Source organism: Nicotiana tabacum, chromosome 22 (assembly GCF_000715075.1).
Source record: "Nicotiana tabacum cultivar K326 chromosome 22, ASM71507v2, whole genome shotgun sequence".
Taxonomy (NCBI): domain Eukaryota; kingdom Viridiplantae; phylum Streptophyta; class Magnoliopsida; order Solanales; family Solanaceae; genus Nicotiana; species Nicotiana tabacum.
In genome coordinates, this window is record NC_134101.1 from 14,018,246 (window position 1) to 14,090,334 (window position 72,089).

At 38.8% G+C, this 72,089-nt stretch overlaps 2 protein-coding genes across 2 annotated transcripts; one reads left to right on the forward strand and one right to left on the reverse strand.

Annotated features, from left to right (window-relative positions):
* Window positions 1–25,610: 25,610 nt before the first annotated feature.
* On the forward strand, window positions 25,611–28,201 carry LOC142175715 (uncharacterized). The gene is made up of 4 exons (XM_075242695.1): window positions 25,611–25,761; window positions 26,733–27,395; window positions 27,629–27,684; window positions 27,782–28,201. The coding sequence occupies exons 1-4, from the start codon at window positions 25,611–25,613 to the stop codon at window positions 28,199–28,201; spliced, it is 1,290 nt and encodes a 429-aa protein (XP_075098796.1).
* A 1,383-nt stretch (window positions 28,202–29,584) lies between these two features.
* LOC107800353 (uncharacterized) lies at window positions 29,585–51,982 on the reverse strand. Its single transcript, XM_075242696.1, has 5 exons — window positions 51,842–51,982; window positions 33,828–33,876; window positions 32,771–32,881; window positions 32,492–32,670; window positions 29,585–30,038 (listed from the first exon to the last, which is right to left on the reverse strand). Exons 1-5 carry the CDS (start codon window positions 51,980–51,982, stop codon window positions 29,721–29,723), a joined length of 798 nt encoding a protein of 265 aa, XP_075098797.1. The 3' UTR covers window positions 29,585–29,720.
* Between the last annotated feature and the right edge of the window lie 20,107 nt (window positions 51,983–72,089).

The window sequence follows — 72,089 nt, forward strand, 5'->3', positions numbered from 1 at the left end:
TCCCGGATCACAGGGGCGGATGGGTAAACATGATAGAGACCGATGAAGAATGGGACTTAGAAGGGTTAATTGGACTCATTCGAGAAGGGGATAATCTTGAAACATCTCCAGTCACTCCCACACCTATTATGGTACAAACTCAGGCACCAATTAAAGTTGAGGTAGCTGCACCAACTCCGTTTGAGGTTGAAGTAACAACATCCTTCACCGTGATGGTAACACCTACACCCTCTTATAAGCTTAATGATATACCATGGGATTATATTGCGGAAGCAAGAAGGAAAGGAAAGGGGAAAATGGAAGAAACTGGTGCAGCACAAGGTATGACCAGAACTGGTAGGGTTTACACGCCCGAGCATTTGGGGGGAACAAGTAAAGAAGCCGCTTCCAGGCAGCCCATCATTGAAACCGTCCCGGATGATCTTTGGAGAAAGGTGCAAGCAAGGGATTATTCTGTGGTTGATCATTTGAACAAAACCCCTGCTCAGATATCCATTCTATCACTACTGCAGAATTCTGAGGCACACAAGAATGCGTTGATGAAAGTGTTGAATGAGGCCTATGTACCCAACAACATTACCAGTGGAGAGATGGCCAATATGATAGGACAAGTGTTGGAAAGCCACAAGATCACTTTTCATGAAGATGAGCTACCACCAGAAGGACTAAGTCACAACATGGCACTGCATATCACAGTGCAGTTTGAGGATAAGTTCATTGCTAGAGTCCTGGTAGATGGGGGTTCGAGTCTTAACATATGTCTACTAACTACTCTAAAAAGATTGGGTAAAGGCATGTACGAGATACGGGCAGGAAGTATGAATGTGAAAGCATTTGATGGGTCTCAAAGGGCCGCAATTGGGGAAACCAACCTCAGCCTACAGATGGCCCCAACCTGGTTTGATGTTGAGTTTCAGGTGTTGGACATATCTTCTACCTACAAACATTGTTGGGACGACCTTGGATACATGCCGCTGGGGCTGTAGCTTCTACTCTACATCAGGTCGTGAAGTTTGAGTGGAACCATCAAGAAGTGATCATCCATGGGGATGGAAGTAATCCCATTTACACCAGTCAAACTGTTCCGGTCATCGAGAATAGAAGGAAGTTGGGTGGAGAAACATACCATCGCATCGAGCGCATCAACGCAATTGAAAAGGACAAATGGTGGAGCAGTACGATAGAAGGCATATTAGCATGGACAGGGTATGAGCCTGGCAAAGGTCTCGGTAAGAATCTCTAGGGGATTACCAAACCAATATAGCTAAAGCGTCACGGCATAACTTTTGGGCTTGGGTATGAATACACCTGGCACGAGTATCAGAATTGGTCGCCACCATGGCGTGGTCCTTATTACACTCTAGAGCAACTAATGCCACATTTGAGCCAGTAATTTCATCAAGCTAACATGATGTGGGAGTCCGAAAAAGATGAAGTTCTAGCCGGCATAAGGAATCTGTTTCTCGATGATGAAGACATGGATTGCAGTGTGATAGTTGAGGAGGAGGAGGAGGAAGGCCTCATTCTTCAAACCATGGAGAAGGGAGCTGTTCTCAAGAATTAGACTGCTGCACCATCAAGGGCCCATCGAGTTCCTGGGTAGCCTGGCAATTAGCATCATTTATTTTAAAAGCAATTTTTATGAGCATTTAAGACATTTTCAGTATTTTATTTTAAGCATGTTTTGTTTTGAAATAATTGCTCGGGTCATCGAGCCATACCTGTTTGACATTTTTAAGATTTATCTAAATGCATTGTTGTTTTTAGTATTTATTATTATTCTTTACGTTTTTTCTCTACAACATTATTATTACCTATCTCGATGAACTTATGGCTGTGACATGTAATGAGGCAATGCAACATAAGGATAATGATTTAGAGGATCTGGAAGAGGATATAATACCCGAGGAAATTATCAGAGAATGGAAAACTTTGAAAACAAGCCTAAGTCCAATTTGGATGAGACTGAAACAGTTAATCTAGGAGACTCCGAAACAGTCAAAGAAACACGTGTAAGCATTCACCTGTCACCATCAGAGAAAAAAGAATACACTCGTTTCCTGAAGGAATATGAGGATATCTTTGCATGGTCCTATGATGATATGACCGGTTTGAGCACGTCCATAATGGCTCATAAACTACCTACCAACCCAATGTGTCCGCTGGTAAAGCAGATGCTCAGAAAGTTTAATCCAGATATGAGTTTGAAAATCAAAGAAAAAGTCACCAAGCAGATCTAAGCTAAGGTTCTCAGAGTGGTTGAATATCCAACTTGGTTGGCTAACATCGTGCCAGTTCCGAAGAAGGATGGGAAAGTCAGAGTATGCGTCGATTATCGGGACCTAAACAAAGCAAGTCCCAAAGATGATTTCCCGTTACCCAACATACACATACTGATCGACAATTGCGCCAAGCATGAACTCCAATCCTTTGTGGATTGCTTTGCGGGATATCATCAGATCTGGATGGATAAAGAGGATGCCGAAAAGATAGCTTTTATCACACTATGGGGGGTGTATTGCTATAAAATGATGTTGTTTTGTCTGAAGAATGCTGGGGCCACTTACATGAGGGTCATGACAACTATTTTCCATGACATGATATACATGGAGATAGAGGTATATATGGATGATGTCATCATCAAATCCAAGAAAAGTACAGATCACATAGCAGACTTGAGGAAATTCTTTGATCGGCTTCGGAGGTACAATTTGAAATTGAATCCCGCAAAATGTGCCTTCGGGGTCCCCGCAGGAAAATTATTAGGATTCATCGTTAGCCACCGAGGAATTGAGCTAGACCCATCAAAGGTCAAGGCTATCCAGAATTTACCACCTCCAAAGAACAAAAAAGGCGTGATGAGCTTCTTGGGACGTCTTAATTACATCATCCGCTTCATAGCACAATCAACCGTGATCTGTGAGCCGATTTTCAAAATGTTAAATAAGGATGCCACAACCAATTGGACTAAAGATTGCCAGAATGCTTTTGACAGAATCAAAGAATATTTGTCCACACCGCCAGTCCTTGTCCTGCTAGAACCTGGTAGACCACTGCTACTCTATCTCTCCGTATTAGATGGGGTTTTCGGTTGTGTCTTGGGACAACATGATGAGACGGGAAGGAAAGAACATGCCATATACTATCTGAGTAAGAACTTCACACCCTACGAAGCACGGTATTCTTTGCTGGAATGCACCTGTTGTGCTTTAACCTGGATAGCCTAGAAACTGAGGCACTACTTTTGTGCCTATACCACATATCTCATATCAAGGATGGATCCTCTAAAGTACATCTTCCAGAAACCCATGCCTACAGGGAAGCTGGCAAAATGGCAGATATTGTTAAGTGAATTCGACATCGTCTATGTGACTCAGAAGACGGTTAAGGGACAAGCATTAGCGGATCATCTTGTGGAAAATCCTGTAGGAGGAGAATACAAACCACTAAAAATGTATTTTCCTAATGAAAAAGTATCATTCGTAGGAGAAGATATCGCCGAAGCCTACGACGGATGGAGAATGTTTTTCGATGGAGCCACAAACTTCAAAGGAGTGGGTATTGGAGCCATTTTGGTGTCAGAAATAGGTCAACATTATCCGGTAGCCGCGAAACTCAGATTTCTGTGTACCAATAATATGGCAGAATATGAGGCTTGCATATTGGGGCTCAATTTGGCCGTTGACACGAATATCCAGGAATTACTAGTAATTGGTGATTTAGATCTTCTGGTACATCAGGTGCAGGGAGAATGGGCTACAAAGAATACCAAGATATTACCATATCTATATCATATGCAAGAGATGATGATGAGGTTCACGAAGATAGAGTTTAGACATGTCCTGAGAATCCAGAATGAGTTCGCAGTCGCATTGGCCATTTTGTCCTCCATGATACAACATCCGGACAAGAATTTCATCGACCCCATTCCTGTAAGGATTCATAATCAGCCAGCTTACTGCGCTCATGTTGAAGAAGAAGCAGACGGGAATCCATGGTTCCATGATATCAAGGAGTACTTGGCAAAAGGAGAGTACCCGAAGCATGCAAATCATACTAAAAAATGCATGCTCCGAAGATTGTCCAACCATTTCTTCCAAAGTGGAGGAATTATGTACAGAAGGACTCCAAACTTAAGGATTATTATGGTGTGTTGATGCCAAGGAAGCTTCCAAACAACTCGAAGAGATACACTCTGGAACTTGCGGACCACACATGAATGGTTTCGTTTTAGCCAAGAAGATACTGAGGGCAGGTTATTTTTGGATGACTATGGAAACCGACTGCATCAGGTATGTCCAAAAATATCATGAGTGCCTAATACACACAGATATGATACGTGTGCCACCAAATGAACTCAATGCAACTAGTGCACCTTGGCCTTTTGCCGCTTGGGGAATGGATATCATTAGACCAATCGAGCTCGTCACTTCAAACGGACACAGGTTCATTTTAGTGGCCGTACACTACTTCACAAAATGGGTCAAAGCTGCATCTTACAAAGCTGTAACCAAAAAAGTCGTCGCAGATTTTGTCAAAGATCGTATTGTTTTCCGATTTGGGGTTCCAGATTCCATCATCACCGACAATGCCACCAATCTCAACAGTGACCTCAAATGAATGGAGCCGTGGAGGCTGCAAACAAGAATATCAAGAAAATACTAAGGAAGATGGTAGACAACCACAAGCAATGGCACGGCAGGTTACCATTTGACTTATTGGGGTACCGGACCACAGTCCGCACATCAACCGGGGCAACTCCCTATTTGCTGGTCTATGGTACCGAAGCTGTCATTCCTGCCGAGGTTGAAATTCCTTCTTTAAGAATTATACAAGAAGTTGAACTCAGTGATGCAAAATGGATAATAAGGCGCTATGAACAATTAGATCTCATTGACAGGAAAAGAATGAATGCAGTGTGTCATGGTCAACTCTATCAGAATAGGATGTCCAGAGCTTTCAACAAAAGGGTCAAACCTAGACAGTTCGCACTGGGGCAGCTGGTACTGAAGCGAATCTTCCCGCATCAAGATAAAGCCAAAGGGAAATTTTCGCCCAATTCGCAAGGGACCTACATGGTTCACCGAGTACAAACAGGAGGAGCACTCATACTCGCAGAAATGGATGGAGAGGTTTGGCCAAAGCCTATCAATTCAGACGTAGTCAAAAGATATTATGTTTAGAATGTTCGCATTTCTTCATCTGATGTAACTGAACTACGCTTGAACTGATTCCTATTTAAGAGGGGATACGTAGGTAGCCCTGTGGGTTCAGTCACAATTCAAAAAAATTCTCATTTTCCCCACAATCAGAAAGTGGGGCAGAATTTTAAGGAGGACCCTCAAAATTCCGGGGCAAGCTCAGCCAACGGCACCGTGTGCGGAATATCCAAAAAATCGTCTGAATAACTGAGGCAGAATTTTGAGGAGGACCCTCAAAATTCTATGGCAAGAAGGTCGCAATGTCTCTGATAATGTCACAGTTACTGGTTCATCTATTTTATTTAATAATACTGTGTTTTAAATAACTATGCACACATATTTTTCGGAAAGCTTTATTTTTAGCCAGATGCTACCCATGGTAACTCGAGCAGGATTTCAATGCAGAGCAAAGCAAAGCAAGCAGGCGGAGGCACAAACCGACCTCCCCGTAAAACTCACAATTTTCCTTTGGATACAGGAGCAAGGAATAGCCGCGAGTACATGCGCACCTTAGAATCACTATCTTCATAACAACAAAGCTACCGAACGCAAACATATCTCCAGCTAAGAAATACTCTGCTATCACTTATTATCTATTCATTGCATGAGACTAAGCATTGTCTCCATTTTGCATGAGGCTAAGCTCTGCCTCCTTAATTGCACAAGGCTAAGCTCTGTCTTTCCTATCGCATGAGACTAAGCTTTGTCTCCCATCTTGCATGAGGCTAAGCCCTGCCTCCTCAATTGCACAAGGCTAAGCTCTGCCTTTCCTATTTCATGAGACTAAGCATTGTCTCCATTTTTCATGAGGCTAAGCTCTGCCTCCTTAATTGCACAAGGCTAAGCTCTACCTTTCCTATTGCATGAGACTAAGCATTGTCTCCCATCTTGCATGAGGCTAAGCCCTGCCTTCTTAATTGCACAAGGCTAAGCTCTGCCTTTCCTATTACATGAGACTAAGAATTGTCTCCCATCTTGCATGAGGCTAAGCCTTGCCTCCTTAATTGCATAAGGCTAAGCTCTGCCTTACCTATTGCACGAGACTAAGCATTGTCTCTATTTTGCATGAGGCTAAGCCCTGCCTTCTCAATTGAATAAAGCTAAGCTCTACCTTCCCAATGCACGAGACTAAGCATTGTCTCCAATCTTGCACGAGATTAAGCATTGTCTCCCATCTTGCATGAGGCTAAGCCCTGCCTCCTTAATTACATAAGGCTAAGCTCTGCCTTCCCAATGCACGAGACTAAGCATTGTCTCCAATCCTGCATGAGACTAAGCATTGTCTCCAACATTGCACAAGACTAAGCATTGTCTCCAATCTTGTACAAGACTAAGCATTGTCTCTCCTTGCATAACCACAAATGCTGTGCTATTCAAAACCTTGCATTATTCTCTTCTCTCGGGGCTAAGCTCTGTCCCCGGTTCTATACAAGACTAAGCTCTGTCTTGTTTCATCTCAAGCATCATGTCTTTTCATCTCATAAGCTGAAGCATAGCCAAATTTTCCGAAGGCGCCATAGTCCGAAGGCATCATCCTCATAGCCGGAAGACACCATGCCATGGCCTGAGGATCTCTCAATATTGCACATCATTATTCAAAGGCATCATAGTTCGGAGGCACCATATTCATAGCCCGAGAACATCATTTCATGGCCTGCAAATCCCCTATCTCACAATTCATGGCCCGGGACATCACGGTATAAGGACATCATCCTCACCATCCAAAGACGATATCCATAGTCCAGAGGGAATTGACATCATGCTTAAATTTATGCAATAATCTATATGTATTTGTATGCATCGTATTTTGAGTTTGCTGGTGATCCAAGAAGTAATTGTTCTCTTAACTGGAGCAATCTTCGCTCCGGTTTCCATTCAACGTTCATGTCCAGCAATTATTTCAAACGTAACCAACCACCGTCTGTTACCCATTTCCATCTGATAACCATTCAAATATCTATAACCATTCCCAGATACATCCGTTTACAATCCCGATATCGTCCTATCCAGAATATCTTGTCCGTTCTTACAATAACTCCATCGGTTTATTCCACCGTTGGATCCAAAACTACACATGGCCTGATTCCTGTAAAACCATGGATATGTAGGCAGCTCAGAAACCAGGGTCCGGCCTATATTTTTCAAAAGCACCCCGTTCGGTCAAAATCAATCATCATTTCTTTACCCGATAACTCTTTCATCTTTCCCGGGTAAAGAGGGGCAGTTGTTGATACCCAAATTTTCCCTCATATTTTTCAAATATATATATATATATATATATATATACCTTCAAAATAGAGCATATGCATCATCATTTGATTCACAAGCATACACAAGTATTTTTCATAGTTTTCCATAATTTTTAAAAAATTTTAAATCAATTTATTTCTGCCCTACAAATTATTTTAATGATGATTTAATCATCTAAACTTATCATTTATACCAATATGAGGTTTTAAATATTTTCAATGCATTTTATCATAATTACATTTGCATATTTTAGGGCCAAATTGTATATTTTGCAATAATAGCCCATATGCATATATAATTACATTATTCATACAGAAAATGACTTTTTATATTTTTATAATGTTAAGTAATTATTTTTAATCATTTTCATGCATAGATGATATTTTTGTTATTTATTAATTACTTTTATAAATTATTTATTTATTAAACATTGGGTATTTAAAATCTGGCCCCAAATTCACCTTAATTTCGGACCTAAATTACCCAGCCCCAGCCAATTAATACTTGAGCCCAAACCAAATAACCCCCAGCCCAATCAATTAAACTAACCCGGCCCAGAACCCCCAACTAATCGTGGTCGTTGATCTCTGAGATCAACGGCCCATATTACTCCCTTCCCTCTAAACCAACCTAAACCCCTAACCCTAATCATTCTATACCACCTCGCCACCCTGGAATTCCCTCGTCTCTCATCTCTCATGAACCCTAGCCGCCGTTCCTATCAAACCCCCCCAAATTCGGCCCCAAAACGGAATCCACCATGGATTCCCTTAACTTATTTACCTCTCCTCACCACTGGCCACTCGTCTATGATCTTACTTAAAATCTTGCCAAAATCGAACCAAATCGGTTCACACCTCTAATTTCTGTGGCTATTCCGTCTATGTTCATCATTGATTCTTTGTGATTAACGAATATTCTTCATATCTGTTGATGATTCTTACCTACCCCAAATTAGGGTTTTCAAACCCTTTCAATCGGACCAAAATAGGTCCGATTTTCTGATTTTTAATGTTATTCCGCTTCTATTCATCTTATTTTGTGCGATTTTTACTTTATTTTCCACTGATTTCACAGTTTTCCTAAAACTAGGGTTTGAAATTTCTCCTTTTTCTTACCGATTGTGGTGAATCTTTTTTTTATGTGTTCGATTACTTTCTTTCCTTATGTTTTCCCTGATTTTTACTTTAATATTTGTTTAAATATTCTGAATAATTTTTGTTTTGGTATTATTTGTGTTTTCTTTAATATTTGCTTAAATATTATAAATAATTTTTTTTGATATTATTTGTGTGTCCTTTAAAATCTGCCTTAATAAGTCTGAACGATTTGTGTTTTGGTATGTCTGTATATTTACCTTAAATATTTTGAATAATCTCGGGTGTTTTCCTGATTTGCTGAATCCCTTGATTTGGACTGATTTGTTTCCATGTTTATGTGCTGATTTTTATCACTATATATACTCTTCCCCCCATTCCCTTTTAAAAGGACCTTCAACTACTTTCTGAACTCACTATAGACTTACTAGACCTAAGGTTATTTTGATTTTGCATTCTATACTCTAACTTTGGCCGGCTGGAAGCCAAGGCCAGTCAGCTCTGAAATCTTGCTATATACTGTGGACTTCCATACTTTGTGCATTCTTTTCGCTTAACTGGTGAGTCACCTAACTTCTGCACTTTCATTCTTACATGTCTCAGATTTGTGTATGTGATTACTAGTGAATTTGTTATTCAATATGCTTTGGAAGGGTGTTTAAGTATAGCTCTATCAAATCTGTATGTCTTAGTACCTTTTAACACGTAATTGCTCCTAATGTTACCTGTGCTGAAGTTATTTAAGGTCTATCCAGTTAGTGTATCAATCCTTGAATGCCTATGAACATGTTTATCCCCTTACCATGAATCCCTGTAGTGAATGCCTCACATCTGTGACTCTTATTACTAGTTATAATCTGTCTCTTTGCAATTGTGTTAACATGATCACTCAATCTCACACCCCCTCTAGTGTTTGTTTGTAATTTGGAATAGCTATCTCATTATGTTCGAATTGCTGCTTTATCCTTTGATACAAACTGGATCATCTTTGGTTAGATCATTATAACAATGTTACCTGCTACTTAACATGATTTTACTGAGTGTCTTGACTTATGACTGTAAATATGATGCCCTCCTCCCTTCTATGATGTTGTTCTGGTTTTCTTGATAATAACACTAGGTTATGTACTTAACATGATTTAACATGCTTTCACTCATTCTACACCTATGACTTTGCCAAACTTGCAAACATGTTCTTTGCCAACTTTTAGCATGTGACTGCTACTGTGCTGAGTTTGAAACCTGTTTATCAGTTTCATTAAACCAGTTCTGTTTTTTAGTTCTATTTAAGTGTCTGGTTGTTGACTCAATTTGGTCATGTATGTTTAAATCCTCAATTCCTGCCTTCTCAATTTTGGTGTTTCTTTTTTTGTCACCTAAGCTCTTTTAAATCCTATTCTTAGCCAATACTGCCCAAGTTCTGTCCTTTGGCCTCCCTAGTGTGAGCACTGCTCAGGGTTCATTAGAGACCCTTGTGAACTCTGACACACTAGGATTTGGTCCCTGATCCCTCGTGAGGCCCATCTACCTCGAGGGCCCCCAAATCTTGGGCCTCTCGAAACGCCCCTTCGAAAAAGGCGGGGAGAGTAGGCGAGTCTCCGATTACTATTGCCCCAAGCAAGTTGCTTGGGACGTTCTCCTCGGTTCGGAGAACTTCAGGATCGACCCTTTCGGATATACCCACCGGTTGTCGACTTCGGTGTGAGGCATCCTCGACCTTCATTAACTCGGGGAATTTGCCCGAATCCTTCTCCGATACCGCCTCAGTTCGAGGCGGAGACACACAAACCACCATCGATCCAACTACCGTTGAGGCATTAATGGTTTTCTTCACTCGGGCCACCAATACGGATCCGTCATCTTCTTCTTCCTCATCTTTATCTCTTAGATGTCGAACTGATTCTTCGGTTAAAAGGATGGTATTCTCCTCGGCTTACGATCCGTCCTCGTCTTCGGTTTTGGATCTTCGGAAGTAGAGGCCCTTTTTCTCTTATTATCCTTCACCGGTTTTGGAACAAAGGCCGAAGCCTCTTCCTCGCCGGACGGGGGCCTCAAAACCGCATCTTTGCCCAGGTCTACATGTTGATACCCAATGTTTCCCTAATAGTTTCCAAATATATATATATATATATATATATATATATATACCTTCAAAATAGCGCATATGCATCATCATTTGATTTACAAGCATACACAAGTATTTTTCATAATTTTTAAAGACTTTAAATCAATTTATTTCTGCATTTTAATTATATAAATGATGATTTAATCATCTAAACTTATCATTTAAACCAATATGAGGTTTTAAATATTTTCAGTGCATTTTATCATAATTACATTTGCATATTTTAGGGCCAAATTGCACATTTTCCAATAATAGCCCATATGCATATATAATTACATTATTCATATAGAAAATAACTTTTTATATTTTTGTAATGTTAAGTAATTATTTTTAATCATTTTCATGCACAAATTATATATTTGTTATTTATTAATTATTTTATAAATTATTTATTTGTTAAATAGTGGGTATTTAAAATCTAGCCCTAAAATCCCCAATTTTCGGATTTAACCCAACACACTTACACCAGCCCAATACCCTTGGCCCAAGACCCATTAGCCCAATCCCCATACCCATTTAAACACCCAACCCAGGACCCCTTTAAATCATGACCGTTGATCTCTAAGATCAACGGTCCACGTTACACCCTCCCCTTTAAACCAACCTAAACCCCTAACCCTAAGCATTCTATACCACCTCGCCGACCTGGAATTCCCTTGTCTCTCATCTCTCATGAACCCCAGTCACCATTCCTATCAAACCCCCCAAATCCGGCCCCAAAACGAAATCCATCATGGATTCCCTTACCTTATTTACCTCTCCTCACCACTGGCCACTCGTCTATGATCTTACTTAGTTTCTTGCCTAACATTGCAAGAAAATCTTGCCAAAATCGAACCAAATCGGTTCACACCTTTAATTTCTGTGGCTATTCCGTCTATGTTCATCGTTGATTCTTTGTGAGTTACGAATATTCTTCATATCTGTTGATGATTCTTACCTACCCCAAATTGGGGTTTTCAAACCCTTTCAATTGGACCAAAATAGGTCCGATTTTTTGATTTTTAATGTTATTCCGCTTCTATTCATCTTATTTTGTGCGATTTTTACTTTATTTTCCACTGATTTCACACTTTTCCTAAAACTAGGGTTTGAAACTTTCTCCTTTTCTTACTGATTCTTGTGAATCTTTCCTTTATGTGTTCGATTACTTTCTTTCCTTATGTTTTCCCTGATTTTTACTTTAATATTTATTAAAATAATCTGAATAATTTTTGTTTTGGTATTATTTGTGTTTCCTTTAATATTCTGAATAATTTTTGTTTCGATATTATTTGTGTGTCCTTTAAAGTCTGCCTTAATAAGTCTGAACGATTTGTGTTTTGGTATGTCTGTGTATTTACCTTAAATATTCTAAATAATCTCGGGTGTTTTCCTGATTTGCTGAATCCCTTAATTTGGACTGATTTGTTTCCATGTTTATGTGCTGATTTTTATCACTATATATGCTCTTCCCCCATTCCCTTTTAAAAGGATCATCGACTACTTTCTGAACTCACTATAGACTTACTAGACCTAAGGTTATTTTGATTTTGCATTCTATACTCTAACTTTGGCCGGCTGGAAGCCAAGGCCTAGTCAGCTCTGAAATCTTGCTATATACTGTGGACTTCCATACTTTGTGCATTCTTTTCGCTTAACTGGTGAGTCACCTAACTTCTACACTTTTATTCTTACATGTCCCAGATTTGTGTATGTGATTACTAGTGAATTTGTTATTCAATATGCTTTGGAAGGGTGTTTAAGTATAGCTCTATCAAACATGTGCTGAAGTTATTTAAGGTCTATCCAGTTAGTGTATCAATCCTTGAATGCCTATGAACATGTTTATCCCCTTACCATGAATCCCTGCAGTGAATGCCTCACATCTGTGACTCTTATTACTAGTTATAATCTGCCTCTTTGCAATTATGTTAACATGATCACTCAATCCCACGCCCTCTCTAGTGTTTGTTTGTAATTTGGAATAGTTGTCTCATCATGTTCGAATTGCTGCTTTATCCTTTGATACAAACTGGATCATCTTTGGTTAGATCATTATAACAAAGTTACCTGCTACTTAACGTGATTTTACTGAGTGTGTGTGTCTTGACTTATGACTGTAAACATGATGCCCTCCCCCCTTCTATGATGTTGTTCTAGTTTTCTTGATAATAACACTAGGTTATGTACTTAACATGATTCAGCATGCTTTCACTCATTCTACACCTATGACTTTGCCAAACTTGCAAACATGTTCTTTGCCAACTTTTAGCATGTGACTGCTACCGTGCTGAGTTTGAAACCTGTCTATCAGTTTCATTAAACCAGTTCTTTTTTTTAGTTCTATTTAAGTGTCTGCTTGTTGACTCAATTTGGTCATGTCTGTTTAAATCCTCAATTCCTGCCTTCTTAATTTTGGTCTTTCTTTCTCTGTCACCTAAGCTCTTTTAAATCCTATTCTTAGCCAATACTGCCCAAGTTCTGTCCTTTGGCCTCCCTAGTGTGAGCACTGCTCAGGGTTCATTAGATACCCTTGTGAACTCTGACATACTAGGATTTTGTCCATAATCCCTCATTTGAACTATTCTTATTAACCATCCTAGTGTGAGCACTTCCCTGGGTTTTTGAAGCCCTTGGGAACTCTGACACACTAGGGCCTTGGTTCTATATGCTCAACTCTATCTTGTACTCACTGGGTGAATCATTTAATTCCTGGCTGCTGTATGTCTATGAGTGTGTAACTTGGAGACTGTTGTGATTTGTGAGAATAAAGGCCAGGCCTGTCCAGGTGTATTTTGGGCATGCTGTAGGTTCCCTATAGTTATTCTCCTATGTAATTCATGCTATTCATTATGGGTCTGTAATAATTATTGTAATAACATTTGGGGTATTAGTGAAATTGGGAAAGAGATTTTTATCTTATATTTGCTATAAATGGGGTAGAAATCTTGCCTATAAGTTCAATAATGTGTGTTTAGTTATCGTGTCTTAGAAATCATGCCTATAGGTATCCTATTATGTTCAGTCATTATATGTTAGCAATCCTGCCTATGGTTTCAATACTTGGTTCAATTATGTTCTATTTCTGCTTATTACCATGCCTATATGGAATTGTATGATTCAATATGCGTTTACATGCTGCCCTATTCAGAAATTGTAGAGATTATGTCGATAGGATCTAAAATCTGATTAAATTGTAGAAAGTATGCCTATAGGTCTGAATCAGTTTAATTATCATCTTGCTCGGTTATTCAGGAGTTCTTGACACCGTGTCATTATTATCACTAGAAAATATGCCTATAGGACTAAATAAGTAATTCTGAATATCCTTACGTGATTATCATTATTTATTATTGAGTAGAACACCTAGACATCATGCCTATAGGTTTAATCCCCTTATGCTTAAAATCAGTAGGCAAATTATGTAGGTTTCTGGAAATCGTATTTAGGAAATGGCTTTTGCATGTAGCTATCTGCTCATTAATTTGGTATCACATAGTGATCCTGCCTATAGGATTCTGCAACCTTAACTCATTAAAATCTGTCAATGTAAATCAGTTTTGCGTGCATTTATTATCTAAATGTGGAGGCTAACTTGAGCCCTTATTTGCTTATATGTGAAAGTCCTAAATGTTTTGCTTGTCGCCTAGTATTTTCCCTTTTGAGCAACCTAAGTTAAAGTCTAGAACCACCCTGAAATAGAGGTCCAAATGCCTCAAGGACCATAGGCATGGGACGGGTAGTGCACGCATAGAGTACGACTTAGAATTGACTAGTGCGCTTTAGATAAATAACTTAAAGATAGTAATTGGGTAGCAGGAGATGATAGTCTGTGCCCGCTGAATAATATGAGTAACACCCCATCTTTAGGGAGTTATGAAGTATTATTTATGTTGCACGGGGTGATCCTTTAGGCTAAAAAACTTCGGCCCCCTACCTTTGTTTAAAGTCAATCATTTTATTTGCCCAAATTGCTTCCCTTCTCTTAGACTAATTCATATAATTCGAGTTCGGCCGGGACCCACCGTTGTGGACCTCGAGGAGTGCCCAACACCTTCTCTTCAAGGTAATTTGAGTCCTTACCCGATCTTTAGTGACGCGAACTGGTTAATCCAGAGTTATTTGCAAAATAGGTGCCCTAACGTACCTTAATCCGTTAGGTGGCGACACTCTCTTTTAGTACCCTTCCTTTAAAAGAGTTGTCACGACGTCGAAGCCCGATTTCACGAGAAAGAAGGGGCGTGACACTACACATAAGAGAATTGATTAAGTGTATAGAAAACACTTCGTTCGAACTATCAAAGATATGAGAAAGAGGCTTACCATGATTTTTGGCCTCCCATCGGCCCTTTGACAAATCACGCCATGAGCGTTTGGCATATATAGAGGTCGAATCCAGGTCCTGTACCCAGTTCTTGAGGTCAGGACCTGCACCGAGCATCCAAGGAACCGTTGCATCACAAAAGGGGATATCAGTGAGAAAGAAACAAAGGGGCAAAATAATAGGAGATAACAACAGAGTTATACTTACGCTTCATGTTCCACTCCTCGAGAAATGGCATCTTCTCGGCCGGTATTAGGTCCGAAGTCTTCACTCGAATGAAACTACCCATCCATCCTCAATCCTTGTCCTCGTCTATGCTCGAGAACAGAACCTTGGTAGCCCGGCGCTGAAGTTACCAAGGTTCTGTTCTCGAGCATAGACGAGGACAAGGATCGAGGCTGGATGGGTAGGTTCATTCGAGTGAAGACTTCGGACCTAATACCGGCCGAGAAGATGCCATTTCCCGAGGAGTGGAACATAAAGCGTAAGTGTAACTCCGCTGTTATCTCCTATTGTTTTGCCCCTTCGTTTCTTTCTCACTGATATCCCCTTTTTGAGATGCAGCGGTTCCTTGGATGCCCGGTGCAGTTCCTGACCTCAAGAATTAGGTACAGGACCTGGCTTCAACCTCTACATACGTTGAGCGCTCATGGCGTGATTTGTCAAAGGGCCGATGGGAGGCCAAAAATCATGGTAAGCATCTTTCTCGTATCTTTGATAGTTCGAACGAAGTGTTTTCCATACACTTAATCAATTCTCTTGTGTGTAGGCCTGGGCAAAGATGCGGTTTTGAGGTCCCCATCCGGCGAGGAAGAGGCTTCGGCCTTTGTTCCAAAACTGGTGAAGGATAATAAGAGAAAAAGGGCTTCTACTTCCGAAGATCCAAAACTGAAGACGAGGATGGCTCGTAAACCGAGGACGAATACCATCCTTTAACCGAAGAATCAGTTCGACGTCTAAGGGATGAAGACGAGGAAGAAGAAGATGACGGGTCCGTACTGGTGGCCCGAGTGAAAATAAACCATTGATGCCTCAATGGTAGTTGGATCGATGGTGATTTGTGTGTCTCCGCCTCGAACTGAGGCGGTATCGGAGAAGGATTCGGGCAAAGTCCCCGAGTTAATGGAGGTCGAGGACGCCTCCCATCGAAGTCGACAATCGGTGGGTATATCCGAAAGGGCCGATCCTGAAGTTATCTGAACCGAGGAGAACATCCCAAGCGACTTGCTTGGGGAAATAGTAATCGGAGACTCTCCTACTCTCCCCGCCTTTTCTGAAAGGGCGATTCGAGAGGCCCAAGCTTTGGGGGTCCTCGAGGTAGACGGGCCTCATGAAAGACTCCTCTTAGGGCAAATGGAAGAAGAAATCAAGGACCTCCGAGCTGAGTTGGCCAAGGCTTATCAAGACCAGACCGACTTGACCGAGCAGGTAATGATAATCTTAAAAACCCATGGGCTCGCTTCTGGAACGGTGGATAATATTTCGATCTCACAGATGCAGCAGAAGCTTGAGGTGGTTGGGAAGCTTCATGAGGAGGTCGATATGATAAGGGCAGAGACCTTGGGATGGAAATATGGTATGGACCATCTTGCCGTAGATAAAGAAACTGCTCGAGCCCAATTATCATCGGCGGAAACCCAACTTCAAGACATGAAGGAGAAGAGCTCGGTCCAAGCAAGTAAAATAGAGGAGCTCGAGGCTCGGTTGGCCTCCGAACTTGCTAAGGCCAAATCTGATGCTAAAAAAGCAAAGGCCAATGCGGATGCATTCGTGGCTGTCTATCGGGCCAATGCTGAAGCCGCTCAGGAACAAGCAAGAGAGGCAGCCGAGACCGCTAAGGCTCGAGCACATTGGGTTGCTGAGCTTGCCAAATGCCGATCTCGAAGGGAGACCCTCGAGGAGATCCATTCTAGAGGCTTCGATCTCACCGAAGAGATAAAAAGGGCCAAAGAGCTCAAAGCCGATGCTGAAGCATTGGCTTCCAATGATGACGATGATGATGATAGGAGCAAGAGTGGGTCTGAGAGTGGGGAGGAGCTCGATAGAGAAGAGACCGCTCCCGGAGATAACCAAGAGTCTTAGAGTTTTTTCTGTTTTTTGTGTAGGGTCTTGTTCGGACGTTGTAAACAATTTTGTATATATATAAAGATCTTTTCCTTTCCCGATTTGTCTCTGTCTTATTTTTTTCCTTGTGAAGGTCTTGTTTCATTCATGCATTATGAAAGTTTTCATAAGTTTGAGGCTTTAGGCAATTTGATCAAATTTGAACTTTGTAGTCTTTATAACCGAGTGAGAGCTTGCTCAAACTCGAAATAAGAGTAGCCCGTAGGCTTAATGGTCGAGTGAATTAATTGCTCGAACTCGAAGTAATATAGACTGTAGGCTTAATAGTCGAGTGAGTTGATTTCTAGAACTCGGCGTAATGTAATCCGTAGGCTTAATAGTTGAGTAAGTTGATTGCTCGAACTCGAAGTAATGTATCCCGTAGGCTTAATGGTCGAGTGAGTTGATTGCTCGAACTCGAAGTAATGTAGTGCGTAGGCTTTAATGGTCAAGTGAGTTGATTGCTCGAACTCGAAGTAATGTAGCCTGTAGGCTTAATGGTCGAGTGAGTTGATTGCTCGAACTCGAAGTAATGTAGCCCGTGGGCTTAATGGTCGAGTGAGTTGATTGCTCGAACTCGAAGTAATGTTGCCCGTAGGCTTAATGGTAACTCGAAGTAACGTAGCCCGTAGGCTTAATGGTCGAGTAAGTTGATTGCTCGAACTCGAAGTAATGTATCCCGTAGGCTTAATAGTTGAGTGAGTTAATTGCTCGAACTCGAAGTAATGTAGCCCATAGGCTTAATGGTCGATTGAGTTGATTGCTCAAACTCGAAGTAATGTAGCCCATAGGCTTAATGATCGAGTGAGTTGATTGGTCGAACTCGAAGTAATATAGCCCGTAGGCTTAATGGTCGAGTGAGTTGATTGCTCGAACTCGAAGTAATGTAGCCCGTAGGCTTAATAGTCGAGTGAGTTGATTGCTCGAACTCGGAGTAAGAGTGGCCCTTAGGCTTAGTGGTCGAGTGAATTTATTGCTCGAACTCGAAGTAATATAGCCCGTAGGCTTAATAGTCGAGTGCATTGATTGCTCGAACTCGAAGTAAGAGTGGCCCTTAGGCTTAGTAGTCAAGCCTGACCTCGTTGATTTTTCCGTTGGCAGTCCCTGATTACTGGGGTAATGGTCGATTTTGAGCCTGTTTGCATAATAGATCATGGAATAGAGGATGGGTTTTGAGACATGAGAAATCGGCAAAGAAGAAGTTTCTCTTTATGTCATTATACACGTGTTCATGGTTTGTACCAGGGATCGATCAAACTACACGAGCATGGTTCGTATTGACCATTTGGCTCTTACAATTTTTCCTATCGAACCCCTATTATTATGAAGTAACTTTCTGGCATCAAAACTTGATAATCGAACTTACTTGATATATTTGAGGGTAATGCCCCCCCAGTATTCGAGATTGATTGTAAAGAGGCCTCGGATACTGTTGAATTATTCTATGTTAGCACAATCAATGGTTGCCTCATTAAAAACCTTGCCGAAAAACCCATTTGGGATAAAACCGGTCTAAGGGAAAAAGAGTACAACGTGTGCTTTCAGGCCTAAGGCTTTGTGTTGAATAACCCATTCCTGTTCTTGGTCGAACTCTTGCAAGGGTTAATTTAGAAATATAAACGAACATGGGAGGGTCAAACCTTAGCAGTAGTATCGTTTTAGGTGCGACACGTTCCAATTGCTTGGTAGTTGTTTGCCGTTTATAACACCGAGCTTGTAGGATCCTTTACCAACGATTTCGAGCCCCGATACGGCCCTTCCCAGTTTGGACCCAGTTTTCCTTCATTTGGATTTCGGGTATTGAGGGTGACTTTCCTTAGCACTAAGTCCCCGGTTTTAAAATAGCGAAGATTGGTTCTTCGATTATAGTATCTTTTGATCCGCTGTTTTTGTGCGGCCAATCGGATGAGAGCGGCTTCTCGCTTTTCATCCAATAATTCGAGGCTAGTATTCATAGCCTCGTGATTTGACTCTTCCGTTGTATGTCAAAACCTCATACTGGGTTCCCCAACTTTGACTGGAATCAAGGCCTCAGAACCATATACTAAGGAGAACGGGGTTGGCCCCGTACTGGACTTTGACGTTGTTCGATATGCCCAAAGGTCTTTGGGCAAAATTTCTCTCTATTTCCCCTTAGCGTCGTTTAACCTATTCTTTATGTTTTGAATGATAGTCTTGTTCGTCGATTCTGCCTGTCCGTTCCCACTAGGGTGGTACAACGTTGTTAATATCCTTTTTATTTTATGGTCTTCCAGGAATTTCGTCACCTTGCTGCCGATAAATTATTTTCCATTGTCACACACTATTTCTGCGGGTATCCCAAATCGACATACGATGTGATCCCAGATGAAGTCTATAATCTCTTTCTCTCTCACTTTCTCGAACGCCTGTGCTTCAACCCACTTAGAGAAATAGTCAGTTATAAATAAAATGAACTTAGCTTTACCTGGGGCCGATGGCAGAGAGCCGACGATGTCCATCCCCCGTTTCATAAATGGCCAATGGGGATAGGACTGAATAAAGTTGTTATCCGGGCGGATGGATCATCGGTGCAAACCTTTGGCATTTATCACATTTTCGAACAAACTCTTTAGTGTCTTTTTCCATGCTATCCTAGTAGTATCCTGCTCTAATGATTTTGTGAACTAGTGATTCGGCGCCGGAGTGGTTCCCACAAGTGCCTTCATAGACCTCTCGTAAAACGTAATTGGTATCTCCTGGTCCTAAGCATACTACCAACGATCCATCGAATGTTCATCTGTATAACGTTCCATCTTCAACCAATGTGAATCGAGCAGCTTTGGTTTGTAGGGTCCTCGACTCTTTAGGGTCTGATGGGAGCTTTCCGTCCTTCAAGTATTCAATATATTTATTCCTCCAATCCCAGGTTAAGCTTGTAGAGTTTATCTCGATATGACCTTCCTCGATCATGGATTTCAAGAGTTGAACGATAGTCCCCGAGCTGATCTCATCTTTTTCGACCGACGACCCCAAATTTGCAAGTGCATTAGCCTCATTGTTTTGTTCTCGAGGTACTTGCTGTAAAGTCCATTCTTTGAAACGGTGCAAATTTACCTGCAGTTTGTCCAAATACCTTTGCATTCTATCCTCACGAACTTCGAAGGTTTTGTTTACTTGGTTTACCACCAGTAAAGAGTCACACTTGGCTTCAATGACTTATACTCCTAAGCTTTTGGCTAGCTCAAGACCTGTAATCATGGCCTCGTACTCGGCCTCATTGTTAGTAAACCTAGATGTTTTGATAGATTGCCTAATAGTGCTACCCGTGGGCGGCTTCAAAACGATGCCTAGCCCGGACCCCTTCACATTCGAAGCACCGTCTGTGAAGAGGGTCCATACCCCCGATGATGTACCCGATTTTAACAAGAGTTCCTTTTCAACTTCGGGCACGAGGTTTGGCGTGAAATCAACTACGAAGTCCGCTAAAATTTGAGACTTGATGGCCGTCTGGGGTTGATATTTGATATCGTACCCACTGAGTTCGACAGTCCATTTGGTCAATCGGCCCGATAGTTCAGACTTTTGCAAAATATTCCGAAGTGGATAAGTGGTTAATACGCATATGGGGTGACATTGAAAGTATGGTCTTATCTTTCTAGAGGCACTTATCAGTGCAAGTGCTAATTTCTCTAAGTGCGGATACCTAGTTTCTACTTCCCCTAAGGTTCGACTTATATAATAAATGGGAAATTGCGTACCTTGCTCTTCTCAAACTAGGACACCACTTACCGCTATTTCTGATACTGCCAAGTACAAGTAAAGTTTCTCATCTGCCTTCATAGTGTGAAGTAGTTATGGGCTCGATAGGTATCGCTTCAATTCTTCTAATGCATGTTGGCATTTTGGGGTTCAGGCAAAATCGTTCTTCTTTTTGAGTAGAGAGAAAAATCGGTGACTTCGATCCGACGACCTCGAAATGAATCGGCCTAAGGCAACTATCTATCCGGTTAGCTTCTGTACGGCTTTCACACTGTCCACGACGGTGATGTCTTCGATGGCTTTGATTTTATCGGGGTTGATCTCGATCCCCCCGATTCAATACCATGAAACCAAGGAACTTGCCCGACCCGACCCCGAAAGCACATTTTTCGGGGTTGAGCTTCATGTTATATTTCCTTAAATCTCGAACATTTCTTGCAAATGAATCAAATGGTCCTCTGCGCGCAGGGACTTAACTAGCATGTCGTCAATATAAACTTCTATTGATTTACCTACTGATTTTTCAAACATTTTATTTACTAGGCGTTGGTAAGTAGCTCCTGCATATTTTAGCCCGAAAGGCATTACCTTATAACAATAGGTTCCATACTTGCTGATAAATGAAGTCTTTTCTCGGTCCTCCGGGTTCATTTGGATTTGATTGTACCCGGAATATGCATTGAGAAAAGTAAGGATCTAGTGTCCGGCCATGGCATCGATCATGCGATCGATGTTAGGCAATGGGAAAGAATCTTTGGGGCACGCCTTGTTTAAATCCTTATAATCTACACACATTCTAAGTTTGTCCCCTTTTTTAGGCACTACAACTATATTGGCTAACCATTCGGGATATTTCACCTCCCGAATGAACCCTATTTTGAGAAGTTTAGTTACCTCATCCTTTATGAATGCGGGCTTTATTTCGGACTGGGGTCTCCTCTTTTGCTTTACCATTTTGAACCCGGGGTCCAGGCTTAGCCGATGCGTCGTTATCTTCGGTGGGATCCATGTCATGTCTAAATGGGACCAAGAAAAATAATCTATGTTATCAATAGGAAATTGGATAGGCCTTTTCCTGAGTTCGGGGGTTAATCCCATTCCTAGGTATAACTTTTGCTCGGCCAGGTACTCAATCAATATAAACTGTTCCAGCTCTTTGACCGTTGATTTGGTGGCGTCGGAACCTTCGGGAACAATAAAAGTTCGAGGGGTCAGAAAATCCTCCTCTTCTTCTTCTATCTCCTGCTTCCCTGATTCGGTCGAGGCTGATGGCTGTGATTGCTATTTGACTTCCTCTTTACCTTTGATGCTCGACCTCTCCGAGGTTGACAATGTCGATATCAGTGTTACCTCATCTACTGCAAATATTTCCTTTGCGGCATGCTGCTCTCCATATACTATTTTTACACCGTCCGACATCGGGAATTTCATCACTTGGTGGAGGGTCGAAGGGACTGCCCTCATATTGAGGATCCAAGGCCTTCCGAGCAGGGCATTGTACCTCATGTCACCCTCGATTACGTGGAACTTGGTATCTTGAATTGTTCCAGCCACGTTCACCGGTAGAATAATCTCCCCTTTAGTTGTTTCACTAGCCATGTTGAAGCCGTTTAAAACCGGAGCTGCAGGCACGATTTGATTTTATAGGTCGAGCTGTTCCACGACCCTCGATCGGATGATATTCGCCGAACTACCTAGATCCACTAAAACATGCTTAACTTGAACTTTATTTAATAAGATAAAAGTTACCACAACGTCGTTGTGAGGCTGAGAAATGCCTTCTGCTTCTTCGTTGTTGAATGACAAAGTGCCTTCGGACACATAATCTCGGGTTCATTTTTTCCTAGTGGTTGATACCTTAGTGTGTTTGAACATGGGTCCTTGTGGAATGTCGACCCCACCGACGATCATATGAATGACATGTTGGGGTTCCTCCTGTTCATTTTTTCTGTTGACGTCCCTTTCTCTGAAATGGTTCTTGGCTCGATTGCTGAGGAACTCTCGAAGGTGGCCCTAGTTGAATAGACGGGCTACCTCCTCTCTTAATTGTCTACAATCCTCGGTCTTGTGACCATGCGTGCCATGGTATTTGCACATCAAATTTGGGTTTTTTTGGGAAGGATCAATCTGTATGGGTTTGGGCCACCTAATATATTTGATCCTATCGATTGTCGATACAATGCGTCGATACTAAAATTATATTCCGATAACTGAGGTGCCTCTGTGGGATCGGCATACTTGTCAAAACCACTTCTGCTCATAAGTCCCCGAGAACTCCGTCCTCGATCACTTCTTCGATTGTTCCGGGCGGAATTGCGTCCTGAACCATTGTTCCTTTGATGTGCGATATATGGTTAATATCGGTCTTTGTTTGACCTTGGCTCCATGTCAATGTCCCTCTGGTTCTTAACTACCGACCTGTTTGGATGTAATGAACCGGAAGGGGCTCTTAGTTGGTCATCCTCGACCCTGATCTTCGATTGATATCGATTGTGCACATCTGCCCAGGTCACAGCCGGATACTCTATCAAACTTTGTTTCAACTGACGTGATGCTATCGAAATCCGCTCGTTCAACCCTTGGGTGAAATATTGAATGGCCCAATAATCTGTGACCGGTGGTAATTCCATGTGTTCTATTTGAAATCGGGACACGCACTCCCTCAGCATTTCATTATCCCTTTGTCTTATCTTGAAAATGTTTGATTTCCTCGTTGCGACCTTTATAGCCCCTGCGTGTGCCTTTACGAAAGAATCTGCTAACATGGCGAACGAGTCGATGGAATTTGGTGACAAGTTGTGTTACCAAATCATTGCTCCCTTCGAAAAGGTCTCTCCGAATTTTTTCAGCAGCACAAATTCAATTTCGTCATCTTCTAAATTGTTACCCTTTATGGCACACATATAAGAGGTGGCGTGTTCGTTAGGGTCGGTCGTCCCATTATATTTAGGAATCTCGGGCATGCGGAATTTTTTGGGAATCGGCTTTGGAGCTGCACTCGGGGGGAAAGGCTTTTGCACAAATTTTTTGGAATCCAACCCTTTCAACACCGGTGGTGCCCCCGAGATCTGATCGACCCTTGAGTTATATGTTTCCATTTTTTTATCGTTTACTTCGATCCGTTTTATGAGTTCCTCGAGTATCTTAGCAATTTCGGGATTAGTCCCCGATTCTTGCTCATTTAACCTTACTATAGTTGGCTCCGTTCTGTGGGTGATTTCTCGGGGTGGACTAGGCTCCGATCTGCTCGGTACCTAGGTTTGACTCCGCAACTGAGCTATCGCTACCTGTTGAGCTTGCAACATTTCGAAAATCATATGCAAGCTGATTCCATTTTCCTCAACGTTATGGGTGTCTTGAGCTGCAGATCAAGTACTACCATGAATGCTATTTTCAAGTTCAGAACGCTGGTTTGCCTCAATAGCCACATGCGAATTAACATCTAATGGTACTTTGACTCGGGCCCCAATGACATCGATAAGCGGCCTTTCGGCCCTAGGCGTCAAGTTGTTGTTCTCACCTTGAAGGCCAGTTTCATTGTCGACAGGTAAGGCCATTAATTGAGAGTTCGTTGTTGCTAATCCGAAATCAAAGACACTTTCAACGACAAACGTAAAATGGTGTGTTTTGAAGATTTGTGTCAAATAACCACTGTTATCCTTAGCCCTACGGTGGGCGCCAAATTGTTTACTAGAAAAATGGATAGAGTTGAATTTATACGTAGTTCTAAGGGTACGCGGTATAACTTGACGCAAATCGTATAAGTGGAAATATCGAATATTGACTATCAAGAATAAAAATACAAACAAGGTTGAAGGGAGGATGATTTATGAGTAAGCAAGATGAAAATAGTGTATAAAGCTCAAAATGATAATCTCTCAATATGGAGCATATGCACAATATCTGAGTTATGGTGTCTTAATATCTCAATGCCCCCTTACAGAGATAATAGCCATCCCTCTTATAGTGGGAGATCCTACTTTAGATATAATTAAAAATACATAGTGGGGAACCATGATAAATCAACTTTCCCATTTTCCCTGCCGAGATTCTCTCCTTTAGTGCGGTTGTAATGACTCTTGTCTATAGGCTCGACATTGACTTAAGCTCGATACTGAATCGAGCTCGATATTGATTCGAGCTCGATTTTGACTCGGGGCCCGGTATTGATTCGAGCTCAGTATTGGTCGGTCTTTGGCTCTCGAGCTCGATAACGTTGCTTCGCATCATGGTTCGATTTGACTTCGAGCTCGGTATTGATCGGTCCCTAAAACTTGAAGCTAGGTAACCCGGCTTCTGATCTTATCCCAAAATTATGAAGACGCTCTTCGGTCCATTATGTTCCCATCTTGACCAGTCGTACGAAGGCCGAAATCGGTTCCGACCATATACAAGTTATTTGGTATTGACGGCAAAAATCAATGATAACAGGGTCGAGAGGACCTAACGTGAAAGGGTAAGTATACACACTTAAAAACCCTTTCACATGAGTAGTAATATCTTCTTCGGGAGACGGGATTACCACTCTCTTTGTTCTCCTAGTTGCAATCTTTCCTTATCCGTTCGAGATGCCCCTCGATTATCGAACACAGATACCTCGATACTGGCTCGCATCGGCCGAGAACCGACGAGTCTTTGTCGACCTTAAAATCGGAGGTAAGAACACACGCCCCGGGAACACACTCCTCAGGTTGTGGCTCCATCGGTGTTTTGTCGGCGGCATGCTATGAAGAAGAAGCTTTTTCTTTTTGAGGAACGGTTTTTGATGTTTTCACCATTTTGGTTTTGAAGATCGAGAATAGAAATAGATGACAAAGATGTGGTGTTTTGAAGAAAGGTTTTGCAGTGAAAATCAGAAGGAAGATTTTGCAATAAAAATCACAGGCTTGCAGATAAACTCAGAAGATGCGAGAAAGAGCTTAGAAAATTGGGAAACTGGAGATGTAAAAGTGATGAATGGTAAAAAGAGAGGCTATTTATAGATTAGGGAATGACGGTTCAATATCACCAGTGGCTGACCACCGTCTGACACGCATTTAATGCCCTGGTAAACGGAACCGACGGGACAACTATCACGTAGTCATGGCCGGGTTCGATGCAAACGTCAGTGTATATCTAATCGAGCCATTGGGAAATCATATCGTTTCTCGCCACATCCTTTCCGAGAAACGAGGGGACTATCTGTATACGGTCGAAACCGATTTCGGCCTTCGTACGACTGGTCGAGATGGGAACATAATGGACCGAAGAGCGTCTTCATAATTTCGTGATAAGATTAGAAGCCGTGTTACCTAGCTTCAAGTTTTAGGGACCGATCAATACCGAGCTCGAAGTCATTATCGAGCTCGAGTCCAAATCGAACCATGATGCGAAGCAACGTTATCGAGCTCGAGATCCAAAGACCGACCAATGCTGAGCCCGAATCAATACCGGGCCCCGAGTCAAAATCGAGCTCGAATCAATATCGAGCTCGAATCAGTATCGAGCTTAAGTCAATATCGAGCCTATAGACAAGAGCCGTTACGGCCGCACTAAAGGAGAGAATCTCGGCAGGAAAAAAGGAAAAGTTGATTTATCATGGTTCCCTACTATGTATTTTTAATTATATCTAAAGTAAGATCCTCCACTATAAAGGGGATGATTATTATCTCTGTAAGGGGGCATTGAGACATTAAGACAACATAACTCAGATACTGTGCATATGCTCCATATTGAGAGATTATCATTTTGAGCTTTATACACTATTTTCATCTTGCTTACTCATAGATCATCCTCCCTTCAACCTTGTTTGTATTTTCATTCTTGATAGTCAATATTCGATATTTTCGCTTATACGATTTGCGTCAAGTTATACTGCGTACCCTTAGAACTATGTATAAATTCAACTCTATCCGTTTTTCGGGTAAACAATACATAATCATCTTTCATAGCATGTAATGGGGTGGGTACTGATTGTAATGAGAGTGATAGTGACTTTGAAGATGTGTCTAAGTGTCCCGTGTATGACTCTGAAGAGTTTGAGTCCATTGCTACTCAAAAGAAAATGAATGTTACAGATGGTTTTCATGAGTACAAAGAGTTATTTAAGAGTATGTCACTCAAAAGCATACCTGAAGCAAGGAAGATTATAAAACTGTATGCTTTAGCTAACAAGGTTGAGTTAACTGTAGAAAAAAGTGACAAGGAGAGACTGAGGTACAAATGTGGTGTAGGTTGTCCATTTGTCTGTCATATTTCTGTGGATGGTCATTCTCCCGGGGTGAGAATCAAAACACTAAGGTCTGAACATAAATGTGATACCTCATATGACAATTCTAGGGTTGATTACTCTACCATAGCTCATTATTTTAAGAGAAAGTTGCAAGATAATCCAAAGTATAAAGTGAAGGAAATGAGAGCTGATTTGCAAACTGCTTTTGAGTTAAATGCTAGTCAAGGGAAGTGCATGAGAGCTAAAAGGATGATTTCAGAGACTTTAGAGGATAGCTTTACTGATGGTTATAACAAACTAGAGGCTTATGCCAATGAACTTAGACAGTTAAATACAGGAAGTGATGTTGTGATAAATGTGTCTAAGGAGGCACTTGCTCAAGGTAGAAGAAAGTTCCTTAGAATGTACATCCTCTTTAATGCAATGAAGATGGGATTTAAACAAGGCTTGAGACCCTTTATTGGATTAGATGGAACATTTCTTAAAGGAAAAACCAAGGGATAATTACTGGTGGCTGTTGGTCAAGATTGTAAGAACCACTTCTACCCTTTGGCTTGGGCAGTAGTAGATAAAGAGAACAAAAGGACCTGGAATTGGTTTTTGGTGCTGCTGCAGCATTCACTGAAGCTCCAAATAGGAGAAGGCATAACCTTCATTCAGACATGCAGAAAGTAATCTTGGTTCTTTCTTACTTTAATTCTGTCTTTATCTCTTACTTTATGATTTTTCTTGTATGTAAGTGTTTAATAGGTTGCCTTTCACATGCAGGGATTCATTGATGCAGTCAAAACTGTACTACCTGAAGCACACCATAGATTCTGTGTGACACATGTAGAGACAATCTGGTGCAAAAGATGGAGTAAAAGAGAGCTGAAGAAACTATTGTGGTGGAATGCATGGTCTACTTATGAGGAGGAGTTCATAGACCATGTGAAGGAGATAGGACAACTTGTTGAACCTGCTGCAAAGGACTTGATGAGGTATCCTCCACAGAGTTGGTGTAGAGCCTTCTTTGAGAGAGTGTGTAAGAATCAAGCAATGGACAACAATCTTACAGAGTCATTCAATGCATGGATACTTGAAGATAGGTACAAGCCTATTATTGGGATGCTGGAGGGTATAAGGACCAAAATTGATGAACAGATTGAGAGAACAAGATTCTGTGATGCAATGGAGTGGCCAGTTTAGTCCTAAATCCCTCAAATTGTACACTGAATATTTGAAGATAGCTCATGCTAATGGATATGAGATATCAGAAAAGGGAGACAAACACATTGTCAATATGGTCATGAAGAATTGTACTTGCAGGGTGTGGGACTTCACTGAATTCCATGCCCACATGCAATTAAAGCCTTGATGACAGCAAAGTTTGATCCACTATCTGAAATGCATTGGTTTCATATCAAGGAAGCATTCCTGCTCACCTACAAACATAAGTTGCACCATGTAAAGGGTGAAAAATTCTGGAAAGTTGACCCTTCTCAAGCAATGGAAGTCTGTCAATTTGGAAGGCCTAAGGTTAAGAGAGATAGACAGAAAGATGAGGCACTTAAGAGGCAGGGAGAATGGAGTGTTTCTAGGAAAGGTAGAGTGATGCATTGTGGCAATTGTGGAGAGCCAAATCACAATGCTAGGGGTTGTGTCAAGGTAACGTTAAACACATAAATTTCATATACATTTTTAAAGCTTTTAGTAACTTATTATTATTCTATGTTACAGGAAAAAAAGGGAAAGGTGGTATCTAAAGAAACACAAAAGCAGCCTGTGAGGGGTTTAGTTGATGAAGATGATGATGGTCTAATTTTGATCAAGTTTTGTGTTGGAAGTCAAGGTCCAGACTTTGAACACCCCTACTTTGGTGATAAATCATACCCTTCTTTAAGGCCTAAGGTCATCTCAGAAGAATTGACCAGACTCCAAGCTAGGCAGTAGACAATTATACCAAGTGGGAAAAGACAAAGGTGACCATGCAGGAATGTCTAATGCCAGCAAATCTTCCATACCCCCCAGACAACTTAACTTGGAAGGGCAAAGCTGTTATGACCACAAATCAGCTGGAAGTTGAATGTCAGAAGAGGATTGGGAAGAAACCAAGAAAGGGACAGTATCAGTAGCTGGACTGCAATTACTGCTTATGACAGTTTTGTTTAGTTAACTTTGGTGATTTATTAACTGCTTATGACAATACTCTTATGGCAGTACTTCTGTCTTTGTTTTGTATTGACTTGAGGTGCAAAAATCTGCAGTTTATCACTTGTATCATTGACTGATATTGTGTTGAATTGAAGTGCAAAAATCTGCAGTTTATCACTTGTATCAGATTCTGATATTTTGTGTCTGATTGAAGTATAAAAATCTGCGGACTTGTATCAGATTCTGGCGGGTTTTTTATGCAGATTCTGGACTGTTTTTTTATGTACAAAAATTCTGGACTGTTTTTTATGCAAACATAATTTTGTGCGCAAAATTCCGCAAATTTTGCTGCAGTTTTATAAGAATAGTTACACATGGATTTCTGTTGGTTTTAGTCAGCCTAAATCAGTGTGGTAAGAAGTCAAAAAAGAGATGAAATCAGTAGACTAACTTACAATTTCATTACAAATAACATAATACAACCTAATATGCAAGACAAACTACATTAACAAGAGAAAGAAAATTCAATCAAGCAACAGTACTAAGACTTCAGACTTGATACAAACTAACTACGTTACTTCATCAACAATGCGGCCACAAATCCAACAAACAATGCACAAGAAGCCAGAAAACACATCTTCATCTTCCTCAATTTCTCTTCTAAGTCTCTTGACTTGATCACTTGATAATTGTTTATAGCCTCCATAATATTCACCTTTTCCTTTAAGTTGACTCTTTCAATCTTAACAGCATCCAATGCCGAACTCAAATTACTGACTTTAACTGTAGCCACGTCCAACTGAGCCTTAATATTGCTTATTACCACCAACGCTCTATCCGGGAGTACTTCGTCGTGCCACTCCCAATACCCACAAGAATCAACCTGTCCGAACTAATCAAAAAAAGAACTTCAAATTTACAGCCATTATAAAAAGAAGTTAACTGATTTGTTTTAAGAATATCTAACAATTATGCACATTCAATAATAAAACTTACATCACGTTTAGGACACTTATAGAATCTTCTTCCTGGATTAAGGATTGTTGTTGAAGTGAAAGTGGGCAATTTCACTGCAATGACAGCTCCACTTGGACAAGTTACTACTTTCAGACATTCTAAATTCCTTTTCGGATTAAAATTAAGACTTACCTACAACTAAAATAAATAAGATAAGAGAGACTTAAGATTCACATAATCTATTGAAGAACCCAAAAATTGAAATAAGAACCCAAAGTAGCCTTTTTTGCTGAACAAGAATTACGGCGGATTGGGGGTATTTTTTATGTTTGAGATTTGTTTTAAGTTATTGGGTAGGTTTGGATCGGGCAGTGGGTTAGTTGTAAATAAATCGGGTAAAGAAAGGGGACATGTTATTTGTTCTTGTGTTGACACGTAGAGGACCGTCCAAACGAGGGATATTTATAAATAATAGTATGACGGTAGGGATTGAGGTGGCCAAATAATATAACGGGGGGCTTTTTTAAACCATTTTTGATAGTACAGGGATATATAAGACTCTTTTCCGTTTTTGGAATGATAAAATTGTTCCATTGGCATTGTCTAGGAATGTTTTTGACCCTTTGTGCAAAATTAAAAAATTAAAATAATTATGAAAAAAACAATATTCATCCCTAAATGAAGAATTTTTTCCTTTTTTGATTAAAAAAACCTTTTACCAAAAAATGACTATATATTAAACTCCGTTTGATAAGTGTTAGGGATTGGTGCATACTAGTGTCACTCAAACCGAGTCTGATTCTATTCACAGTCATATCCCGAGAAAGTTCTTGGTATCTTCTAATTTTCAACTGCTTCACCTATCATTAATATACATCTATTCTATTCATTGCCATTGACTTTGCTTTCAATATAGAAATCAGGCAGCAGAGCAAGTCAGCCAATTTAGAGACAATACAATAATGGAGGACACCACCAATGACTCTCCCCTTGTAAAAGGGGTAGTAATAATCACACTACCACCTCTTGATAATCCTTCTTTAGGCAAAACCATAACTGCATTTACACTCTCTGATTATTCACCACCCCAACACCAACAACAACAAGAACCACCACAACAAAGTCAATCTTCAGTTCCACAGCAAGATTCAACCACTGGCTTTTTTCATGTTTCTTTACAAAGATCGTTCCTTTTTCGCCCAAGAATCGTTCTTGGACTTTTGGGTATCTCTATAATTGCTTTATCATTCTGGTCTTCACTTTCACAAGAGACCTTTCTTGAATTAAGAGATGTGGACCGTGATGATCATAAGAGTTCCAACAGTTCTTTTATTCTTCCTTTGTATCCTAAGCGTGGTAGTGGGTGGAATTCAAGGACAGATGTTGAGATCAAACTTGGGAGGTTTGTGGATTTTAAACCTGATATCGTTACGGAGCTGGTCAGTGATCACGAAAAGATTGCAAAATCTGTGTCTGCTGCTACTAAATTAGACTCTTCTACTAATTTTCCAGCCAAGGGTAATATTCATTTGGATGGGTACGTACGTCTGATTGAAGTATATTTGATACTGATTTTAACTTGTTCCTGTATTTTATTTCATGATAATTTCTGAAATCATTGACTATTCCTCAATCTCAAACTAATTGGGGGTGCATTATGTGAATTTTTGATATCCATTGCATTGGTCCTTTACATATTTAGAGGAATATCATACAATTTTGACTATATGGTAATATAAGTTGTTCACTCCACTTCATAGTAAGAGGTTCTCACTTTTTCCTAAATAATCCTATGTTCTTCGAGGGTAAAATTGGCTGCAACCAATAACAAATACTAGCTTTGAAACTTTATGATTCCATGTAGAGAATTATCAGTTTGAAAAAGCAACTGCTGATTTCATTTTGCATTCTCATATATCTTCATTCACCTTATTGGAGTGCAGCCTCCTAACCCTCTTAAATTGCTTTCTTACCCTAACCATCTTATTGTGGAGGACAGTTATTATGTCGTTTTCATCCTCCTAAACTGAATAATTCACTACCTCGTTTCCCGTACAATTAACAACTGATGTATAAATAATTTCAAGCTTTTCTACTGTTAATCAAATACTTCAGCGTTCCCAGTCCATGTACGCTACAATTTGATGCCATAGCCCAAGTTCATGTAGTGTTGAAAGTTGCAGACTTTCTTTGCATAAGGTGAATATGAACATGTATCATAATAACTCCTTGCTAACTGCACTAATAGTAGTTAATTTCATTAGAATGGTAAATGCATTATGAACCATAATTTGAAATCTTGAGAAGACAGCATTATGGACCAGTAATGCAGTTACTCCACAACTCTGAGAGAAATGTAATCATATGGAAGGCCAAACTTGAACTTACAGCAATTGAAGCAATGACCGGATAAGGATCTGGGGCCTCATATAATTTCTGGTAAATGTTAAGAAAAGCATTTTCCCCGTACTTGGCTCTCTTGGTGAGATTGTCAACCTCTTCTTGGTATCCCTTGAGCAAAGAGTTGAACAAGCTCAACTTGTCTTCATTTGAAGCTTTTCTAAAATCTGCCAAGAGGTGGTAGAAAGAGCTTAAATAAAAGTCGAAGTAAGGGTAAATGACGACTAATGGTAGTTAAATAAGCGAATGGAAAGGTGCATCTAGCACCTCGAGTGCTCTCTGCAAGTTTTCGTCGGTTCTTCTGACTGTTCTCCTGATTTTCAGCTATCCTAAGACCTTGTTCATCCAGTGTACTCCTTTCTTTCTCCAAATCAAAGTCTGTAAAAAAAAAAACAAGCAAATGCGTCTTAAATTGTGCATAAAAAGTTAGCTTTTCTTAGACAAGATAAAAGATATCATGGGATATAGGGATGAATAAATTTATCCACAAACCAAGTCTTTTAAACAAGTAAAGTTCTAGGCTAGCAACACAACTGTAAAGGATTAAGTCAATAAGAATTCATGAAAAATGTACCACAAATAAAATTAAAAGGTCACAAAGAGCCACGTAAGCAGATTGAGCTGTATTCTCCATTACCCCACAGTTTTACCTCATCTCATCCAAACGGAAAAATCTAAATTAGTTAGAATACTGTCAGAGGCAGGTGTTCTTCATGATCAATCACGCCATCAAGACACAACAAAACACATTAGCAAAGCCAACCAGGAAAATGAAGACATTGTAAACACAGCCATGCAGTTTCCTTGCATTCTAAAGCTCAGCTACTTCACTAATACTAAGTGTCTTAAAAGACTGGGAGAGTTTTCATTTTATTGGGTTTTTATTAAGCGGCTTTTTTTTTAATAACTTGACTATTCCACCGAGTACCTGCTGCCTCCCACTGGCACAGGTACCGGTAATTCTGCCCAGTAAGGCTTGGACATATGAAAAGAAATTAGCTAGTTTCTTTTGGCATTTGAACCTGAGACCTCATGGTTTTCCCGCCACTTTGACCACTAGACTACATCTTTGGTGCAAAGAAAAGGAAAATAAAGGTTACACCAGCCGGGATTAAGCTGGTTTATTCAAGTAGTCTAATAAAAGGTTTATAATCATATTGGCAACAAAAATATTTGAGGCTCGCATCGTACTTCGTGGTCTTCTTGTGTGTTTTGCATCTCAAATTATATGCCACTTCATATAAATTAATACGACGGAAACTGCTACTCCTGCTTGTAATCATTAATCATTAGGATTTGATAATTACAGTAAAAAAGAAAGTACCTTTCCAGAAGCTGGCGACAGCAGCAAGAGGAGTAGAAGACGTTGTTGACTACCCCTTTTCTCTCTCCGGTCCTACTCGCGGGGAATCCATTGTTGATCCACCACAAATTCAGCTTTTTTGCTCTAACAAAAACTTCAATCTTCTCTTCCAATACGGAGCGAATGTTATGAAATGCTAGTTCTACTAGTTTTTTGATAGATCACAGATCTCGAACTTTCATAATCTGTGGTTCCTTCAGAATTATTTTTGTTGTACTCATAACAGAGGGAGACAGGAGTTAACGAAGAAACGGGTCCGGGTCTCCCACATTTGCTATTCGGGTCTTTTTACCACGCCCTTTTAAATTGTTTTAAAAAAATTATGGGAATTAAAATAACATCGAATAATTTAGTTTGTGTTATAAAATAAAGACTGTAAAGTAAATAAATCGAAGACAAGTATAGAGAGAGATTGATATTTTCATTCAACTTCAAAATTGATGTACATAGTGAACTGAAAACTCCTCTATTTATAGAAGAAAGGAAGCAGTTGCGAGACTTTTCTTGAGCTGCTTATAAGGTGTCTGCATGAGCTGCTTGCAACCTGCATGTTTAATAAGAAGCTGCTGCAAATCATTTCATTGAGTTGCTTGCAACCTGCCTGCATCAACTGCTTGTAGATAAACTTCAATAGAGTACCAAACGGATAATCTTCTTTAGGAAGATTATCTATAGCGGAGTAATAAATGGACATCCATATTTATAATTATTTTCATAATACTCCTCCTTGGATGTTCATCGAAAGATATTGTGCCTCGTTAAAACCTTATTAGGAAAAATTCAGTGGAAAAAATCCTAGTGAAGGAAAAAGAATACACATATTTAGTAATACGCAATTCTAGCTACCTCATTAAAAACCTTACAAGAAAAACCCTATTGGAAAAACTTTAGTAAGGAAAAAAGAGTACAATGCGTATTTCACCCCCTGATAAAAACCTTGTTCTAAATATTTGAGTCTCCGCATATCAATCTTGTATACCATCTTCTCAAAAGTTGAAGTTGGCAAACATTTAGTGGACAAATCTGCTGGATTGTCACTTGAACGGATTTGTTACACATCGATGTCACCAATTTTCTGAAGATCATGTGTGTAGAATAATTTTGGTAAAATGTGCTTTGTTTTATCTCCTTTTATAAATCCTCCCTTTAATTGGTCTATGCATGCAACATTGTCTTCGTATAATATTGTGGTTTTTTTTATCACATTCCAACCCACATTTTTCTCGAATAAAATGAATCACGGATCTCAACCACACGCATTCCCTATTTGCTTCATGAATAACTATTATCTCATCATGATTTGAAGAAGCAACACCAATAGATTGTTTTGTGAAGCAACATGATATGACAATACATCCACATGTAAACATATACCCGATTTGAGATCGAACTTTATGGGGATCAGATAAATAACCTGTATGTGCATAACCAATATGATCTTCACCACCTTTGTTAGCATTAACAAGATATACAAGTGCACCAATTGCACTGAGATAGAGTATTTCAGGACCAAGGAGTTCCTCATCCTCTTCTGGAGGTCAGAGCGGATCCTTATTCACTTCAAGTGATCGAACACCCATTTGGTGTACTTAATGGGTGCGCTTTGTCCATGTAAAAGCATTTAAGGATATTTTCTGTATAGACAGATTGATGGATAAAGATCCTGTCTACTAAATATTCAATTTGCAGTCTTCTGGAGTTCCTATGAGATTTATGTCATTAACATAAACAGCAAGTATAACAAACTCTGATGCTGTTTTCTTTGTAAAAATACATGGACAAATGCCATCATTTATATAACCTTCATTCATCAATTCAGTGAGGCGATTATACCACATGCGCCCTGATTGTTTTAAATCATACAAAGATTTTTGTAATCTGATTGAGTACATTTCTCGAGACTTTAAATTATATGCTTCAAGCATTTTAAATCCTTCAGAGATTTTTACATAAATTTGATCAAATAAGTCATATAGGTTATGACTTGCATCTAAATGGCATGACATCTTCAGCTGTCTGGACTACAGGTCTAATCCTCACAATATTGTGCACTATATTGTATCAAATATATCGTCGACGATCAGTTTGTATCGGTTCTTAAGCGACATAACTTGTTGAGATCTCATCACTTTCTTTATTTTCAGGTACATGAACTTCTTCTGGAGTTTCATGAAATGTTATGTCTTGGGATCTTCTAGAGCTCATTTCCTCCTTATTATAATCATTTTGATCCTATCCTTTTCAAGGGTTATTACCTTTGGAACCGATCTGTTTACTACGCTTCATGCGTACAGTAAACTTTATCCTTCAGGGACTTTAATTTTAATAGGAGCATTTGCAGCTGAAATATGATATTTAATTTTGGATCAGCAAATGCTTTTGGTATTTGACTTGAATTATGTTCTAAGTGAGGATCATATTAATGATAATTCGATTCAAATAGCATATTTTTCAGCTGTTTATTCCATCCCCAAATAGTAGAAAAACTAACTCATATCCCCAATCTTCTTTGAGAAACCTATCTTTCTGTATTGTGGTAGAGAAATTAATCATATACCACACATCAAAAGTTATTAAATAGTAAAAATATTTGGTTTCTGATCCTAAACCAATTGTGAGGGGAGGACTTATCATATTTTATTAGTCTGATGCATACAAGTGCTGCTGTATGCAATTTAGAAAATCTTAGACCAACACATGAGGCTTTGTTCTCATAAGCAATAATTTAGCCATTAATAGGAGGTATTCAATGCTAAACTAGCTTGTATATAAACCAACATCATCGATATGAACTATCTTGATTTCATAATCTGAAAATTATGCTCTTAATTGAGAAAGGCAATTTCAAATGGCAAACTGCAGGTTGACAATAAACACACATGTAACCATCTCATATATGCATCTATAAGTGGTTCACATGATAGGTGAATGTGCCCATATTCACCTTTTATATATTCCAGAATTCAGGAGTTTTAGTCCCAACTTTAGCTGGTATAATCAATTTATTATGAGAACAAGCAACACAAGAGAATTCTTGAAGAATCTTCTAGTTTTTCAGTATATGCTTATCTGAATTCTCAAATAGCTCATTTAAAAATGACAAATGAAAACTTCAAGTTTATCATGACATGTGCTATCTCTAAGTAAACTTCTGATTTACTATGTCATAAACTTTTGCATCAGTAAACTTCTAATTTACTATGGCTATTTTTGTATCAGTAAATTTCTAGTTTACAGTAGCTACTTTTGCCTCAGTAAAACTTCTGGTTTATTATGACTGCTTTTGCATTAGTAAACTTCTAATTCAGTGTGATACATGATATAGTATAAATTGAAGAATAAGGCGGGTCACTTCTCACATACATATTATTTTACCCTATATGATTGTAGAAACATGAAGATTTTCAATCTTTCAGTCATTTGTAGTCTCAATATGATAGCCATTTGTATTAGTAAACTTCAAGTTTACTACAACATATATTTTGACCATAATCATATAATATGAATGACATATTATTTGTATATAAGCTATTCAAGAGCCTTTATATATTATCCACAATTTAATATTTTTTAGACACTACTAATGTCATGTGTCTTCTAGACAAACAGTTAGCTCTTCAGGAGTTGTTGATACATTTTGTACAATCAATATTGATACATTTTGTACAATCAAATATTGCTCAGATACTTCTGGTATCATGAGAGAAAATCATAATCAAATAAACTATATAAAATAATTATTTAAGCACAAGAAAATACCTCTTCATAATATTTTCCTACTTCAGGAAGAAATTTCAATTGTGTTACTTCTCCAGGAGAAAATTTAAAATACGAAATATTGAGTATATATTTTCTCAATCATATTAACTCTTTTGAAGGTTAATTGTAATATATTTACTTCAAGAGTGTCATGACCCGAACCTGGGGGGCGAGATCGGCACCCAGTGCCTCACCTATCCTTGCGTATCAACTTGCGACTAAGGGACTCTGAACATATAATGTAATACTTTGGCCATGGGACACATTGCAAGACAATTGCGAATGCTGACTAAACATCAATATAAAGTTGGGCCGACAAGGCCGTCATAAATACTACGGTTGGCAAAGCAACAAAATATACATAAAAGGCCTACAAGCCCAACATACTGCACTAACTGATAGGATATGTCTACAAGCCTCTACTGATGGATATACTGTGATCGGAACATGGCCCTGACCTACTCATAGCATATATACATATATACACAAGATGTACATAAAGCTCTAGACCTGGCAACTCCGAAGGGCATGGAGCTTACTGATGGAGCTGAACTCGGACAACACCTAATGAGGAGGTCTACCCATCTATCTGTCTGAACCTGCACGCATGAAATGCAGCGCCCCCAGAAAAGGGAAGTCAGTACGAAATAATGTACCGAGTATGTAAGGCAATATACTGAAAGCTGGAACTGAACTGATAATATAATTACTGAAAGTAACTGAGAGTCAAAGATAATCTAAAGATATACTTACCTGTTGATACTGACTCAACTCTCTCAATATAGTAAATAAAATAGCTGTCCGTCCCTATAAGGCTTGGTATATATACAACTCCTCTGCCGTAGTAGGCTCGCTCATAGGCGCTCAGCCATACTAGGCTCTGTATCTCGGCCAACTGGGCTCGCTCATAGGCGCTCGGCCACAGTAGGCTCGGTATATAACTTACCATCTGATCAGAGGTTGCCCAATAGGGGCCTGCCCATCGATTATAGCTCGATGGTAATGAAAATACTATAATACTGTATATCTAGGCTCTCTACTCTCTTGACTAAAAGAAGACAATACTCAATTAAATATGAAGTCCCGATAAGGAGAATACTGTAATTTATGATACTAGGATAATGTATATAAATTCGGGAATATGAACTTCTCTTTATGCTTCGTTATCAAACAGATGTAATTACGAGATCATGCCAAAATGAAGGAAGGACTTAGCCTTAGCATACCTGGGCCGACTCTCTTGACAATCCCTCTAACACACGTCAATTGCGACAACACATAACGGCGGATCGAAGTAGGGAAAAATCCGTACGATATTCTTGAGAAGGATGCACCGTACTCCCTTATAATTGCAAAATCCCGTTGCTATATTTTCATACGAATTTGTTGAGCATTCATCCATTACTTTTTGTAGTGTAGTATGAACTTGATGAAGTAATTCACATTACTATTGAAAAATCTGATCATTTTAAGTGTGACCCTTCTTTATTTGGTGATTTTAGAGAAGATTTTGTATTAGTGGGTGTGGGCCCCACTTGTGGTTTAGTTGGCTAAAGACACCTCCAAGTTTGCCACCCTTTTCTTGAATTCAAGAGTCATGTTTATTTAAGATATTTGGCTGCCACGTTAATCTCCATTAGGCTTATCCAAAATATTTTAATTAATTACCAATACCTTAATTAACTTGGTAATTTCCCACTAATTTAATAATTAACTAATTACCCACATAATTAAGAATTATCTCAAATTACTTAAAATACTACTCACCTTTAACATACATTATACACCTTAATATCATGGCCATGTAGTACCTTATATGACACTAGTCCATAAATACCGGGTATTATAGCTCGGACCGTATTTTATCCCAAATTATCAAACTTCGACGAAACTCAGTTTCTTCGATTTGCTTACCCTCTCACCTTCACGAATTTACTTATCCCTTGTTTGAAATAGCATAATAATTATAATCCCAAAATAATCTCATTCCCGAGCTTACGTCGATTAACTTACGACGAAACTTTAACGTACAAAAATTGCGGGATGTAACATCTCATTTCCGAGCTTTCATCAATTTATTTATGGCGTAATTTCACGTACAAAGAAATATGGGGTGTAACATTATTCCCCCTTTGGAACATTCGTCCTCGAATGTTGACTGATGCACTTATCATTCTCATAACCCATAGCTCTTGCGAATGCTTTAATATTCTCCTTGCCATTTAGGCAACTATTCTTTGAATAAATCCACGACTTCTAGTTAGAATCCTTCTAATCTCATAACTGTTGTTACCTTCTATCATGCAGCATGTACGTCTCTAACTTTGTATGTGCGCCTATGCGACTCTTCTCTCCTCTTTCCTCCAGCTTTTAGCCAATCTTTAAGCCTCACTTTATGAACATATACTAAATTATAACAAGATGTCCCTCTGGGCATCATTAGATTTACTACATCTAAGTAGGCCATACTATACCATTACTCTTACTTCGATTTATCGTTACTGAGATCTGCTACCAACTCTAGGTTACTCTCGTTGCTTATCCTATATGTATAAATCTAAGTCCTTTAATGCTTCTTCCTTACCGTTTATCTTAAGAATGATTACCTAATCTCATCTCATACTTTGTAACTCTTATCCATCCGTTGTTGATTCACCTTAATATTAATCTGCAATCTACTACTGATAACATGAAACCTCTTACGTAATACATTGTCACTAGGGCTTATGTCTCATTGGAAGTGATTAAACTGATTCACCTGGGGGCGATACTATACTTCCATAACCGTATTTCATAGTATCCCAATGTGATTCACCTTACGTGGGTATTTTCATCCCGTATAGTTCATGAAATCCCTTTTTTCATTCTTCAAATTATTACTTAATCGAAGGCCCAAACGTCATCCTTTATCTTTCACAATTACACCCTCATTCTACTACTAGGGCAGCATTCCATCTCTTCTAAATGGTATTAGTCTTAGACTTCTTTGAGTTCATTCAGGCTATACAGAACACTCTATAACTTAGGTAAACCATCATCTCTCTTGTTTTCATGGGCTTAATCCTAAGGACTTATCCATTTTCGTCACCTTCTTACTTGCCTTTTCTTATCCTTACTCCTGTCTTTCTAAAACCTTGTCGCTCTACCATACTTTAGCTTGCGATCTACATATATCTATCTATATTACTTGTAACCTCCCTTCAACTTGCTTTCACCATAGACTTCCTTATGTTATTCTGGATATCAAGCGAGACATCGTATTATCTCCAACTCTTCTTTACTCTCTTGAATAGATCTCTCGGTGCCTAGAAACCATAGTCTAGAAGATATGCCACTAATGATACTGCTATCATTCCTGGATACTGAATCCCAACGCTTCTAGCCCTCTATCTGAAGTATGGATTATTCACAACCTTCTGCACCTGAGTATCTCGTACGTTGTTCATCTTTACCTTACTTACCTTAAAATCTCGCATCTTATCTTCTATCTCTTTCATAACCCCACTTCCACATAGGTATGATTTACGTCCATAACTTGAAACTCTATTATAATACTTGCACCTCTGGCACATACGCAATCTAGTGGGAGCTTCATACTGACTTCTTATGAGACTGGTACTTTTCTAATTGGCTTTATCGTAGAGCCGTTATAGAATATGGTTGTTGTTCTATCTCTCTTGCACCTCTGATATTAAGATTGATTCTGCTATGTTCTCAATCATAATTTCTATAATTCTCTGGGTCCAATAATCAGACTCCTGATCTACTTATTTGATTAAACTCTTTAGTTTCCTCTTTCTTCTGATCAGCCTTCATGTAGGCTTAAGCTATCTTCCGATCTACGGCTCCTAGTATTAGTTATTACTTTAGCCTTTCATGGGCGCTATGAAATATCCATGATACAATCTTCTAACAATTCAATCCTTTGTCTATGCCCTGAGCTCAATTCTTTCTTTTAACTTATACCGGAGTCTTCTACGGCTGTATGAATGTCAACATATATGCTGCATGGATAATACTCCAAATTATTATGTGTGTTCATAACATAACTAACTCCGGATCATTAATCGAATAATTCTTTTCGTTCCTTCTCAACTTTCTTTAAATGCAAGCAATTGCTTTTCATGGTTGTTCTGCCACTTGTTCCGTGCATACTTAACTTATATTAGTGCCCATATATATTGGAATTCCATACAACTCATATAATCTTGAATATCACTTCTGATTTTTACTTCTCGTCCATTAGCCACGGTAGGTGCCACTTTCTTATGGAGTGCATACAACGTTGTTGTGAGACTGTTGTTATAAGATCACTTCCTCTTTAGGTCACTGAGCTTAGGTTGAAGCCTTACTCCTTACTTCCGCAGCTAGTCTTTCATTGTAGTACTTAGGGAGGACCCTCTGATTCTTGTAATGTTGCGAGCTTGTTATATTGTATACCCGAAGAAGTTTTCGATGTTCTTACTCGTCTATAAATATCCGCAGTTACATACCTCTGTGCTCGTGCGATTGCTTTTGAAATGAAGTTTTGACTGTCTTCCAAGTGGCATTCTCTTTTATTTCCGTAATACTCATACGATACCTTTAACTATCCCAGCTCCTATCTGAATATTTGTCAAGGGTTCTGATGTCATATCTGCGAGACTAAATTCCCCATGCTGGGGTTCACTATGTTCATCTTGCATGATCTGCTGATTTGTCGGTAACCTCTTGTCTAGCCATGACTAGGCTCTTCCTGAATTAACTACTAATTACTCGTTGACCCATTCTCATATCAATATCCCGCAAAATCTTTCTTGGGTTATTTTCTTTGTCCAACTTACCTCTTGCACTGGCTCCTTATTTATCAATAACATTCCGGGCAGGAACCCTTATTTCCTTTCCTTGATGTCGTGCTTGCATAATATTCTGGAATCGTAGCATATCTATAGGATTCGGATAAATGCAATCTCATTCCTTTTTTATTTTTATCGCATTCTTCCTTTGCCATTCCATAATTACTAGAACCACGTAATTCTGACTTAATGCCACATCACTCCATATTCCCCCCTTTAGGGGCGTACTAAGATTTAGAGCCACGACGATCTACCTATAGATGTTTTACCCCTTCCTCTTTGGCATCTTTTCACATCATCGATGACCTTTTCCTTCGTCTTTGGTAATCCTTCTATACTAAGGATAACAAAATTCTTTATCCACGAGGGTGACACTTAGTGTAACTGGCACACATAGTCCCTTAAGCTTAACTTTGCTCGCATTGCTTGCTCTAGGGAAGCGTCTTCCTGAATGACCTTTAAAGGTTATTCTTCTATCGTCCATTCTGTTATCGCTGGAACGCAATCTCTAAAATTTTCACGATGCCGACTATTATCAAATCACTTAGTCCCTAATTCATGCTTAGTTTATCTTGTTCACCAGTCCATACTGATTTATATTACTCTGGGGTCTAACTTTTCCTCCTGGTAATCACGTTAGAGTCACGAACTTATTTCTCGAAATGAGGATATGACTTTATGGCCTATTCTCTTTTGTTGCCCCAAGGCCTGTCACCTCTCGTCTCTTCCTTCACTTGACTATAGACTCTGTAATACTATCATTTTTTTTTGATTTACCGTTGTCATCCATGTATCACATCCTACTCATAATGCTTCATTAACTCTCTTCTTATTTCCCTACTAACATCTCTGTCTATCATTTTATTTTGAAAATTCCAACAAGACATTCTTTTGCTTTTAGCTCCCCTTGCTCCATCCCCTGGCTCTTCGGGTTGCCTAACATTCTTTCTCTACTAGGGATGGGAGCCACACTAAGGTAATATTTATCCCTTCAAGGCTTCCAGTGCCTATCTTTGTAGTACTCATATTTGGTTATACTATTTTAGAGTACACCATCTGGGTGTCTTACAAGGAGATCTATTAGCACATTCACAATATCCTTTGGAATGTCAGCTAACGCTAACAATCCATCCAACATTTTGGGTTACTTTAACCCCAGCTGGATCCTGATATCCCGTCCTTCTCTTAAATTATATTTGTTGGCTCCCATGGAGCATAACTGAGATGGGTGTGACTAATTGTACATACCTCTATTACAATTGAAGGTAACTCAAAAATGCTTATATTTCTCTACTTGAATTGTAGATACTATTAATCTTCATTAACTAGTTACCTCGTACCCTTTTTCACCTTGCTTCTTTTACTTGCTGAAACTTGTGTCAACCTTCCGATTCTCTTATTCCTTTTTACCGTAAGAGTGGATAAACATTCTAGCCTTAGGGATCCTTATCAAGAAGCTTACACGTCTTAGTACACACATGATCTGCTGAATACCTCATATTTATCCATCATAAGCATGATGCAAAAATCGAGTTCCTCTGACTCAACTCTTTCATAGCTATATCTCTTACCAACCGCCCTTCTGGATGTAGGCATCGTCGTATTGTGAATAAGATAGAGTTTAAGAAATTGAGTTCTATAACTGAGCTCTACCACACGATCTAGAGTAAGAAGAAAGAATGACAGTCCTAAGTGCACTGTAGCCTCCTGCTTATAAGTGTGGTGCACGACACACCCATAAACAAGACTCTACTAGACACGGCTTGTAGACTCCCTAGGATAGAACTGCTCTGATACCACTTTTGTCACGACCCAAACTTGGGGGGGGGGGGCGAGACCGGCACCCGGTGCCTCACCTATCCTTGCGTACCAACTTGCGACTAAGGGACTCTAAACATATAATGTAATACTTTGGCCATGGGCCACATTGCAAGACAATTGCGAATGCTGACTAAACATCAATATAAAGCTGGGCCGACAAGGCCGTCATAACTACTACGACTAGCAAACCAACAAAATATACATAAAAGGCCTACAAGCCCAACATACTGCACTAACTGACAAGATATGTCTACAAGCCTCTACTGATGGATATACTGTGATCAGAACAGGGCCCCGACCTACTCATAACATATATACATATATACACAAGATGTACATAAAGATCTAGACCCGGCAACTCCGAAGGGCATGGATCTTACCGATGAAGCTGAACTCGGGCAACACCTAATGGGGAGGTATACCCGTCTGTCTGTCTGAACCTGCACGCATGAAATGCAGCGCCCCCAGAAAAGGGACATCAGTACGAAATAATGTACCGAGTATGTAAGGCAATATACTGAAAGCTGGAATTGAACTGATAATATAATAACTGAAAGTAACTGAGAGTCAAAGATAATCTGAAGATATGCTTACCTGCTGATACTGACTCAACTCTCTCAATATAGTAAGTAAAATAACTATCCGGTCCTATAAGGCTCGGTATATATACAACTGCTCTGCCATAGTAGGCTCATTCATAGGCGCTCGGCCATACTAGGCTCTGTATCTCGGCCAACTAGGCTCTCTCATAGGCGCTCGACCATAGTAGGCTCGGTATAATACTTACCATCTGATCAGAGGTTGCCCAATAGGAGCCTGCCCATTGATTATAGCTCGATGGTAATGAAAATACTGTAATACTGTATATCTAGGCTCTCTGCTCTCTTGATTGGAAGAAGACAATACTCAATTAAATATGAAGTCCTGATAAGGAGAATACTGTAATTTATGAGACTAGGATAATGTATATAAATTCGGGAGTATGAACTTCTCTTTATGCCTCGTTATCAAACACATGTAATTACAAGATCATGCCAAAATGAAGGAAGGGTTTAACCTTAACATACCTGAGCCGACTCTCTTGACAATCCCTCTAACACACGTCAATTGCGACAACATGTAACGGCTGATCGAAGTAGGAAAAATCCGTATGATATTATTGAGAAGGATTGCACCGTACTCCCTTAGAATTGCAAAATCCCATTGCTACATTTTCATACAAATTTGTTGAGCATTCATCCGTTACTTTTTGTAGTGTAGTATGAACTTGATGAAGTAATTCACATTACTATTGAAAAATCTGATCATTGTAAGTGTGACCCTTCTTTATTTGGTGATTTTAGAGAAGATTTTGTATTAGTGGGCGTGGGCCCTACTTGTGGCTTAGTTGGCCAAAGACACCTCCAAGTTTTGCCACTTTTTTCTTGAATTCAAGAGTCATGTTTATGCAAGGTATTTGGCTGCCACGTTAATCTCCATTAGGCTTATCCAAAATATTTTATTTAATTACCAATCCCTTAATTAACTTGATAATTCCCCACTAATCTAATAATTAACCAATTACCCATATAATTAAGAATTATCTCAAATTACTTAAAATACTACTCACCTTTAACATACATTATACACCTTATTGTCATGGTCATGTAGTACCTTGTATGACACTAGTCCATAAATACCAGGTATTATAGCTCAGACCGTATTTTATCCTAAATTGTAAAACATCGACGAAACTCAGTTTCTTCGATTTGCTTACCATCTCACCTTCACGAATTTACTTATCCCTTGTTTGAAATAGCATAATACTTATAATCCCAAAATAATCTCATTCCCGAGTTTACATCAATTAACTTACGACAAAACTTTAAAGTACAAAAATGCAGGATGTAACATCTCATTTCTGAGATTTCATCAATTTATTTATGGCGTAATTTCATGTATAAAAAAATATGGGGTGTAACAAAGAGCACGTTCATATTTACGGCTTTATTAATATTATCACATTCACTTCAGGGAATGGATTAATATTTATCAAAAGTTCTCTTCCTTCAGGAGATAGAACATAATTATCTGAACGTGCATAATCACATCAAATTGTGATTCTTCGAACCTCTTTTAAGATATTTGCTACTTTAGAAGCAAATCGAGGTATGTATATAATATAGAGAATGTTCTCTAACTTATCTTCATTGTGACCATAACAAGCCTAAATTATCACTTCTGGTGGTCATAGGCATATAAGACTTTTGGTGATTATCAAAATTTAGTTACAATGAGATATATGAAACATAGCCGCTTCTGGTGGCCGTACTCTGCTGGAGTTCAAGTGAACCATGAAGTTAAGTCATAACTAGACTTAAGAAATATTACCATTGTTGGTAATTATATATTTCTCATAAACTCTGCTGGAGTTTAGATGGATCTGACATTGTTATTCACCTTTTAATCCTTCACTAAATTATCAAGGAGGAAATAAGTACAAAAATTGCAATTGTATAAGTATACATAGTCCCCAACTGTTTGCCACATAAACTACATGTGTAGTCTCGCAACCATATAATAGCTTAAGTAAAATCAATTTTTCTTTCCAATTTTGCGAGACCGCATCCAAGTAAAATGACATCTGCATCATTAGTTGGCCAGAAAGACATGATGAACATGCATGATAAACATATATTTAGAAAAACAAACTTCATACCTTGGAGTATTTGCTCAAGATGGTAGAGTCCCGTGCTGTACCTTGGAGTATTTGCTCGAGATGGTAGAGTCCCGTGCTGATAACGTATTATAAAATAAAGACTGTAAAGTAAATTAATCGAAGACAAGTTGTCACGACCCAAAATCCAACTAGTCATGATGGCACCTAACCCAACCTGTTAGGTAATCCAATTACCAACTATTCAATTCCAATAATAATTATTAAAGCAATTTAAGTGAATAAAGGTCTTAATCTTATACAATCCCCAAGAACTATTAGTACAAATCATGAGCTTCTAAGAATAGAGTTTACAAAACGGAAATGAAATAAATACATAGTCTGTTTGAATAGTACATAAATAGAGCTTTTATAAATCTAAGGCTACAATGAACAAGAGGCAGCTACAACAGGAACGCAGGTACATCTTCAAATCCCGCAACCATCGAGCACAGCAACAACAATAGCCAATATCTGCACGCAATGTGCAGAAGTGTAGTATCAGTACAACCGACCCCATGTACTGAGTAAGTAACAAACCTAGCCTTAGGTTAAAAGTAGTGGTGAGCTTCTACCTAGGTCGGGTCCAAAACCAATAGTCCACAACAGTCCATAACAACGTAAAACAAATAATACCAGAAGTAACTCAAAGATAAAATGCTCAGCTAAATCACAATTTCTAAAAATAGTTCTTCCTTTCAAGTACATCAGTAAAAACCCAAATTATTTACCGAAGTTGCCAAAAATATGAATAAGTTTGAAAACAATAATTTTCCCAAAAATCTTGTCCAAAATAAGTAAGATGTTTCATTTCCTTTCCAGATAACCAGTGTACAACAAATGCATCACTATGCCCATCTGTCAATATGTGTGAGAAATCATGAATGATGTGATGCTGTACAGTATGAGGAAAATGCATCTCTATGCCTGTATGTCATATGTGCATGCCAATGCGACGTAACTCAGTGATAAAATCATAAACAGCCCCTCGGGCAGACCTCACAATTACTCGTATATAGCCACTCGGGCTTACCTCACAATCACTCATAAATAACCCCTCGGGCATACCTCACCATCTCTCATGCCTCTCGGTCACTCAGCACTCGACACTCGCACTCAGTAGGTACCTGCGCTCACTGGGGTGTGTACAGACTCCGGAGGGGCTCCTACAGGCCAAACACTATAATCTGCACGGACAACTCATGTGCTGTACGGACAACTCACGTGTCATAATATCAATATCTGGAATCGCACGGACAACTCACGTGCTTCACAGACAACTCCAGGCTATAGTAAGCCAAGCTGACCCACTGCGACGTGCAACCTGATCCCATAATCATCCTCACAATCAGGCCCTCGGCCTCACTCAGTCATCAATCTCTCCAGTCTCTCGGGCTCACAGTGTCATGATACTAGCCCGAAAATAATGGTATGATGCATCAATAAATAACAACAGTGACTGAGATATGATATGCATGTGAATGAGTATGACTTAGTATGTAATGCAATGTAAGCAGATTACTCAACAACAAAAATGACCTCAGTGGGTCCCAACAGGATAAGCATGTAGCTTAGACATAGTTTCTAACATAATCACAGCTCGATAACTCTAATACGTAGAGATTTCATGATTTTAGACAAGATCAGGTTACTACGCAATACCACAGAAATAATAGAATTCACAGTTCACACCATGCACGCCCACACGCCGTCACCTAGCATGTGTGTCACCCCAAAAACCAAACACATAACACGTATATTCAGGGTTCATACCCTCAGCTCTAAGATTAAAAGAGTTACTTATCTCGAACAAGCTAATACCAATAACGAGCAAGCCAAACGATGCTCCAAAGATGCCATCCCGCGCGTTCCAACCTCCGAAGGCTCGAAACTAACCAAAAACAACTCAAGTACATCAAACAATGCTAAAGGAACCAATCCAGATAGAAAAAGATCAAATCTTGAATCAAAAACCCAAAACCGGCCAAAAGCCCAGCCTGGGCCTGCACCTCAGAACCCGACAAAATTTATAAAATCCAATACACCTATTTAATTACGAGTCCAACCATACTAGTTTCATTCAAATCCGACTCCAATTCGATGTTCAAAACTCAAAAATTCATATTATGAAACTTTAGGCCAAAACCCCCAATTTACTCTTTAAAATTCACAATTCAATTACCAAAAACTAAGGTAGATTCATGATATAAAATTAAAAAATGAGTAGAGAACACTTACCCCAGTCCACAAGATGAAAATTGCTTCAAGAATCGCCTCAATCCGAGCTCCATAGCTCTAATAATGTAAAAATGGCTGAAACCCTCGAAATAGAGTTCTTATAATCTGCCCAGACGTCCCTCTTTCACGAACGCGGAAAACCCATTGCGTTCGCGATGAACAAAATATCCTGCCACCAAAACACTCTACGCATTCGCGGTACACCCCACGCGAATGCGATGACCATAGATGCCCCAGCTTCGCGAACGCGACTTACCTTTCGCGATCGCATAGAAGAATCTTCCAACTCCCAACTGCCAAACCTCAACACTACGTGAACGCATATCCCTGCACGCGGACACGAAGAACACCACATCAACCCACCGCGAACGCGACCAAGGAAGCACGAACGTGAAGAACAAACCACTGCATTGACCAAAATACTCATCGCAAACGCGTTGCTCCATCCGTGATCGCGAAGCACAGCTGAAACACCAAAAAAATAGCAATAACAACATGGTCCAAAATAGTCCGAACACGTCCGAAACTCACCCGAGCCCCTCGGGACCCCGTCAAAATATACCAACAAATCTCATAACATAACACGGACCTACTCGAGGCCTCAAAACGTACATAATAACATTGAAACAACGAATCACACCTCAACTCGAAATCAATGAACTTTGAAACTTCAAACTTCCACAACCGATGCCGAAGCCTATCAAATCACGTCCGATTGACCTCAAATTTTGCACACAAGTCACATTCGACATTATGGACCTGCTCCGATTTCCAGAATCGAAATCCGACCCCGATATCAAAAAGTCCACTCCCAGTCAAACTTTTCAAAATTTCAACTTTCGCCATTTCGAGTCAAATTTAACCACGGACCTCCAAATCACAATCCGGATGCGCTCCTAAGTCCAAAATCACCCAACGAATCTAACGGAACCATCAAAATTTCAATCCGAGGTCAAATGCTAAAAAGTCAAACTGGGTCAACTCTTTCGAATTTAAAACTCCCTAGTTGAGAATCATTCTTCCAAATTAGTTCCAAATAACCTGAAAATCAAAACTGACGATTCACACAAGTCAAAATACCTCATACGGAGCTACTCACGCCTGTAAACTACCGAGCAAAGTGCAAATGCTCAAAACGACCGGTCGGGTCGTTAAACAAGTATAGAGGGAGATTAATATTTTTATTCAACTTCAAACTGATGTACATAATGAACTGAAAACTTCTCTATTTTATAGAAGAAAGAAAGCAGTTGTGAGGCTTTTCAGGAAGCAGTTGCGAGGCTTTTCTTGAACTGCTTGTAAGCTGTCTGCATGAGCTGCTTGCAACCTGCTTGTTTAATAAGAAGCTTCTGCAAATTATTTCACTGAGTTGCTTGCAACCTGCCCGCATCAGCTGCTTGTAGATAAACTTCAATAGAGTACCAAACGGATAATCTTCTTCATGAAAATTATCTATAGCGGAGTAATAAATGGACATCCATATTTATAATTATTTTCATAACAGTTTGAAAAAAAGAAGAAGAACATTGAATAATTTACTAACCCTGTACCGTTAGGGATCATTGGGTCACATAATAGTTAGCAAGACATTGTTTTCTGTACTTGATAATAATTTAAGATTATTATACTAGATAATTATGCGGTGAATTATATCAAATTTATGATATATTACCATTAAATACTAGTATTATCCAAAAACTGCTACAAACATAATGCTTAAATTATATAATCCTTAACCAAACATGTTATGATATAAATAATAATTTTTTTAAGCATCAATCAACAACTTAATAATTTTGTAATGAAATTATATTTGATAATGAGTTTAACCATTCAACATCTAATAGAATAATAATAACATAGATATAAACTTGATAACAATTTGGTCTTAAAACTTTAACTAGAATGTTAAATGGTCGAATGATCTATATCTTTAATTGTTATTGTTAGCTCATAAGGGCAAAATCAAACCTCTTTGGAAACGTTAAGGGTAGGTGGACATTTTTAAAGGAATGATAAAATTGTTTCATTGGCATAGTCTAGGAATGTTTTTGACCCTTTGTGCAAAATTAAAAAATTAAAATAATTATGAAAAAACTAGATTCATCCATAAATGAAGAATTTTTTTCCTTTTTGATAAAAAAAAATATTTTACCAAAAAATGACTATATATTAATCTCCGTTTGATAAGTGTTAGGGATTGGTGCATACTAGTGTCACTCAACCCGAGTCTAATTCTATCCAAAGTTGGGGGCAGGGGGAATTAAATTATAGTACTTTTGAATAATTAAAGCAATTTATAAGATAAAAGTGTTAAGATTGGTGTAAAAATGACACTTTTATTGTTAGTATTTAATATTTATAACTAGGTTTTAAAAAAAAAGGAAAAATGCATAAGATGCAACCTGTAGTTTACCAGAAAAATCAGTTTCACACTCAACCTTTACGGATATCCTAGTACCTCCCTATCCGTATTCAAATTGAATTTAATACCACCTTCTGAAACATAATACCACTTTCACAGTATAAAGTGCATCACACGCGCATGCCACGTCAGCATCATCTGTTTTTAACTTTTATTTTCCTTTTTTTTATTCACACATTTTTTTGTCTTCTTCCACACCCACCACCAAACCTCTATTACCACCAATAACACCACCATCACAAACCCAATCACCACCAATTTTATTAGTCACCACCAAATCTACACCACCGATTTCACTGCCAAATTCATCATCATTAATTTCATCAACCATCACCAAACTCATTAAATTGTATATTAAAATGACGAATTTCTGTTGCAAGTTAACGATATGCTTAAAATCGATTTCAAAAGAACTCATTTCCATCAAACACCACAAACCCATTAAACTGTATGTCAAATTGACGCATTAGATGGTGGTGGATTTCCAAATCACAATTTCATATATATATATATATATATATATATATATATATATATATATATATATATCACCATAAATCCCACAACAAGCGTCGTGATGGCTGTACGTCACCAGTCATAAGACATATCAAGCCATTTAATGGGCGCATGTCATCCTCGTGATGGACAAAATTGATTCCTCGAGTGCCTTGACTGCTAGTATGTACCTTTCACTAAATGAAAATCCCATACAAACTGCATAGTCTCTAATACCACCAACAATCTTCAGATCTACATCCACCTCATGACCCTACCATGATTGTGACGATTAGGTAATTAATTAAAGCTTCTTAAGATCATACTTATCAACCAGATGTCAAAACCTACTGCACCCCCATGTGCACAACTGAGTGATCTCTCAATACTTCCGCATCCTCGATTTGGACGACACGTTGTAGGAATGGTTGAGCAACTCTAGATCCCTTATAACCCCTCTGTAGTATCATGAACCATTGACGCATAGTTGATACCGAGTGCACAATTTTATACACGAGTGGATGCAAAATAACATAAGATATATGCTTCAAGCTGAACAAATACCGCACAATAAGGAATGAAAAAAGTGAAAAAATTTCCTACTAGCTCTGTAGCCTCTCGAAGATAAGTACAGACGTCTCCGTACTGATCCGCAAGACTCTACTAAACTCGTTCGTGACTCATAGAACCTATGAACCTAGAGCTCTGATACCAACTTGTCACGACCCAAAATCCTACCACAGGCATCGTGATGGCACTTAGTCTCTAGACTAAGTAAGTCGATTACAATTGCAATTCAAGCCAATTTTTTTAAATAGATAATCGAGACCAAAAGCGGAAACAAATATAAAAACCTCCCAAGACTGGTAATACTGAGTCACGAACTCTAACTGAATACATGGAATGATCTCAATGATCGAATAATCAATATTGTTTGATTAATAATTAACAGTACAATAAAATGAAAAGACTCCAAGGGACTGCGACGACCAAGCAGCTCTACCTTGAATCCTTGCGATCACACTTTAACTCTGTCCTAGTCAGATATCTCCAACACCTGGCTCTGCATAAAAATGTGCAGAAGTGTAGTATGAGTACACCACAGTCGGTACCCAGTAAGTATCAAGACTAACCTCACTGGAGTAGTGACGAGGTACAGTCAAGACACTCACTAGTCTAATAACCTGTGCAATATAGTATACAAAAATAATAGGAAACAAATAACAATGATGTCAACAATAATCAACAGTAATATATACACTAGGGAGACAAGAACACCATAAATATTATGCAATAAATAATAAATACAAGTACAACCAATTAATCAAGTCATTCCAATATAAATCTTTCGCCTATATATTTTTCAAATAGAAATCTCCAGGATATAATACTTTCAAATAAATCTCTTTCAAATAAATGTCTTTCAAATCTCTTTCCTTCAAATAAATATCTTTCAAATAAAATTCTTTCAAATAAATCTCTTTCGAATAAAAGTCACCTTGTGACACAATATTTCAAAATCAAAAAATACGGGTCTTAGCCCACTTTCATATTTCCACGGCACCTCGTGCCAATTTCTCTATCACAACCGCACGGACAACTCACGTGCCAAATATCATCATCATTTAACCACGGCACCTCGTTCCCACATTTCAAATTACAACTGCACGGACAATTCATGTGCCAATATCATCATTATTTACTCATGGCACTTCGTGCCCGTATTTCATATCACAACTGCACGGACAATTTACGTGTCAATATCATCATTATTTACTCACGACACCCCGTGCCCACATTTCATTTCATAATCTGCTTGGCAATAATCACAGGCTCCCAATTTCAACATAGATCAGACTATTTTCCATTTACCAACAACAAGACAAATTGCACAAGATATAAAAATAAACACAAGAAAAATCACAATATCACATGCAAATTACCAACGCAATAACCCCACATCATCACATATCATCCCTGACAATAGCCACCCTTATCTCTCCTATAGCCACCCTAATCACTTCTATAATAGCCTCTCTTATCCCTTCGCCCTGACAATATCAATAGCTACCCTTATCGCTTCTATAGCCACTCTTATCTCTCCTATATCCACCCTTATCGCTCCGCCCAAAAAATATCCCAACACATATAACAATAATGAAATGCCACCCTTATACCCACATAATATCAACAGTGAAATGCCACCCTTATATCCTCAAAATAATAACTCAAATAACAAAATAATTTACACGGAATATTATCACTGCAACATAACAAAATCAATTCATATCACAATTTGCCCAATGACCACAACCAGTTCCAAAGATATAACAAAGTCAATTAATTTCATAACAAATAGCCCAAGGCTCTACACAATGTGTATAAAACCTCAAAACAACAACAACAGAGATGGAAAATACCCAGTATAGGGCAACGCCTTCATTAATCCAAATTCTTGATAATTATATAACGCCTCGCTTCAAACTTATTTCATTAATTATTTGCAGATGGAAAATCCATAATAAAATTAAATTCTAAGAAATATCAAATCATCAAACTCACGGAATTCACATAAATATACAAGTAATAATCACATCAAATTGTCATATAAAAACAAATTCAACAAAAGCGAGGCATGGCAAATAGATGATTTAATAAATGCCAACAGTTATCCAATTTACTACACAATATGCCTAAGACTTTAAACCAATATATTTTGTACATATAAGCCCGAGTACGTACTCGTCACCTTGCGTACACGGCTTTTCACATTTCACAAATGGCACATAAGACTCGATGCCTAAGGGGTAATTTTCCCACTCAAGGTTAGGCAAGATACTTACCTTTTTGAAGTTAGGTCGATATTCCAAAATAGCCTTCTTGCTTGAATTGACCTCCGGACAGGGCAAATCTATCCAAATTAATTGTATAACTTTATTAAAAATCATCAAAAATAATTCCGAATAATAAAATACCAACTTAAAATTTTATTCTAAAAAGTCAACGCGGGGCCCGCCCCTCAGAACCCGACAAATTTTTACGAAATCCGAATATCCATTCCGATATGAGTTCAACCATACCAAAATTATTAAATTCCGATAACGGATCGCCCTTCAAATCTTAAATTAAAGTCTAGAGGATTTCTACCATTTTCAATCCAATTCACTAATTTAGTGATAAAAACAACAATAGATTCATGAAATTTAACCAAAATCAAGTTAGGAATTCTTACCCCAATATTTTCCATGAAAAACTCTCGAAAAGTCGCCTCACCCGAGCTTCCTTGGTCCTAAAATGGATGAATGAGACGAATTTGGATTTTATTCTGCTACCCAGGGGTTCGTTCTTCGCGTTTGCGACATCCCCTCGCGTTCGCGATGAACAAATTCTCCAACAACCATTTTCAAACTCTTCTGAGATAGCCTCTAGTATAATGGTCATAACCTTTTGTACAAAACTCCAAATGATGAATGGTTTAACTTTCTGAAAACTAGACTCCAAGGACTATAACTTTCTTTTGTTGCTCATCTCCTAATTTCTTATAAATTGCGATATATAAGCTTCCAAAATCAGCCCTATGCAACAGAGATTATCAAACTCTTCTCAGACAGCCTATAGTTTATCCACAATAACTTTTTATACACAACTCTAAATGAAAGATTGTTTACTTTTCTGAAAACTAGACAAAAAGGGCTACAATTTTCTTTTTTGGATCATCTCCAAATTCCTTATAGATTGCGAGATATGAGTCTCCAAAGTCAGATGACGGACAACAAAAATTCCTTCTTCGCGAACGCGAGAGCCTCTTTGCGAACGCTAAGAACAAAGTCCCAACAGCAAAATCCTTCTTTGCGAACACGAGAAGCTCCCCACGAACGCAAAGAACAACATCAGAACCAGCAACCAACATCATCAAAACACCCAAACTTGGTCCAGAACTACCCTGAATCAAACCCAAGGCCCCAGAGACCCCGTCCAATCGTACCAACCAGTCCCAATACATAACAGGAACCTGCTCGAGGACTCAAATCACATTAAACATAATCAAAACCATGAATCGTACCCCAATTCAAGCTTTATGAACTTTAGAACTTCAAACTTCTACATTCGACACCGAAACCTATCAAATCAAATCTGATTGACCTCGAATTTTGCACATGAGTCATAATTGACATTACAGACCTATTCCCACTTCCGGAATCAGAATCCGACCAAAAACTTCCCAAAAACTTTCAAATTTCTATCTTTCGCCAAATGACCCCGAAATAACCTACAGACTTCCAAATCCACATCCGGATGCTCCCCTAAGACCAGAATAACCATGCAGAGCTATTCTCAAGCTTGGAATTCCAAACTGACATCGATAACAACAAAATCCACTTCAACCCAAACTTTGGAAATTTTTAAACTTTAAAAATGCCAACCTTCAATAATAGGCGCCGAAATACTCCCGGGCCACCTGATACTCGACATGAACATACGCTCAAGTCCGAAATCATCATATGGACCTATTGGAATTATCAAAATTTTACTCCTAAGTCGTTTGCTCAAAAGTCAAACTCCGGTCAATTCTTTTCATTTAAGCTTCAAAAATGAGAATTGTTCTTTCAATTTAAATTCTAAATCTTCTGAAAATCAAACGACTGCACACGCAAGTCATAATACGTATTACGAAGTTGCTCGGGACCTTAAGTAGCTGAATGGGGCATAGATTCTTAAAATGACAAGTCGGGTCGTTACATTCTCCCTATCTTAAACATAAGTTCGTCCTCGAACGTGCCAAGAATTATTCTGATGACATTAAATTGCTGAGTGCATTATTTCACACATATTCACAGGTGATTCTACGTCACCGTAAATTTAACAGGGGTCCGACAACATCATCTCAGTGGAGATTATTTCTTTTATTCACACTTATAAGCTTTAAAGCCAATTCCTTACACTCCAATCAATTTCAAATTCCTTACATCAACACACGGTATTAGTCTTAACCGGTTGTAGCAAATCGTGTCTACGCACACATCATATGTATGTCCATAACCACATCTCTGGTCATAATAGCTGTTTATAATTAACTTCAGCATCCTCAATTAATCTCATCTTAACCAAAATCTCATATCTAATTTTCACAACACTGATAGCAACATGCCACCTGGGCACTCACCTCGTAGGCTAAAACTCAATAATTATAGCAGAATTATGGCACAGAAACACATAAAACAATTATCACATAAGTCTATCAGGCATGACTCCCTATTAGTACTATAGTACAAATTAAATTTCACAAAGGGAGAATTTAAACTCATAAATATTTCACCACAAGGACCTCGTCCTTATATAACTTCCACCGCGGTTTGTAGCCCAGTTTAAATATTTCACATCATATAAAAATGCGAGGATCTCATCCTCAACTCCAAATCACAAGTATTTTGCACATTGTGCCAACTGAAATTTTCAATTTCCCTTCTTTCTTCTTTTCAATAAATTTCGTAAACAATTTTTTTTTCACAACACATAATGAACCCCCATACCAATAGGGCGTATAATTTATAAAATTGAAATCAATTATTCCGAAATCATATCAAAACGCACTGTAGTGAGTAATAGAAAGTCATTTTTGGACTTATAGACCTCAATGATGAACAAAAATAAAAATGATAAACACGGGCTAACATCATCAAATCTCCCAACAGGGATAAACACATGAGTGGTGTACAAAATCACTAACTCACCATACATAGAGCATGATAGGAGGTCTCACCCCGATAATTAAAATTGAATCAAAATAAGAACAATGTCCCTCTATTACAAATTAAATCATACCTATAACGACACCATCTGGTGTAGCGGCCTCAGCCATACCATATCAGTTATATCAATGGGTTGGGCCTCCCCCTCTAGGGCGCCCCCTACCTGCCTGTCCTCCACCCCTAACTGACTGTGCATGTGGGGTAGTAACTGGAATAGAGCCTGTAGCCTGAGTATTCTGATGAAATCCGCCTTTCCCAAGTTTGAGACAATCTCTCATGATGTGTCTATTATCACCACACTGATAACAACCCCTCTGCGGGTACGACTGCTCATACTGAGTCTGTGCCGGATAACTGGAATAACCATTATAGGAACCCCATACCGATGGTGCATTAAAAGAACTTACTGGAGCACCCCGAGTATTCTGAAATTGTTTCCATGACCCCGCTGATACTGAAATGTAGAATTATTAAGGACGTGGAAATACTGTAAGTCCTAACACCATCCCATACAAATCTCAGCTCTTAATCATATACAAGTTTTGGAAAACCTTTCAATACCACATATATACATCTCAGGCCAAAACTGATATAACACAAGATCCCGCAATCTGATCGTTGATAGTGGACTCCTCTCACTTGGGGCGAAGCCATAGGACACAGTCCGATGATGAACAATACTAACCTTCACCGCTTGTACGTCACCGGTCATAAGACACATCAAGCCATTTATTGGGCGCATGTCATCCTCGTGACAGACAAAATTGCTTCCTCGAGTGCCTTGACTGCTTGTATGTACCTTTCACTAAATGGAAATCCCATACAAACTACATAGTCTTTAATACCACCAACTATCTTTAGATCTACATCCACTTCATGACCCTACCACGATTGTGATGATTAGGCAATTAATTAAAGCTTCTTAAGATCATACTTATCAACCAGATGTCAGAACCTACTGCACCCCCATGTGCACAACTGAATGATCTCTCAATACTTCCGCATCCTCGATCTAGACGACACGTTGTAGGAATGGTTGAGCAACTCTAGCTCCGTTATAACTGTCACGACTCCAAATTCCCTCCGTAGGAGGTCGTGATGGCACCTAGACTCTAAGACTAGGTAAGCCTATCAATGTAGAATAATCATAAATATCTGAAATAAATAAACTATAATTTAAATAATTACAACTCCCAAAACCCGGTAGAAATAAGTCACAAGCTTCTAAGAATTTATCCTCAATGTCTCTATATATATCAAGGTCTAAAGAAAATAAGGAAGCAATACAATAATGATAGAAGGGGACTCCGAAGTCTCCGTGTACAGGTAACTCAATGATGTCGGGGCTGGTAAGGAGTACCTGGATTTTCACAAAAAGATATGCAGAAGCATAGTATGAGTACACCACAGCGGTACCCAGTAAGTGCCAAGCCTAACCTCGGTGGAGTAGTAACGAGGTCAGGTCAGGCCCTACTGAAAAATAATAATTGCATGGTAAAATATTTAACAATATAATAAAATAAAATTACAATGAAAATGAATCAAGTAGCATGTCACCATTTAATTACACAAAATAATGGCAAATAATATCTCGTGGAACCAAAACAGAATTTTCTTTCAACTTTATGAAAATCACAACAAATAATCAAAGGCAACTATGGCCATAAATCAATATCAACAAGGGCACTCATGAGGTACCGCCTCGTAGTCCCAAATCATAAATAAATTCATAATATCTCATTTCCTTATCTCACCGCGTGAGCCTTCACAATTTATTTTTAAGAAAACTTTTTTCCCGAAATAGCATCCCGCGTTTTAGCCATCCTTATCACACCGCATGACTTCTAGTAGTTCCCCCTACTAGCCACGCGTATCAAGCCACCCTTATCTCACCGCATGCATTTCAATACCCAGACCTTATACCACCGCATGCGTATCAACATCACAATATATCACAATTTGCATCAAGTGCTCAATTAATTTAACTTGCCAAAATACTTCAACAACAATATTTTTTCACAATAAAGAGCTCACGGCTCATGCCAACATAAATCATCAATAATAGTTTTCCACAATAAAGAGCTCACAGTTCCATCACAATGAGTACGAAAATCTTACAAAAATATTCAGGAATATATAATTCAGCAAAATAATATTTCAAAATCTTTAATACGTTACTTCAATACCAAATTTAAAAATGTCAAATACTTCATATTAATAATATTTAATTTTAAAAAAATCAACTTCAAATAATGCACAGAATAAAAGAAACCAAGTTTTAACTAAACAGGTAAAATAATTAGCAGGAAAAGGTCAAGCAACTTTAAAAAAATAAACATTAAATCAATGATGAAGAATATATCAGAATAAAATAGTTTAATTAATGCGCATCAGTGATCTACACAATTTTAAAACATAATCTTTCACATTTAGCCCGTGTACACACTCATCACCCCCTGTACACGACTTTTAACATATTACAATTTATCACTTCAATACCAATCATAGGGGAAATTTCTCTCCCACAAGGTTAGATAAGTCACTTACCTCGACTTGCTCCAATTTAATTAAGTAGTATGTCTTTTCCTCGATTTTTTGACTCTGATTGACTCGAATCTAGTCATAATTAATTCGATACGGTCAACAAAAATTAAAGGAATCAATTTCATAAGAAAATACTATATTTTTTCAATAAAATCCAAAATTAACTCAAAAATTATCTATGGGGCCCACATCTCGGAATCTAGCAAAACTTACAAAATCCGAAAACTCATTCAATTACGAGTCCAACCATACCAATTTCACTCAAATCCGACTCCGAATCATCACAGAAATCTCAAAAATTTGTTTTTATGAGATTTCTAAAATTTTCCCAAATTTCCATCTCAATATACTAATTAAATGGTAAAAACAATGATATATTCGTGTATATTGACCAAATCCGAGTTAGAATCACTTACCCAAATATTTTGCCATGAAAATGTGTCAAAAATCGCTTCCGCTCAAGCTCAAATTCGTCAAAATGGCAAATGGGACGATATTTCCAATTTTATAAACTTACAGATCTGTCCGGGCTGGACCTCGATCATGGACCTTCGATCCTGGGGCTCGATCATTGCCCTCGATCATGGACCTCGGTCATGGCCTTCGATCATGGCTTCGACCTTGGGGCTCGATCACAGCCATCGATCCTGGCTATCGATCATGGCTTCGATCTTTATGGCCTTCGATCACTTGCCTTGGTCATAGCCCTCGATCCTGGGCCTCAATCCTGGGTCTTCGATCAGTGGCCTTCGATCACTGGCCTTCAAGCTTGCCGTCGATCATGGCCCTCGAGACTGCCTTCGATCATGGCTCTCGAACCTGCCTTCGATCCTCGGCTCGATTGCACAGCAGAAGAAAATTTGCAGCAGCTTTTGCAGCACCTGTTTAAGTCCTATTTTTGATCCGTTAATCATCCGAAACTCATCCGAAGCCCTCGGGACCTCAACCAAATACACCAACAAGTCCTAAAACACCATACGAACTTATTTGAAAGCTGAAATCACATCAAACAACACTAAAATCACGAATCATGCTCCAATTCAAGCTTAATGAAACTTAGAATTTCTAACTTCTACATTCAATGTCGAAACCTATCAAATCAAGTCTGATTGACCTCAAATTTTGCACACAAGTCCTAAATAACATAACGGAGCTGTAAAAACTTTCAGAATTGGATTCCGACCCCGATATCAAAAAGTCAACTCCCCGGTCAAACTTCCAAACTTTAAAATCTTATTTTAGCCATTTCAAGCCTAATTTCACTATGGACTTCCAAATAAAATTCCGATCATACTCCTACGTCCAAAAATCACCATACGGAGCTGTTGGAATCATCAAAATTCTATTCCAGGGTCATTTGCACATAATTCGACATCCGGTCACTATTTGAACTTAAACTTTTAATTTTTTTATTAAAATTCCATATCTCGGACTAGGGACCTCGAAATTTGATTTCGGGCATACGCCTAAGTCTCAAATCACGATACGGACCTACCGGAACTGTCAAAACACCATTCCGAGTCTGTTTGCTCAAAATGTTGACCAAAGTCAATTCAGTTAAGTTTTAAAGCTCTAATTCTCATTTTAATCTATCTTTCACATAAGAACTTTTCGGATAATTTTATGGACTGCGCACGCAAGTCGGGGAATGATAAATAGTGCTTTTCGAGGTTTTAGAACATATAATTAATTATTAAATTTAAAGATGACATTTTGGGTAATCACAATAACCCCTCTGTAGTATCACGAACCATTGACGCATAGTTGATACCGAGTGTGCAATTTCATACACGAGTGGAAGCAAAAGAACATAAGATATATTCTTCAAGCTGAATAAATTTTGCACGATGAGGAATGAAAGAAGTGACAATTTTTTTCCTACTAGCTCTGTAGCCTCTCGAAGATAAGTACAGACATCTCCATACCGATCTGCAAGACTATACTAAACTCGTTCGTGACTCGTAGAACCTATGAACCTAGAGCTCTGATACCAACTTGTCACGACCCAAAATCCCACCACAGGCGTCGTGATGGCACTTAGTCTCTAAGACTAAGTAAGCCGATTATAATTACAATTCAAACCAAATTTGTTTTAAATAGATAATCTAGACCAAAAGCGAAAACAAATATGAAAACCTCCCAAGACTGGCAATACTGAGTCACGAACTCTAACTGAATACATGGAATGATCTCAAGTATCAAATACTCAATACTGTTTGATTAATAATTAACAGTACAATAAAATAGAAAGACTCCAAGGGACTGCGACGACCAAGCAACTCTACCTTGAATCCTTGCGATCACACTTTAACTCTGCCAGAGTCTGATATCTCCAACACCTAGCTCTGCACAAAAATGTACAAAAGTGTAGTATGAGTACACCACAGTCGGTACCCAGTAAGTATCAAGACTAACCTCAGTGGAGTAGTGACGAGGTACAGTCAAGACACTCACTAGTCTAATAACCTGTGCAATATAGTATACAAAAATAATAGAAAATAAATAACAATGATGGCAACAATAATCAACCAGTGATATACACAGCAGAGCGACAAGAACACTATAAATATTGCGCAACAAATAATGAATACAAGTACAACTAATTAATCAAGTCCTTCCAATATAAATCTTTCGCCTATATGTTTTTCAAATAGAAATCTTCAGGATATAATACTTTCAAATAAATCTTTTTCAAATAAATGTCTTTCAAATCTCTTTCCTTCAAATAAATATCTTTCAAATAAATATCTTTCAAATAAAATTCACCCTGTGACACAGCATTTCAAAATCATAAAATATGGGTCTCAGCCCACTTTCATATTTTCACGGCACCTCGTGACAATTTCTCTATCACAACTGCACGGACAACTCACGTGCCAAATATCATCATCATTTAACCATGGCACCTCGTGCCCATATTTCATATCACAACTGCACGAATAATTCACGTGCCAATATCATTATTATTTACTCACGACTCTTCGTGCCCACATTTCATATCATAACTGCACGGACAATTCACGTGCCAATATCATCATTATTTACTCATGGCACCTCGTGCCCATATTTCATTTCATAATCAGCCTGGCAATAACCACATGCTCCCAATTTTAACATAGATCACACTATTATCAATTTACCAACAACAAGGCAAATTGCACAAGGTATAAAAATAAACACAAGAAAAATCACAACATTACATGAAAATTACCAACGCAATAACCCCACATCATTACGTATCATCCCTGACAATAGCCACCCTCATCTCTCCTATAGCCACCCTAATCACTCCTATAATAGCCTCCCTTATCCCTTCGCCCTGACAATATCAATAGCCACCCTTATCGCTTCTATAGCCACCCTTATCTCTCCTATATCCACCCTTATCGCTCCGCCCAAAAAATATCCCAACACATATAACAACAATGAAATGCCACCCTTATACCCACATAATATCAACAGTGAAATGCCACCCTTATATCCTCAAAATAATAACTCAAATAACAAAACAATTTACACGAAATATTATCACGGGAACATAGCAAAATCAATTCATATCATAATTTGCCCAATGGCCACAACCAATTCCAAAGATATAACAAAACCAATTAATTTCACAACAAATAGCCCAAGACTCCACACAATGTGTATAAAACCTCAAAACAACAACAGAGATGGAAAATACCTAGTATAGGGCAACGCTTTCATTAATCCAAATTCTTGATAATTATATAACGCCTCGATTTAAACTTATTTCATTAATTATTTGCAAATGGAAAATCCATAATAAAATTAAATTCCAAGATATATCAAATCATCAAACTCACGGAATTCACATAAATACACAAGTAACAATCACATCAAATGATCATATAAAAACAAATTCAAAAAACGCGAATTGAGGCATAGAAAATAGATGATTTAATAAATACCAACGGTTATCCAATTTACTACACAATATGCCTAAGACTTTAACCCAATATATTTTGCACATATAAGCCTAAGCACGTACTCGTCACCTCGCGTACACGGCTTTTCACATTTCACAAATGGCACATAAGACTCGATGCCTAAGGGGTAATTCCTCCACTCAAGGTTAGGACAAGATACTTACCTTTTTAAAGTTAGACCGATATTCCAAAATAGCCTTCTTGCTTGAATTGACCTCCGAACAGCTCAAATCTATCCAAATTAATTGTATAACTTCATTAAAAATCATCGGAAACAATTCCGGATAATAAAACACCAACTTAAAATTTTATTCTAAAAAGTCAACGTGGAGCCCGCCACTCGAAACTCGACAAAAGTTTTACGAAATCTGAACACCCATTCCGATACGAGTTCAACCATACCAAAATTATCAAATTCCGATAACGGATCGCCCTTCAAATCTTAAATTAAATTCTAGAGGATTTTTACCATTTTCAATCCAATTCACTAATTTAGTGATAAAAACAACAAGAGATTCATGAAATTTAACCAAAATCAAGTTAGGAATTCTTACCCCAATATTTTCCTTGAAAAACTCTCGAACAATCGCCTCACCCGAGCTTCCTTGGTCCTAAAATGGATGAATTCGACTGCTGCCCAGGGGTTTGTTCTTCGCGTTCGCGACACTCCCCTCGCGTTCGCGATGAACAAATTCTCCAACAACCATTTTCAAACTCTTCTAAGATAGCCTCTAGTATAATGGTCATAACTTTTTGTACGTAACTCTAAATGATGAATGGTTTAACTTTTTAAAAACTAGACTCCAAGGGATATAACTTTCATTTGTTTCTCATCTCCCAATTCCTTGTAAATTGTGAGATATAAGCTTCCAAAGTCAGCCCTATGCAACAGAGATTTGCAAACTCTTCCCAGACAACCTATAGTATATCCACCATATCTTCTTGTACACAACTCCAAATGACAAATTGTTTATTGTTTTGAAAACTAGACACAAAGGGCTACAACTTCCATTTTTGGATCATCTCAAATTCCTTATAGATTGTGAGATATGAGCCTCCAAAAATCAGACGACGGAAAACAAAAATTCCTTCCTCGTGAACGCGAAGAACAAAGTCCCAATAGCAAAATCCTTCTTCGCGAATGCGATAAGCTCCTCGCGAACGCGAAGAACAACACCAGCAACCAGCAACATCAAAAGACCCAAACTTGGTCCGGAACCACTCCGAATCAAACCCGAGGCCCCCGGGACCCCGTCCAATCGTACTAACCAGTCCCAATACATAACACAAACCTGCTTGAGGCCTCAAATCACATCAAACATAATCAAAACCATGAATCGCACCCCAATTCAAGCTTTATGAACTTTAGAACTTCAAACTTCTACATTCGACGCCGAAACCTTTCAAATCAATTTCAATTGACCTCAAATTTTGCACAAAAGTTATAATTGATATTACAGACCTATTCCCACTTTCGGAATTAGAATCCGACCCCGATATCAAAAAGCCCACTCCCGGTCAAACTTCCTAAAAACCTTCAAATTTTGAACTTTTGCCAAATGATCCCGAAATGACCTACGGACTTCCAAATTCACATCCGGATCCTCCCCTAAGACTAGAATCACCATGCAGAGCTATTCCCAAGCTTAGAATTATCACGACCCAATTTTCCCTCCGTTGGGTATCGTGATGGCACCTAGTCTTAGGGACTAGGTAAGCCTAATATCTTCTGAGTAACAATAATAATAAAGTAACATCTAATAATTTCTAAAATGGAATTCTCTATAAAATAACAATTCCCAAAACCGGTAGTACAATTCATAAGCTCTACAGAGTATGTTACAATTTTCTAAATACGATTGTTTGAAATAAAGTAAACAATGTGAATACAAATCAGAAGGTGACTCCGAAGCCTGAGAATGCAGCAGCAAGTTTACCTTGAGTCTCCACAGCAACAATCCGCAATGCTAGCTAATGATCAACTAACTCCACATTTACCTGGCTCTGCACAAAAATGTGCAGAAGTGTAGTATGAGTACACCACAGTCGGTACCCAGTAAGTATCAAGACTAACCTTAGTGGAGTAGTGACGAGGTACAGTCAAGACACTCACTAGTCAAATAACCTGTGCCATACTAAAATAATCGAAAACAAATAGCAGTGATAGCAACAATAATCCACTAGTACTATAGACAGTAAGGCAGCAAGAACACCATAATTATTACTCCGACGAATAAGAAAAACATAACACAAGTACAACTAATTAAATAAGTCTTTCAAATATTAATCTTTCACATATAATTCTTTCAAATAAATACCCTCTAAATATATTTCTTCAAATAAGTATCCTTCGAATATAAAACTCTTTCAAATCAATACCTCATGTCATAATCATAAAATACGGTTCTCAACCCCCTTTCATATTCTTATGGCACCTCATGCTCATATCTCTATCACAACTGCACGGACGACTCTCGTGCCAAATATGTCAATACATAAAAATCCGCACGATTTAATTCATTTTCATTAAAGTAAGGTTGCAATTTTTAACCCAAGTAAGAATTCAACAAAGAAATGAGTTTAGTTTAGAAATAGTTTGAGAGAAAAAAAAATGACATTTTTTCAATTTAAATAAAACATCAAAAAAACTCTACTGATTTGGATGCAAAACTTATTAATTTAAAACATAATAGTAACTTCTTTTATTTAGAACAACTCAGTCATCGAAAGTCGTTAAAAATCAGGAATATAAATCTTTAGAGTCTCGTACTAAAAGCCCAAGCCAACACAATGCAACAAGGAATACAAACACATAGTTAAATCAAATAATACATCACGGCAGATCGCAAGAATTTACCTATCACGAAAATACAAAATAACCAAAGATTAGTGCAATCATAGAGAGATGTCAACAAAAGGGCACTCCCGAGATACCGTCTCGTTGTCCCAAAAGTAAATGCTCAACATGGGATCTCCCGAGGTACCGCCTCGTAGTCCCAAAAGTAAATGCTCAACAGGGGATCTCCCGAGGTACCGCCTCGTAGTCCCAAAAGTAAATATGCAAGACAGGGGGATCTCCCGAGGTACCGACTCATAGTCCCAAAGTAAATATGCAAGAGAGGAGGATCTCCTAAGGTACCGCCTCGTAGTCCCAAAGTAAATATGCAAGACATGAGGATCTCCCGAGTTACCGCCTCGTAGTCCCAAAGTAAATAAGCAACAACAACAATGCCCCCAGGCTATCAAAAATCATCACAATTCAATTCCCGATATAGCCTACCTTGTCTCGCCACGTGCACAATAATAATATAAATGCCCAACTTGTCTCTCCGCACGCGCATAATAATATTTCCACCTTGTCTCGCCACATACACAAACCCTCCCCCCTCCCCCCCCCCCAATATATATATATATATATATATATATATATATATAGAGCCTGCTTTGTCACGCCGCATGTGCATAAATCAATAGTAATAATAGCACGACAGAAACCTCGTGCAAACACCCGAACAAAACTTCCCAACAATATAACGTGCCAATATCACATCTCATAAATTGCACCTCAAGTGCTCAAATATTCCAACATATCACAGATTTGCACATCAAGTGCTCAAATATTATAATTTATCACAGATTGCACATCAAGTACACAGATATTATAATTTATCACAGATTGCACATCAAGTGCTCAAATATTATAATTTATCACAGATTGCACATCAAGTGCTCAAGTATTATAACTCGCCACAAAATTCGACAATACATTATTTTCCACAATAAGGAGCCCATGGCTCGACCATAATGTGCACAAAATCTTAACAAATATATCTCGAAGTAAACAACTCTATAAAATAATATTTTACATAAAACTCAAGGTGGCAATCACACCAAATCATCATATAAAAACAAATCCAACAAAACAAGGATTTAGGCAAGACAATTAAAGAATTTAATAAGTGCCAATGATTTTCAATTTAATATATAAGGGCGTCTAAGAATTTTAACCAACATAATTTGTACATATAAACCAAGTACGTACTCGTCACCTCGCGTACATGATTTTCAATTACACAAATTGCACATAAGACTCAATGCCTAAGGGGTAATTCCCCCACTCGAGGTTAGGCAAGATACTTACCTTTTTGAAGTTATGTCGATATTCCAAAATTGCATTCTTGCTTGAATTGACCTCTGGACCGCTTAAATCTATCCAAATAAATTGTATAACTTCATTAAAATTCACCGGAAATAATTCTGGGCAATAATACGTCGACTTAAAAAATTTATTCTAAAAAGTCAACAAAAGTCAACGCGAAGCCCACTTCTCGGAACCTAACATAATTTTTACGAAATCCAAACACCCATTCCGATACGAGTTCAACCATACCAATTTCATCAAAATTTAATAATAAATCGTCCTCCAAATTTTGAATTTCCATTTTTGAAAATTTTTTACAAATATTCTCATTTCCTCCATTAAACTATAATTAAACGATGAATATAACCATAGGTTCATGAAATATAATCACTTAAGGATATAGAACACTTACCCAAGTCAAAGTCTTGAAGAACTCCTCCAAAATCGCCCAAAATCCGAGCTCCAAAATCTCAATTGAAAATGGCAAAATGACCATTTTTGGTCCTTAAATGTTTCTGCCCAGTTTCGCACCTACGGACGATTCACCGCATCTGCGGAGCCACTTCTGCGAGCCAAGATGCGCACCTGTGCTGCCTCCGCTTCTGCGAGCACAGTGTCCACACCTGCGCTTGTACTTCTGCGCAATTGCTACCGCATCTGCGGCCATCTCTCCAGCTCCCCTTCACTCCCTTCTGCGATGAAGCATCCGCAGAAGTGAGAATACCAGTAATCAAAATTTCAGCAGCTCCAATTGTCCAAAAATCGATCCGTTAACTATTTGAAATTCGCCCGAGGCCCCCGGGACCTCAACCAAATACACCAAAATGTCTCAAAATACAATACGAACTTAGTCGAGACTTCAAACTATGTCAAACAAAGCCGAAATTATGAATCACGCATCAAATCAAATTATGAGTTTTCAAATCGTCCAACTTATATATTTTGCGCCGAAACGTATCAAATCAATCCGGAATGAATTCAAATTTTGCACACAAGTCATAAATGACGTAATAGAGCTATTCCCATTTCCGAAATCGAAATCCGACCTCGTTATCAAAAATTCAACCTTCGGTCTGACTTTCCAAAAATCTTCTATTTTCCAACTTTCGCCAAAATGTGTCAAATTGTCCTACAGACTTCCAAATCCAAATACGGACACACGCCTAAGTCCAAAATCACCATACGAAGCTATTGACATCATCAAAATGCCATCCCGGGGTCGTTTCCTCAAAAGTCAACTCTCCGGTCAACTTTTTCTATTTAAGTTTCTAAATAAAAATTATTCTTTTAATTTAATTCTGAATCTTCCGAAAATCAAACTCGAACACACCTGTGGGGTCATAATATATATTAAGAAGCTTTTCGAGACATTAAGTCACTGAACGGGGCGTAAATTCTTAAAATGACAAGTCGGGTCATTACATTCTCCACCTCTTAAACATACATTCGTCCTCGAATTGTAACGACCCAGCCGGTCGTTTTGAGAATTTGAGCCCCGATCCCCTAATAACTGCTTTCCCCATATCTATTTCTGCTATTGTGACTTGCCGGGATGATTGGTTTTGAGTTTCGGAGTGTTTTGGGACACTTAGTCCCTAAATGAGAGCTTAAGCCTTAGGATTTGGACCGTAGTCGGAACTATGTAAAGACAACTCCGGAATGGAATTCCGTCAATTCCGTTAGCTCCATTAGGTAATTTTTGGTTTAGGGGTGTGTCCGGATTGTGTTTTGGAGGTCCGTAGCTCATTTAGGCTTGAAATGGCGAAAGTCGAATTTTTGGAGTTTTGGGCTGGTAGTGGAATTTTTGATATCAGGGTCGTTTTCCGATTCCGGAAGTTGGAGTAGGTCCATAATGTTGATTATGACTTGTGCGCAAAATTTGAGGTCAATCGGACGTGATTTGATAGGTTTCAGCATCGGTTATAGAATTTTGAAGTTTCAAGTTCTTTAAGTTTGAATTGGAGGGTGATTCGTGATTTTAGCATTGTTTGATGTGATTTGAGAGCTCGACTAAGTTCGTATGGTATTTTAGGATTGGTTGGTATATTTGGTCGAGGTCCTGGGGGCCTCGGGTGAGTTTCGGACGCCCAACAGATCAATTTTTGGACTTAGGAGGTTGCTGAAGTTTCCTGGTGTCTGAGTTCTAGTTTCCTTATACGCGATCGTGTGGGGTGATCCGCGATCACGTAGGCTTAGCTGGGCAGAGGATGGAATTGTTCTTCACGTTCGCAGACATGGGCATGCGAACGCGTAGTGATGTGAGGTGGTGCATCGCGAACGTAGAGACAAGGTCGCGATCGCGTAGGGTTAAGTGTACCAAAGCTGGACCACGCGTTTTGCTCATCGCGAATGCGTGCGGATGTTCGCGATTGCGTGAGTAGGGGAGAAAGAGCATCGCGTTCGCGTGGTGTTTTATGCGATCGTGTAGAGTAATTTCTGGGGCAGAAAAGTTGTTTTTCGCGATCGCGAGGCTATTTCCGCGATCGCGGTTAAGGAATCGTTGGGAGCTCGGATTTGGTCGAGATTTTGAGAGATTTTTAGAGATATCGATTGGATAACGATTTTTAACTCCTTTATGGTTATATCCCAATAATCTATCATTAATTTCCTCTTTAATTTCGGATATTTGGGGTTGAAATTTGGAAGAACTTCTTCAATAAAGATTTCGAGTTTTGAAGGGGATTTGTGGTCGGATTTGAGCAAATTTTATATGGTTAGACTCGTGAGCGAATGGGTGTTCGTATTTTGTGACTTTTACCAAATTCCGAGATGTGGGTCCCACGAGCGATTTTTGAGTTAATTTCGGAATTTTCGTTAAAATGTTGATTTCGCTAATTAGAAGAGTCTATTATTGTTGTATTTATGATATGTAATTTCTTTTGGCTAGATTTGAGCCATTCGGAGCCGGATATTCGTGGGAAAGGCATTGTGACCGATTGATTGAGCTTGGTTCGAGTTAAGTGGCTTGCCTAACCTTGCGTTGGGAACTTTTCCCTTAAGATGTTTGATATTAATTGATGTGTGGGTGCCGTGTACGTGAGGTGACGAGTATGTACACGAGCTATTATTGCAAAAATCTCGTTTTTCCTTTCTAAATCATAAACTATTTTCCCTTATTAAATTGCACTAATACGTTTAATTATTTAGCTTAGATTAGAGGAGCATGGTTACGTGTTTTAACTGCCTATTTGACATTCTATGCGCCATGCTTAGTTAAGTCCCTATTTTCCTTATCTGTGTTCAGTATAAACTGTATAACTTGATGCCATACATACCATTTCATCTTGCGTTGCATATTTAAATTGGGACTACGGACGTATTCTGGGAGATCCCCCTGTCTTGCATAATTAATCTGGGACTACGGACGTAATTAATCTGGGACTATGAACGTATTCCGTGAGATCCCACAGCACTGCATATTTACTTTGGGACTACGGACGTATTCCGGGAGATCCCCCAACACTGCATATTTACTTTGGGACTACAGACGTATTCCGGGAGATCCCCCCTGTACTGCATATTCATTTGGAACTACGGGACGCTATCCCGGGAGATTTCCCATTGTGTTTA

What these genes read in the sequence shown, in the direction of transcription:
- LOC107800353 (XM_075242696.1), bottom strand. Translation starts at nt 51,982, where the DNA reads ATGAGTTTGGTGATGGTTGATGAAATTAATGATGATGAATTTGGCAGT. An exon ending in TGTCGCCAGCTTCTGGAAAG is followed by an intron (nt 32,882 to 33,827) that starts GTACTTTCTTTT and finishes TTTTTTTTACAG; the next exon opens with ACTTTGATTTGGAGAAAGAA. An exon ending in CGGTCATTGCTTCAATTGCT is followed by an intron (nt 30,039 to 32,491) that starts GTAAGTTCAAGT and finishes TTTTTTGATTAG; the next exon opens with TTCGGACAGGTTGATTCTTG.
- LOC142175715 (XM_075242695.1), top strand. Translation starts at nt 25,611, where the DNA reads ATGACAAAGATGTGGTGTTTTGAAGAAAGGTTTTGCAGTGAAAATCAG. An exon ending in TAAGGAGGCACTTGCTCAAG is followed by an intron (nt 27,396 to 27,628) that starts GTAGAAGAAAGT and finishes GTGCTGCTGCAG; the next exon opens with CATTCACTGAAGCTCCAAAT. An exon ending in TTCATTCAGACATGCAGAAA is followed by an intron (nt 27,685 to 27,781) that starts GTAATCTTGGTT and finishes TTTCACATGCAG; the next exon opens with GGATTCATTGATGCAGTCAA.